The sequence below is a fragment of the Polyodon spathula genome, chromosome 1 (genome assembly GCF_017654505.1).
Source record: "Polyodon spathula isolate WHYD16114869_AA chromosome 1, ASM1765450v1, whole genome shotgun sequence".
NCBI lineage: Eukaryota > Metazoa > Chordata > Actinopteri > Acipenseriformes > Polyodontidae > Polyodon > Polyodon spathula.
The window spans coordinates 69945061-70017149 of NC_054534.1; the positions used below are offsets into that span (position 1 = coordinate 69945061).

At 37.0% G+C, this 72089-nt stretch overlaps 1 protein-coding gene across 1 annotated transcript; it reads left to right on the forward strand.

Annotated features, from left to right (window-relative positions):
- The first annotated feature begins 5454 nt into the window (after window positions 1-5454).
- LOC121321805 (bifunctional 3'-phosphoadenosine 5'-phosphosulfate synthase 1-like) lies at window positions 5455-56856 on the forward strand. Its single transcript, XM_041261021.1, has 12 exons — window positions 5455-5676; window positions 20342-20456; window positions 26982-27217; window positions 28453-28591; window positions 29099-29217; window positions 35985-36098; window positions 36859-36970; window positions 38493-38698; window positions 42363-42498; window positions 42813-43081; window positions 49234-49463; window positions 55942-56856. The coding sequence occupies exons 1-12, from the start codon at window positions 5617-5619 to the stop codon at window positions 56078-56080; spliced, it is 1875 nt and encodes a 624-aa protein (XP_041116955.1). The 5' UTR covers window positions 5455-5616; the 3' UTR covers window positions 56081-56856.
- The last annotated feature ends 15233 nt before the right edge of the window (window positions 56857-72089 follow it).

The window sequence follows — 72089 nt, forward strand, 5'->3', positions numbered from 1 at the left end:
AATGGACTGGTTTGGTGTTAATAATGCATATTACAGTATATCAAACTGGTCTGGTAATTCCTGATGTGTGGTGAAGGTATCTTACTTTTTATGTCACTTAATTGTAATTGTTGATTTGCTTTATATCCTACACTAACTACACTGAATGTCTTAACCAACAGTCGCCATTGCAGAAATAGAGGATACTGAATGATAATTTGTGCTATATGATTTTTATTCACTGCAGGAGGATGTCTAATTAAATCATGAACCAGATTTACTTTTCCTTGCAGGCTGAGGACGCCCATCAAAAACAAATACCCGTCTTTGGATATGACATACATGTTTTGTAAACTTATATTTTATTCCACATGTAATTAATTTGTTTTATATTGAATACAGACAGGTGTTGTTAACGAACATTGGTGTGCTACAGATGAAGTTACATTTTGTAAATAAAAAAACAAAATAAAATAAACGTACCTATATGCTGATTGAATTTGTTTTACATCGAAGCGTAGAGTTTTCTTGAAGCAATTATATAAGTAACCTCAAGTACACATTTGTAAAATTATTTTGCAATAGTAGCATACTTATTATTATTATTATTATTATTATTATTATTATTATTATTATTATTATTATTATTATTATTATTATTATACAGCTATTTGCCTGGTGGGAGTTTCAGTACTACTTGTCATGTTGCTGATATGAGTTTAAAAATAAGTTATGTTAATTATATTACATTATTTTAGTTATAGCTACATTTGACATTTTGTTAAAGGTAACAGATTTTGATGAGGTAGCAAAATTGCCCATTTTAAAGTTGTTATAAAACATGTATAGGTGGCAGTATTGTTTGAACTAGTGAAGCACCGCTCTGTCCTGAATTCCAGCAGCATACCTTGACTGGAATGTAAGCAAAGACACATTCTAAAACTAGTTCTGGTAAGCATGTTATCCCACTTATGTTATCACATCATGTTACCCCACTCCAGTGAGATAACAAAAATATATCCCACATGAGATATATCCACACCTGTGGTATAAATACATTTACTCGGGTAGAATAAAGGACAAAGGTTGTAGTACTGCATCGAGAGGTAAGTGAACAATGTTTGGGATACCACTGCACTTGGGATGTTTTGCCTATAAAATCTTTTAAATATATTTGAAAAGGAACTGTTCAGAAAAAAAAAAAGATATTTATTGAGCGGGGATTAGTGAGAAATAAATGACCACTCAGACTTCCTTAATATCACTTGAGGTACCTCTGGACTAGTGTATTTTCAGCAAACGCCAATGTATTCCGTCTTCAGTTCCACAGGTTTCCATTTTTTTAAAATTTTGCTCCTTCAAATGTCAGACGTGTCCTCACCACCTTCCGTAACTGCTGCCTGTAACATGGGCAGCACAGATCATTTATGACCACTTTGTAAACTGGTATCAAGGAATTATATAGTACAACGTTGAACAAAAAATTAGCAAGTCTGTTGGCCTTGACATGCAATATCCATCTGAACCTAAAAGGAGACATATATAAAATAGATTGAAGTGGTTATGGCATTGAAATATGCATTTTACACAGTTTTTTCTGGGACATTGCAAGGGTAGTGAGTTACTCACCACCAGTGGCAACCACCAGACACAGCCCTCTTTGAGCTAAAACAGCTTCTAGCTATTAATTTATCTTCTATTTTAAACTCTATGTAATTTAGTTAAATGCTACTTGAGTTAAGATTAACTGTATGTTTTACCTTCTAGTGAGCATGAATTCTAAATACTATGTTTGTTTTTCTTTATTACTATATAGTACACTAGACAACCCCTCAAAGACATCCAAATGAAAAACCCATGATGTGGTTTAGACAGATGTAACTAGTAAAATTAAAGAAGATTTTTATGTGTGTTAAATATGTTAAAATAAATAAATACATTTATGATTGTGACAGAAAGAACGAATCTTGGTTATAAATAGGGGTCTACTTAAATCGCGGTAAATTTAAGTATTTTTTGCGGGTAGGTTGTAGAATAAAGTTAGGATTTCGTGGACATTTCGCGGACCTGTTTAAACATTAAATAAACCTAAGTAAACAATATTTCAGAGCACTATAAAAGCCTTAAAATAGTGCTACTTGCTTCCTTACTAAAACAGAGTGCTGTCATTTGTTAAAGGCAAGCAGTCAACATCCCCCAGCAGTTTCTGCCGACATTCTCTGTCTGGTGTGGACTTGCCCATACATTGAGACTGCACGTCTGCATCCACTGAATTGGTTGGAAGTGTAAGGCAAAGCTTTGCCAAATTATACAGATGTTGAAATCGATTAGAGACAGTCCCAAAACTTGCTTACCCAAGGGCAATTGGCATACTTTAATAAAGGCATATATATATACAGCATGTTCTTTATTTGTACCATCCAATAATTTATTATATACCTAGTCAAAAGAAAGCAAATGTGCTTATTCAGGTTTAAAATTCTAACTGCATTTAAAAAGTAAGCAGCAGGTTGTTTGAAGCGAGGTGGCTTTTAACTTTTAACTTGGCTACAACTGACAGGAATACTTTTTTGTCTGAGCTGACTTTCCAGTTTGTTTTCTGAAAACTGTTTATTTTACATTGTATTCAGCAGCCTCTGGAGAAGTCTACTGTACCATGCATGGACAGACCTTGTGATAGAACAGAACTGCTGCAAACTGTGTTCCTCCAAGCTCTCTGGCAGACTGTGCTGCGGGCTGTGCATGGTGGACCGGCCACTGGACATATCGAAGACCCTGGGTCGGCTCCAGGAGCAGTTCTACTGGGGGCAGTACCGCCACAACGTGGAAAACTATGTGCATCATTTTGATTGGTGCACCGCCTGGAAGTGCTCTTTGAACCTCTCCCGTGCTCCACTCTAACAGGACCTGATGGGGGCACCACTGCAGTGTGTCACCGCTGTTATCTTGGGACATTTCCACAGATGGAGGGGGGAAACTGATACATTCTCATGGCCATAGATTATTTAACTAAATTAAATACTGGCTTGACTACCTCCAACAGCTTTTTGCTCAGGAGCACCTTGATTCGGCTGGCCAGTGCCAGAAATGGGCATACAACACCTGTTGCCAGGGCCATGGTTTCCAGGCTGAGAAACAAGTCTGGATTTACTGCCGGACTCTACCCCAAACTGGCCAGTCAATGGGAGGGCACTTGTGCTGTCATTGAGAGGCTTTCCGAGGTGATCTTTGATTTACACAACCTACTCAATACTTTCAACAGGCAAGAGCATTTTTATTGTGAAACAACAGTTAATGAAAAATAATTTAAAAAAAACCCTGAAATATCTTGTTTAGATAAGTATTCACACCCTGAGTCAGTACTTGGTAGAAACACCTTTGGCAGCAATTACAACTGTGAGTCTTTTGGGGTAAGTCTCTACCAGGTTTGCACATCTGGATCATTCAATATTTGTCCATTCTTCTTGGCAAAATTGTTGAAGCTCTGTCAAGTTGGATGGGGATCGTTGGTGGACAGCAATCTTCAAGTCTTGCCACAGATTCTCAATCGGATTCAAGTCCAGGCTTTGACTGGGCCACTCTAGGACGTTCACTTTCTTGTTTTTAAGCCACTCCAGTGTCACTTTGGCTGTGTCCTTGGGGTCATTGTCCTACTGAAAGGTAAATCTCCATCCCAGTTTTAGGTCTTTTGCAGACTGAAGCAGGTTTTTCTCAAGGATTTGCCTGTATTTAGCTCCATCCATTTTGCCCTCTAGCCTGACAAGCTTCCCAGTCCCTGTTGATAAAAATATCCCCATAGCATGATGCTACCACCATTATGCTTCACAGTAGGGATGGTATTACCTGGGTGATGTGTTGTGTTGGGTTTGCGCCAGACATAACTTTGCATTTAGGCCAAATAGTTCAATTTTTGTTTCATCTGACCACAGAATCTTTTTCCACACCTTTTCAGAGTCTCCTACATGCCCTTTTGCAAATTCCAAGTGGGATTTTACATGGGCTTTTTTTTCAGAAATGACTTCCTTCTTGACACTCTACCATACAGGCAAGATTTGTGGAGTACCTCAGCTATTGTTGACACATGGACAGTTTATCCCATCTCAGCCATGGAACGCTGTAGGTCTTTCATAGTTGTCATTGGCCTCTTGGTGGCTTCCCTAACCAATGCCATTCTTACCTGGCTGCTCAGTTTGGGAGCATGGTCTGCTCTAAGCAGATTCTGGATGGTGCCTTATACCTTCCACTTCTTAATGATCGACTTGACTGTCCTCCAAGGGATATTCAATGTCTTTGATATGTTTTTATACCCCTGGTTTGTGCCTTTCCACGACTTTATCTCAGAGTTGTTTTGAAAACTCCTTGGTCTTCATGGTAGTATCTTTGCTTTGAATGCACGATTCAACTTTGGGACCTTACAAAGAGAGATGTATTTAATCTGAAATCATGTAAACCACTTTTATTGCACACAAATGGACTCCATTTAACGTATTGTGTGAATTTTCAAGGCAACTGGTTGCACCTGAGCTTATTTAGGAAAGGGGGTGAAATAGCAAAGGGGGCGAAAAATTATCTAATGAAGACTTTTCGGTTTTTATTTTTAATTGATTTTTTTTTTCATAGCCCCCACCCATATTTTCACACATTGAAAGTAGGTTGTGTAAATCAAAGGGAAAAACAAATTCATTTAAATACATCAAGAGTTCAGTGGGGGGGGTGTGTGTGTGTGTGTGTGTGTGTGTGTGAATACTTCCTATAGGCAATATATATATATATATACACACACACACACACACACACACACACACACACACACACATACATATATATATATATATATACTTACACGTTTTCTATACTTTCGTTTCTCGTTTGTTAGCAAATGAATTGTTCAATTTTAATAATAAAATATCTACAAATAACAATCCCGCAATACGTGATGTGGTTTGTAGATATGTAACTACTGTTGGTTATGCCAATCCAAAATTATGGAAGACTTGTATATGAGTTAAATATGTTTAAATAATAAATACATTTATTATTATTATTATTATTATTATTATTATTATTATTATTATTATTATTATTATTATTTTTTCTGATTAGATTGCAAAAATCTTCAGTTTAAAAGTGCTGTAAAGGAGTTTGCAGGAATGATTAACGATTGCTGTAATGTAAAACTACACTCTCCAGAATCCATTGCAACCCACGTTGCTTTGCCTTTGCGGACCGTGCCACCTCGTGGACAAGATAAGTGAAGCTGGCACAAGAAGGCATCTACTTTTCGTACCACGATTTTTTCGATACCCTTTTTGACAGCGTTATTAGTTCCATTGTCTAGAAAGGTGATTTTTTTATAGCGATAAATGGAAAACATAAATACTACCGGAACAGATACAATGAAGATTTGACAACTTTAAAAGCTCTTTGCGGCACCAAGTAAGCTGTTGCCAAGGCGACAGCACCGCCCCAAAGCTGAAACCTCACTTCCGATGTTGAGCTCGCTGTAATTCCAGTCCAGTATATTCCTGTTAGACACTCTCAGAGGCGAGTGGGCTATTGTTAGAAATCAACAAAATATTGATACAGTACTTGTACATACGGTGAAATTGTTACAGTTCTATACTGCTAAACACTGCCATGGAGACTTCTGGAGGTACTCACAAGAAAGCGAAACTGAACAACGCCGTGCAAAATTGGGTGAGTGTCCCGTTTTCGCCTTCGTCAGCATCTCACACACATTCTGAAAGTGATGGCGTGTACGCTTTCAGCATTTATTCATATCAGTCTAGGCCAAACGGTTCAACAATGTATCCCGACAGAGAGGCAGCGATTAAGCTTTCTATTAATTCTAATTCCGAGTGAAAAGCTTTACCTACATTCATTTTTAATATTAACTAGTTTGCTTCCAAGTTACTTGATAGTGCCACATTGTTGAAAACAGGCCAGTGTAACTTGTTTTCTTCCGTTTTTACTAAAGCAATAGTTCAAAAACAGTTTAAACAATGAAGTAACACACACACACACACACACACACACACACACACATATAGTGTTTATTATTTGTGGAGGATCTGTTCCATGCCACTGTCTCCACGATAAAATGAAATTTACTTTCAACTGCACACCTGGCTTCGAGAGCGGTGTCGTAGGTCAACAATATATATGTGCGTGTGCATTAGTGACATAATATTAAAGTCGACAGCCGTTAATACTGAGTTTTTCAAATAAAAAGGTTTGTGTTTGCCTTTTGTGTACTATATACACTGATGGACGCACGCCTCTCAATACACTTAGTTGCTTCATTGGCTTAGGCGTGGGTGGCCAAACTTCCTGAGCCTACGAGCCGCATACCAAATTTTCCAGATGGTCTAGAGCCGTAAGACACGTACTGTAAAACATGAAATGTTTGGAGCAAGACATTTTAAATACCAGTAATGTTCTGCAATACAGCAGTTGTTAGGCTATCTCTTGATGGCAGCAAAATACAGAAAACAAGGGATAGAACACTGCAGCCTACACAGGTTCTGTGTAATTTGTATTGTACTGTAGCTCTAACAGTGTATTAACTTTAAATGTAACATCCTGATGTTTTTCCATTATTTCAGTATATACTGTATGTATTACACACTTTAAATAACATATATTAAGTTATTATGAAGCAAAATACAATAACTGCCTTGATTTCACCAAAAACACCACATAAAAAGAATGCTGGGTTTATTTATTTTTGTATGACTGCTGCATGTATTAAATACTGTTGAGCTTTGTGGATAACAAATACACTGTACAGTGAAACTCTGATACAACGTAAAGTAAAAACAGTGTTATAACCGAGGTATGTAATAACCAGATACATGCACATACCCACCAAATCGGCACAAAAATCAAAACCTAGTACAGTACTAATTGGTTAATGTACATGTACAATGTATGTAGTATACAGGTTTATTACAGAAGAAACAATATAAAACAATGTAACATGTAACTAGTACTATACATTACAGTATGTAACATTCTGTATTTTAATTATTTAATACAGTAATTCTATGTTGCCTTGGCTAAAGATGGTCAGCTAAATGAATTATTAAAAAAATAACATGTAATGTACTGTAATTAGTAAAATAACCAAATTAATAAAAAATACAGTACAGTAATAATACATTAAAGAAATAATAAAAATGATAAAAATAATATACAAGTCAATAAACATAACCATACAAACTGTCAGCTCAGGTACAGTACAGTAATCATTACCTATACGCTATTTTAAGAAGTCTTTAGGCCCTGGCCACATTAGCGTTTTAGAACTGAGTTAAGGGTTCAAAAGTGGTTTAAAAGTGCATAAATCGATTTGCATCCACACAAAACATGGTTCATAACTGAGTTCAACAACCGAGTTTGAAACCTACTCGGGAGGTAGTCTCGAACTCTGTTGTCGGCATAACTGGGTTAGATAAATTGGTTTAACTGTAGTCTGGATGTGACCTGTGTTCGAGTCTGGCTACACAGTATCCTCCGATATCCCCTAGTGCTTTGTGGTAGTACGTTGCCATAATCCACCTGGTTACATGAGACGAGAATAAAGAAAAGACAAGCCCGAATTCAAATACCGGAGGATTTATTCTTGTCATATTCGATTGGTACAGTCAGATATGCTAATGTACTGTAGTACACAAAACGTAATGTGTCCAAAACACTTTTTAAATTATCTTAGATCCCATCACATATTAGCAAGTTAAAGGTCTTTATTTTGACTTTTAAATAAATTAAAGTGTGTCTTATCTGCCCCAGATTTTCCCTTTGTGCAAATGCCTATCTAACTTATTTACTATGGCATGGGCATTTTTGCCCCATACTAATTATTCCCCTTTGGATTACTTCGGCACTTTCTCATAGCTCCTCCGCACTGCTCCCAGTGTTCAATGAAAATAAACAATGTTTACAAGGGGGGATAAAAGAAAGGTGTGTACATTACAGTGGCTTCTGGGATACAGTCATCCAGTAAAGTGTTTTCTCAACAACAGCTGGGTTAAACTAACCCGGTTTTATTATGTTAATCTAGACGCTCTAACACTGATGGGCTAGGGTTCAGGTAAATCCTTTTTGAACTTGGTTGTCGATTTTTTTTGCTCCAATGTGGACAGGGCCTTAGATGACTGCCTCACCGACTTCTGCTTTTTAAACTTGAGCTCTTTGACAATTCTGACTGCTTTCATCCCTTTAAGATTCCTTCAATAATGTGCAGTTTGTTTTTAAGTGAAATTGACGATCGTTTAGCGCTGACCACGATAATACTGATAATACAGTAATAGTAAGTTCAGACAGCAAGAAGCTGGCCTACGAGTACGCAATATGCGCAGCACAGACCACTGCGTGCCATCACAGTGCGTGCGTAATAACAGGAAGTATGGACTATCAGAGTACGTACTAAACAGGATTTAATACAATTTTATTCAGTTCAGTGATACTGGTTCTTTATGTCAGTGTGTACGTTATATCCCAGGTACGTTATAAATGGGTTTGACGGTTTATTTTGAAAGGGATTACAGTACCTGCTCGTGACCAGACATACGATCTGTAAATAGAAAATTAATTTTAAACCTGCAACATAACATGTAAACATGCATTCTCTAGTCTAGAGCCAACACTCCTTTTTTTTAAAAAGATTAATTAATTGTTTGCCGCAAGCAATGTTCCATGCTTGACATGCAAAATTTGTTTGTCGTTAAATCAGCTTCTTTACTGAGTGCTGAAAGCGGCATCTGCCTGAAGTCTGATCCAGGAGGATATTCAGATGAGTACGTGTTATGATTTGTCTCTCGTAATGACATTTGTTGCTTGCCTTGTACAGGCTACAGTGTGTAAGCGATTTGTTGCAGATGAGACGCAGGTTTACTACTGGGTTCAGTGAAAGCAAATTCTTTCTCCCAGTCTGGTTTAAGGCCTCATACGTTAGTTTATTATTTGTGGAGGATCTGTTCCATGCCACTGTCTCCACGAAACAAACAAGCACTCAATTCAAAATTATGAAATTTACTTTCAACTGCACACCTGGCTTCGAGAGCGGTGTTGTAGGTCAACAATTGACAAAATATCCTTGCAATGAACATGCAGGCTCAAAGAAACCGGAGAGAGAAGAAAGAATAATTAACACTAATGAATACAGAGAACATAGAATAAACATTCAGTTTGTTTACTTTCTCTGTTTTTGTTTATTATTCTTTCTTCAGTTCATTTGAGTGGCAGAGTGTGAGCTACCCAGCATTTGACCGGGAACCGCATTTTAACTGCAAAAGAGCCGCTGTTTGGCGTTCTCTAGATATATGCAGACAGCCCAAGTCTCCCGGAAATCCAGGAGTCTCATCGATCTGCATAACACCATCCCTCCTCCAAAAATGATTGAAAACCTCCCACAAGTATGGCAAAATGCACTTTCCCTTTTTCTTTAAAGTTGGGGTGCAATGACATAAGTCATTGAGTGCAGCTAAACATTCTATACATGTCCTAAAAGTTTAATTCACATTCGTTACTTACAAAGTGGGGAAAAAGAGGCAAATTTGTGGTTAGACCGTTTTCAAAAACGTTCGAGATCTCGACCCGGGAGAGCATGCGTGCGTGACATCACACCAGGACGTTCACTAAACAAATGCAGTAGATGGAGGACAGAAGTGAAAGTGATGTTACAGGTTTGGATGTTTTAGCATCTTAACCCTGCAGTCCATTTATTCAGTGCTTGTCAGGTCCAATTTATTTTCACACGCTCTGTTTAATTTTTTATTTTTTTTTCCAGAGTGAAACAGGTTTAAAAGGACACTCAATACTGTATCTACAGCCAAGCCCTGCCCCTTGTTCAGAGAGTATTGTGCAGTAAGTCTGAAAAAGGAGACCTCTGGTTCTTGTGTTTTCATAAGTTGGCAGGTATTGCTGTACTTGTTTTACATGTTAAATTGGGATTGACCTCTTGCCATGGAGATCCGATACACTCTGTGTATTACTCCACTTCCTTTACCTGATGCAGAAATGCAAGCGTGGCTTCTTTTAAAAAACCTACAGTGAAGAAACGAGAGACTGACTGTTTTGTACGGGGTTCCTGAGCTGGGAGAATGCATATTTTTTTGGTCTTTGTGTCTTGAAACAAAGACGGTAGAGTCTGTTCTTTTTTATTTATGTTAAACCCTTTGCAGTCTATTTATTCAGCACTGTTTAAAATTAATTTTATTCACAGTAGAACAGGTTTAAAAGGTACCGCATATCAGCAGGACACTCAGTACTGCATCTCCAGCCCTGCCCCACTTCTTGTTCGCTGTATTTATCACATATCTCTTCACAGTAGTGCATACTGATAAATCATCTCCTGATCACTCCTTTTGTCTCCGAACTCCTCAATGATGTTATCCAAGTCATTATTTTGTTACTATAACATCTCAAAAAGCTTGGTAAATGCCCATGATTTTCTGGATGCAGAAGCAGCTATCTTGTTTGTTTATCTGTTATGTCTGTGGTGAAGGGACTATGCATTTCCGCAGGTCGGATGGGGAGAAAATAATAATAAATAAATAAAGTTGAAGTTTGTTAAGATTGCCGTTCTAAATAATCCAGAGGCAGAAGATGTTACGCAGAAGTGTCCTGACGAAATCGATAGACTTCACAGGAATGCATATGAGAACATGACATAACGTGATCATTTTATCACATTATTTATTAATAATGTACACAGGAGTTTGTTGGCTATATAATCACATCACTTTATACACATTTTCAAACAGTAATTATAATGAAATGATAGGTTCATGCCGTTACCTTACCCTCTGCACCTCTCTTCTGGCAGCTGCTGGAGTCCCGGTGATTTTACTTTTTACTAGAAGATAATGCTGCAGTCCTGCAGGTACCATTCGGATAAATGGATGGCACTGCATCCTTATTTAATGTAACTTTAACAGCATCCATCTTGAACATCTTTAAATTTATAAAGTTGTCTTCGTGAAAGTGGATGCTGCAGATGCAGCTGCTGTTGGGCTTAGCATCCCAATCTCTGGTCCTCCCCATTGCTGCCATCATGCTGACTCTTTAGGAAACTTGTGGCGAGATACCAGTGGGCCTGCTGTGTTGGAGCAACCATATAATACACTCCTATTTATCGTGATATGTCTCCCCTGGGTGCGTTGTGTTTTGGTGAGCGGTAATGCAGGAAAGCAGCGGGCAGGATGGCGAGCTTGTCCTGGTGTGACGTAACGCATAAATTAGCCGCAGCTTCGAGTGAGTCGGCCTTTTTGTAGAGGGGTCAACTTCAGAGTTGCTTTTTTGCACTTATCATTAAAACCTATACATTAAAACTACACACATACTTGTATTGATCTACTATAGTAAGTACTATAGAAGTGAATGCTGAAAATAATGACAAGTCATTGCATTCCACCTTTTAAATTAATTGCAGTTGTACACAATGTCATCAAAGGACAAAGCTGAAACTGAGGGTGAAATACAAAAAAAAGAGCCAAAATATTTAGCACCGTTCTCATCGGATTATACCAAAGCATTATTTCTGTTATGCCAGGTGCACAGTTTGCAATTCAGATTTTTCCATTGTCCACAACAGGTTGAACGATTGTAGGAGACATTAGATGCAAGTATCTTGTAATAGTGTCCCATGTTTGTTTTCAATAGCGCAGTTATTGGTTGGTTTCAATGAGTTTAACTCAAATGTTGCACTAACGACACGCACGAATTGTCAGTGTCTTACTTCACTAGAAGAAGTTGCAATTGTGATGTATAGCTACATCAGAGAGAGGATTGCGCTATGCCATCAAACTAATTCAAAACTAAAAACACAGCTATGTGTGTTATGACCATTAAAGCAAAGCACCAACAAGTGCTTAATTCACAAAATATTTAACTCCTGGATGTTTTTAGCAGCATCATCCCTGAAAGGAGAGAGGCATATTAATGTTATAGACCTAAAAATAAATAACTGATATAATTAAGAATCCCTAGATTACAATTCTTCACTGTTTATTTGTACTTCTGTAATATGTTACTTTTTGTTAAACAGCAGGATTAGAGTATTTAAAATGTTCTATACAATGGATAAAATAGAGGTATTTAATGAAATTTCCTGACTACATCCATAATTTGTAAGTAAATGTATTTTACTTTACTGTAAGTAGGAGTAACAAGATTATGCTACCTGTTTGGAAGTCTCTTTTTACACAATTATACTGTGAAGAGTTCATTTCAATAAATCATTTTTATTGTCTAAAGTGTAAAATGTACTTGTATTATTTGCTCTGCAAGTGTAATAGCATGCCACAAAATCTCTGTTCTTCAGGACAGACCAGGATAGGTGTATCAGTGCTGAGGTGCTGTTTACAGGATTTTTAGTTGAGCACAACCTGCCATTTTCAGTGGCTCAGGTATTTTGTTTTGCAAGATGTTTCCAGACAGTGAGACAGTAAAGCAGTATAATTGTGTAAAAAGTAAAGCAGTATAATTGTGTAAAAAGAGACTTCCAAACAGGTAGCATAATCTTGTTACTCCTACTTACAGTAAAGTAAAATACATTTACTTACATGCCTGTTCTTACACAAAAAAAATATCTGCCATTGTAAATAATGCACTTGAACTTGTTTCAGCATATTCTTAGCAATGCTTACCTGTGCTTTACAATGCTATCATATGCTTTCACACCTTGCAATGCTAAACTTTTACGTGGTTACAACCCTTCTCTCAACAGTTTTATGTGAACTTGTTGATAACATCAAGCTGTTATATTGCAGTGAAAACCACATAATTGCTGCTGAATTTGAAGTTCATACATATCATTGTGAGAACAGAATGCAAGGGTTTCCATGCAGTTTAGGAACTCCATATTTTCTCTATTGTTGTGAGAAGGGGGTGTAATGTGCATTTTCTCAGATGTGAAGATCCTGGTTGTGACGTAACCTCGCGCAACTTTCTATTAGAAAAAAAAGCTGCAAGATCTCCTGGAAGTAGCCCTGGCATGCTCTTTGACCAATTAGCAAATAAAACAACCACACAGTACAAAGGGTAGAGACCTCTTCATTCAGTATTTTTTAATTTGACACCAATTATTTAACTTTTCAAATTATTCCATTTGTTTTACAGTCTAGTTTTATAAGTAAGGCTATAAAAAAATTACTAAAATACTGTCTGAAACTACTACAAATTTAAAAAAAACAGTAGCCCTAAATTGGCAAAAGAAAGGGAAGTGCCAAAATGGCCTTCCGTTCAATACATTTTTTGAGGGCACAAAGGCCACTGAACTTAAGTCAAGTAGGATTTTGTGTAATTCTGCTTGGGATTCATATATAAACTTATTAGCCACAGAAAGAAAAAACAGTTTAACGTGATAACTATTTATTTGTTCAGAAAATTCATTTTTTTGGCAAAAGCTGCCTCTACATTTTTATTTGTATGAACTGCCCTGTGTGGCTGCTGGCTTGCTGGCATGAGGGTAACTTTTGTGCTCACAGGTTCAGAAAAGAACACGGCTGTCATCACTGAGACGCTTAGAGAGCATTTCAGCACTTGGCAGACAGGGGGTAGCCGTGCACTGAGAGATGGAGAGATCCCTGACTGGGAAATTAAACCCTGGCAGTCCAGCCAATGCATTGACTGTGGATGGACTGCCAGATTCGATTCGAGCCTGCGAGGAAGTAGCCTCCTGCAGTGAAGGTATTGGCTTTAATTGCTACGTTATGGGACCACTTTGTTCAATTTTAATAGCATATGTTGTACACAATTTAACATAAACTAAACTTGAAATATAGTTCCCATGTATAAAATACAAAATGCTGAGGTGCTGTGTTGCATTTTACGGATGAACTGAAAAAAACATCAACTTTTATTTTTATCAGAAGATGGACAAGTAATGACAGTAAACACTAGTACAATGCAGAAACGTATTTTCTACTGTCTTGGTTTCTTGGTTAAAAAAATAAAGGAAGTTAAAAGTAAAAACAGTAAAAAGCAAACACCAAAATAAATTGCTTCACACTGATGTTTGCACCGAATCCCGCCTCAGTTCTCACTGTGCTACAGATAGTGTTTATGTGCTACTCAAGTAACACTTAACAGCAGTCGTAGCAGTAGGTAGCACTGAAGAAAAATTCAGTTTGACAGTTTTTTGCTATGCATTTAAAATTGTGCAAGTAGGGGCTAATTCTATGTTTGTTTCCACAATTGCGGAATCACGTTTTTCTCGAAGGACTAATTAGTGGTCTGCTTGTCTGTGTTATGTAGAGTATTATTTTATTAGTTATGTATTTTAAATATTTATAATTCCTTTTTATATGCTTTTATGTGTCTGCTGTGTCTTTCCATCTGCCATTTCTCTGTCTTGTTTTTCTTTTTCTATTTTCTTTTTCAATTTAAGACTGTAATTTATATATTGTTATATTTTGTTTAATTTCTGTAAGTCGCTTTGGGTAAAAGTGTCTACTGAATACTAATTAAAAGAAGAAACATTGACATTTGGAGCATCAAGGCTCCTGTAATACAATACTGGCTGAAAAAAGAACTGGTTTTTACTTTGTCAAAACAGTTTAATAGTTTTATAGTATGCAAAGAAAGTCACTGAAATAGTCTGATTCAGACCCTGTGGGGCCAGATTAAGTCAAGACTTTGGCGCCGCAATACCCATTGTAAATTATAGGGAAGAAGGTACGTTGCGTTTTGATTTAATCCGTCCAGATATGTGGTTTTAACATTAGCTGTTGTATATTTTACTGAAAATACATGAGAAACATTTCACTTTTATACTTTGTTTGTTGACTTATTTATATGTGTTTTATAGGGTGGTTGTGGCCGGTGCAAGGCTATGTTGCTTACTGTGCTGTGTGTCGCTGCACTCTGCAGGCTCACAAAGATCTTATCGTGCAGTCTCAGAAGCATCTTTCAAACGCCTGGAATGAAAAAAGCAGCAAGAGAACTGCAACCAATTCATCAATATTTTACTGTTAACATTAATAGAGCAAAGAAGCATTGCCTGTTACACAGCAGAGCACTGTTCAATTAGAAAAACATACCATTTATCAGAACTACTACCATCCCTAGATCCCCAATTGACTGTTTTGAAGGCGCGTGCAATTCATCACGCCAAGTGTACTGCATTGATTGTTAACATTTTGGGTCCTGAATTACACAAAGAACTGTTGGCACACATTGGTAACAGTTATTATTCACTTTTCATTGATGAGAGCACTGATATAACGTTAACAGACACTGTCTGTTGTGATCAAATACCCTAGTTCTTTAAAGAAGACAATTCTGTCAACCTTATTTAAATTGACTCCATTGGTTGAGACAGATGCAGAATCCCTTGAAAAAGCTCTGTGTACAGCACTGGAAGAAGTTGGCCTGGATTTAGAAAAAAAGTACATTGGTGTTGATGTGGCAAGTGTAATGATAGGATACAACCGTTCAGTGTACAGCCTGCTAAAGGAAAAGGTCCCTGTGGCAAAGTGGCTGCTGAAAGTGAGCAGGTGCAGAGGTGATGCATTGCAGGATTAATCGCAGGCAGACAGTTGTAATCCAGTTTAGAAAAGGGGTGCTTTACTTATATTCCAGGTCTGATGACTTTAAACAATAATCCCAGGCAATACTCAGCAATGTGTATTGCACTGTTTAATAACAATGTTGCAGTCCCAAATAATAAACACAGTTTGCACATCCACAATATATCATACATGGTCACCAAATCCGGGTGCATGCTGTAGTGCTTGTGGTGCGTGATTACAGGTTATTTTCAGTGACTGTAGTGCAGTGTTGAGCCGGCTTTTAGTGCTGGTCCAAGGCGACAGCTCCGGATACGTGTTTAGCAGTCTAGTGTTACACAAACACACAGTTACTATACAAACATGAACAAACAAACAAAACTCGCAAATACTTTTATAACGCTTTCTCTGCATCTCTCGCAGTCCTTCTAGTTTCTCAACACAAACCAAGCGAAGGAAAAGATCTACAATTCTCCGTCCCTGTATGAATTGTCAGGTCAGCTCGTCCAAAGATTTCCACTTTCGCTACTTAGCGCCCTTACAGGTCGGGAGGGAGATTTCCAACCAGAACTCACTATATTTCTGTCACACCCCCATATTATGTTTCTCTCAGGGCTTGCACTAGCCATCTTCTTTACCTGCAAGTGACAAGTCATTACTTTCTACATCTTCCATTTTATGCCCAGAATTTTTAATTTTTCTAATCTTTCGATGCTAATTATTGTGTCTTGTGACATTAAAAAAGTAATGTACACAAATAATGTAAAAAGACCAGTTTCTGTATTTAAGCTACATCTTTCATTCATATGTTTAGGGTTAAAATGATAGTTGTTTTACCCATGCAAACACAGTTTTATTGAACATGTTCATTTAATGGAGGATCGCATCTTTAATGTCCTCAATACATTGAAGCAATACTTCATCAGCTTTCAGTTTTTTACAGATGAAGTTGGTTTCTAGAGGGGAAAGGCTCAAAGTACCCTTATTGTACCTACAAACCCATTCTATTCATCCCCACAAAAGAATAAATAGACCTAATATATAATGTGTGTAAAGAAAAGTAATCGGCCGACCAGCGCGACCTCTTAATGTGCTGCCATGAATGAACAAAACCACTACATTAAATAGACAGTTTATTGAATATTTTAACAGTTGCAATTAATTTCTGAAAATAAATTGCCCTGGTTACAGCAACAAAGCAAATATTTACATTATCACATCTTTCATGTAAAACATTCTTTCCTCTTCACTATATTTTAATCACAAATTCAAGTTTTAAAGCAGGAACCCTCTTTTTAGTGTTTGAACGAACAAATGCTGCTTGAAATCTATTCAGAGGTAAACGTGTATTCTTATATTCACGCCAGTACTATAGTCAATAATTGACAGTATCATGCATAGGCTAAATGACAAAATAAACAACGCACCCTGAAATAAGTAATTCACTCTGTGTGTTTACATGGAATGGCATTGTGGTGTCGTCAGGCCAGAAGCAGGAACATAATCAAGCAGGCAGGTAATGAGGGGCAAAGGTGCAGCGGTGCTGCGTTTATTTACACCAAAATCAAATAAAAGGTTTAAACAAAGCAATTGCTCACAGAGCAAATAAAACAGATAAACAAAGTCTCAAACCCAAAATAACCTTAACCAATATGGTGTTGGAGCTTCCAGCACTCGTAGCATTTGTTTTTACTTTTCATTTAGTTTAGTTTTGTTCTGTTTTTGCTTTCCTTCTCCAGTCTCTCTCTCACACACGTTCCTCCTCCGAACAACCCACCTCTAGCAGGGAGAACTGCAGGCTTGTATCTCGTGGCTGAGGGGTTTAACTAGCTAGTAATTATTCAATTACCCCTCAGCCACAATCTGTACAAGTTTATTAATATGGATGGGGTTTCCCACCCACCCTGTAACACAATTCAAAACCACATGGCTAAGCTGTCACATAAATACAATAAATAAATCATAATACAAAACTAAATACAAAATATGCACAGGGGCGGGGAGTACCCTGTTCTTTAATAAATACAAAATCAAAACAAAACAATAACATGGCGGACAAAACCAAGCATATTTTATGGCAGGGCTTTGCGCTTCCCCCTTTTCATGTAAAGGGCTCCTGGCCCTGTTACACATGAGTTCAAGCTTCATGAAAGTGTTGTTTTTGGAAAACAAAATAAGAATATTTGTTGTAGCTGTTAATTTGATAACAGTGTTTCAAACAGTAGAAAAACTTTGCTGTACGTGACTAAATCAGAATTACTTTCTGGAAACCGGAATTGGTTTGTGCAGGGTAACCACATTGATTTTTGATGAAAATACGTTTTCTTTTCCTTCTGTGCTTTGCTAAAACAAGTACAGAGCTAGATTTTGCAACATGAAAACAGCTGGTGGCAGATACAAAGATGGAGATAAGAAAATTGCTTTGAAATGAAATATGTTGGAAATTGATGTAGGCCTTATGCAAATATTTTGTAAAAAAAATCCTGGCGCCTAAACCAATCCTAAACAAGATATACTAGTTTGTCACAAAAATAGGTATAAAAGTGTGTATTCCAGGAGTCCAGGTTGCTGTTCACGGACAACACCTGCAACCCCATTAGAAGAAGCATTCAGAGTTTGCATTGATCTATATTTATTATTTTATTTTTAAATGGATTTCTCTGTTTTACAAAGAATTGTAAGTATAACCTTATAAAATAGTATGGCTTGAGTCTTGTCTGAACTTTACAGCTTGCATTGATGAGATAAAAAAAAAAAAAACTAAGAAAACAGGAAACACTTTAATCTGTATAGATTCTGAAGATTTGTAAATTGTTGCACATCATTGTGAGCTCTGACAAGCTTTCATTAAAACATTGAGAAACAGTTGTGTTAAAGAATTTGTGTTAATTTTTGTGTTAATACATATTTTTCAGTCCAGAATTTTTAGTTATTGTTGAGTTCTACTTTTGTTAGACCCCCAACAATGTAGTTCTAGCATTGAAAGAATGCTGCTTGAAAATACTTCATACTCACTAAAACATCTTGCTTTGCACTAAATTGGTTTTACCAAAGGTTATCCTGTTTTTTTTTTTTTTTAGAATAAAGAGATTATAAAAGGCATTTTTTTAATTTATTATTTTGGTTTTGATAGTAGGCTATTTACAAAATAATAGTGCTGTAACGAATGGTACAATCTGACCTATGAATGTCACCATATCTACGAGTTTATATTTGATTGAATCCTATTATTTATTTTACCGGTAATCCATACAAATGGAATCAAACATTCACATTTAGTTAAAAAGAATACGTCATATAGAACAGTAATCCATGTTTTTATAATTAAATAAAAAAAAATACACATTTATGTACACGTAATTGATGCTGCTTACGATATATACAGTAAACTTGCATTGCAGCAGCACCTTATTGCGGCCAGTTAAAAAAACTGCAGCTGACTTAGGCAAAACAAAGCTTTATTTAACAGTACTGTTCAAAGCAGGTTATCAGTCACAGTCACATTTTACTACTACTAAAACATACATCAACAGTAGCTTGCACAGTTATTAATTTATTTTTTTGGCTGCCTGGGCATTTAACAAAATAATCCCAAACATCAGAGGGGTTTGAGACATTTCTTTCAATACAGCTTATGCTACACAATGCTTTGCTGTTGAGATGGTGAAGGTTTGCCTCTGGATAACACAAGTTGGAGGGGGGAGGGGTGGATGATGCTCAGTTTTCAAAATTATTAGTGTTAGCATATATTTTGTATGTTTCAAACATATTCTGCTATAGCACTTTGCTTACAATGTATTGTACATTAGGTATTCAGTACATGTTTTACTGAAGCACTACAACTGCTGCTTTGGCATACTATACCCTGCTCCAGTGCACAGCATCGGTGCCTGTGACAGTGCCCGCCCCTGTGAATATTGTCTGTTTTATGTTGCGTGTGGTGTGTTAAATGTTGGTGTATAGGCATTTGTACACGGGATATAAACGGGTCTGTGTTTCACGTGTGTTTAGAAATGTATAATTGTATTTAGGCACGGGATTGTACATCACTTCACGTGCATTTAAAGTAGTTAATATGTGAGCACGAGGTTGCACATAATTAATTCACGTGCTGGGATTCAAGTGAATAATGAATTAGTAATTGAATCCCAGCACAGCAGTATATATAGATGCACGTTTTACTCACTCGGGGTTGGGTGTTCGGTGAATAGGGAACGGGAGAGAGAGGAGCAGGAATAGAGTTTAATATCAATTGCTATTGCGAGCTTGTGGGACCAGCACGATACTTGTTTATTTAAAACTCACAGTGTTTGTTAGTCTGTCTATGTGCTCACCGTGTTTGTTTAGTATAGTCTGTTTTGTGTGTATTTATTTTGACGTAAAGTGCCGTGTCCTGCCTTTTGTCTGTGTAAACCGTTTTATTTTCAATAAACCGGCGCAAGCAAGCGTCCCCACCGTTTCACATCATCTGTCCTGTCTTTGTGTTCATTTCTTTCCTGGTTCTGACGTCACCAACTCGGCCGTCTTTGTGACAGTGCATATAGAGTTGATATGTGTAATGATTTGGTAGTGGATTTTAATACACCAACTTTTGTTTAAGTAATATGCATTCTACAAATCAAAAGATCGAATTTTGCATGCAAGTGACATTTTAATGTGTGATTTTATAGTATGCACCCATTGTCAAACGGTTTTTGTTAAGAGAAAAAAAACAAAAACTGAATGCCGTCTCGAACAAACCTTCAAACTTTCGAACCTTTGAACACAGCCCTACAAAATAAGTTTTATTCTTATACTTTTAATGTGATTCTTTTTTTTGATACTTGTGTTTTTTTTTTTTTTTTTTTCAGGGAATGCAAAGAGCTACTAACGTGACCTATCAGGCACACCATGTCAGCAGAAACAAACGTGGCCAAGTGGTGGGGACAAGAGGCGGATTTCGTGGTTGTACAGTGTGGCTTACAGGTATTTTATTTATCGTTATTATTGTACAACTAAAAAAAGCTGTAGTTCGCTTTCAAGTATGAAATGTAACCATTGCCATATGGCAGTGTTTCCTAAACTTTTTTCAGTGTAGGGGACCACCTTGGTGTTTGGATTTTCCCACGGACCACATGCCAGTCATTGTTTCACAGCATTTTGAAACCAATTTGTATGTGTATGTATAAGTACATGTATAAAGTACAGTACAGTAGAGTCAATTATCCAAATTAACTAGGACTGATACTAGTTTGCCTAATCGGTTTGTATGGATAATTGAATGTTAGAATAACAATTACTGTACCTTTTAATAATGTATAGAATAAAGTTAACATGCACAAGTACTTAGCACACAAGTACCTACTGATGATGTATATCTAGTAACCTATTCTGTCACATTAAGCATACACATTACAAAGCTTTACAAATCATTAAATTAATGCAATTTATTAAAATTAACACCTACAGTTAAGGTAATAAAATACTGTAATTAAATGTACCATATACCAAACTTTTAAAAATCATCAAAGACTACAATTAAGTACAACTTTGACACATTACAAAACTTCAGGAATCATTAAACTTCAAAAATTCAGTAAAATGTTTCTATACTTGGATAATTGCTGTTAATGCATTGTAATAATGCAATTGAAATGAATAAAATAAAAGTTCTTAGCTGCTCCATAACATAGACTTACTGACGTAATAGAAGAAAAATCAAGAACATTTTAATTTGCTTTACTACAACAATTTAAAGCACACAGTGCTCCATCTAAGGTTTTGTGGTCTGAATAATTCTGTAGCTTTCATTTGCCTCAGTCTGCTGGTCCTTTTTTTGTCGGCTAAATGTTGCAGCTGTTTTAGCAGGAGAAGCTGCGTGCCTTTTTTAGCAGGAGAAGAAATGTGCCTTTTTTCTTTTACAAAGCATACCTGTAATAAAAGAAAACAGATGAAGTGGAAAAATGCAGACTACATACATATTGTAGTGATCTCAGTTAACGCAGACAGGCACATCATGCAGGGTGAGGCAATCCACACACAGGCTGAGGGTGGGCGCGAACCCGTGACTAAACTCTCGCACTAAAGCATAGCAACGATACCGCTGTACAAAAGAGCCGGCTGTACATTGCACCCCGCGGTGACTGAGAACCGGTGGACCCGTACCATATGGTCGCGAGGTTACCGCACTGGTGCCGTCCTTACCACACCGGTACTAAACTGACCCGACAGCGTACCGTACCTGGTGCTAAGTCGTCAAACTGATCCGCTACTGTCCCAAGAATGTCCCGATGCTGACTTGGTTTCTACTTGGGCAGCAACTGTACAACTTCATAATGTACACTGCATTGCTTACTTCTTGCATCATGCCCGGGTTTTATCTCAGTGAGACATGCAAGGACACTCATGGCCAAGCATGGTTGTGCTCTTCCTGCCTAGGGCCAGACACCAAGGAGGCACCCATTCTATTCCTAGCTGTAACCTTCTATTAGAGCGGTGGCTCTGTTCTCACCCCAGGGTTCTGTGTACCAAGGGAGAGTGGACAATGCACCTGGGAAAGTCTTCCTGGGATCATTTGACAACAGCTCCTTTTGTTTCCCGGTCGATGGACACCCTATAGAGGCTGCATGATGTGGAGAATCTGGGCCTGGCCCATTTTCTGTCGGTCAAGGCTTCTATTGTCGCCTTGGTCAAGGTGCCTAATTTAGCACTCCTGTCGGACGCTACCTGCCCCAACAAGCTGTGCTGGGTCTCTGAGGTGATCCTGCCTATTCCGCCAGTGCATTCACTGCAAGGCTAGGCATCTACAATAGCACCCTGGTAGCCTACCATTGCCATTTGCTGAGGTCCCTTTCTGAGAGGTACAGGCCCTCACCACAAGTTAGATGAGCTGCACCTGGTTAACAAGATCCTGCTCTGTGTGTCCAAGCTGAACGGACAGCAAACTGACAGCCTAAGCCCCAACAGCCTTTTTCAAAGAAGTGAAATCCCGCTCCATGTCAAAGGTCTATCTGGCAGCCATTTTGGCTTCCCATGTCTCCCCAGGAGCTCACTTCGTGGCGGTACAATTTGTGAAGTGCTCAGCGACTTTGGCCGCTTATGAGGACATTGTTCCTCGCTGGAGGCTAAAAGTGGTGCTTGATGCGTTTCATGAAGCCTTCTTTTGAGCCCCTGCATTCAGCTGAGCTTTTTTGTCGGCGTTCCTGCTTGCTATCATCTCCGCAAAGCAGGTGAGTGAGACGCAGGCATTCTCTATAGCGAAAGCCTACTTATTTTTTTTTTTTTTTTTTACAGAGGCCAAGGTCAAAGGTCACACTCTGTACCAGTCCTGCCTTTTTGCAGAGGATGATCTCTGCATTCCTTGTCAACTATGCAGAATTGGAGGCTTTCCATCTACCTCCTTTTCAGTCTGACAGACAGCAGCAGCTCCATACGCTCTGGCGTACTGTGTTGACAGGACATAAATCCCCTGTTCAGCCCTGTCCTAAGCAACGGCTGTCCACGTGGATAGCAGACGCGATCAGGACTGCCTATGAGCTGCCCAACTTGCCCCCTCCAGAAAAGCTCACTGCCTATTCCATCAGGGGCATGGCAGCTTCATGGGCTTTGTTCCAGGGTGTGGGCTACTCCCTACAGACTGAATGTTGTGGATCCTCAAAACCCTGGCTTATGAACTAGAATGTTAGGGGCGGCTTCCCTGTTGACCTTTACACACAGGCATAGAGGTGAGTTTCTCCCTCAGTGTTTTCACCCTAGCCACTTGTTACTGGGGTTCCATGTGGTAAAGCACAGGGCAGCCTCTTGGCTTAGCCTTTTAACATCCCAGTCATTCTGCAATCTTGCCCTTGTGATGGCTTTGGTACACTCACCCAAATGGTAATGGTTACTTGAAAGGGAATGTTAGGTTATTGTCATAACCCAGGTTCCTTGGAATAGAAATGTAACCATTAGCTTTCAAGGTCGTTGCATCCTTGATTGCAGCAGGCTTGAAGGAAAAATGACACAGATCTGTGAGCGAAGTCCTTTTGTGCCTTCGGGGGGTGGGTCACAACTACGTCACAGGCTCTAGGGCTGCAACGAAGGGTACATTTTGACCTTCGACGGTTCGGAACACATTTGCATAATTTATTAGTGATGGTACCGTAGCTACTTGTTTTTATTTGATTGAAAATCCTATTATTTTACAGGTAATCCATATAAATGGAATAAAACATTCACATGTAGTTTTAAAAATACGTTACAGGTACTCCTCAGGTATTCTGTACAGCCAGGTGGCAGAGCAGAGAGTCTTTTGTTGACTATATCTGGTTGCTCTTTTTTATGTTCTACATTTAATTTTTCATTACTGTTTTTTTATTATGGTAAATTACTGCGCTTATTTAGGCACTGTATGATTTGACTGGGGAAAGATAACATTTTCACTTCCTTTTTAGCTTCATTATTGAGCTTGCTGCTTTATTTTAATTGATTTCTTTTATGTTAATTTTCAGGGCATTTTGTTAATACACATCTATGTTTGTTTTTCACTTCTGCATTTTTTGAATGCAACGGTTACTTTTAACCTTTTTTTTTTTTTTTAACACAGCAGTACTCGCACACATTTACCACCATCATAACTGTTGCATGAAACTGCAGTGTAATAATCCAGCACTGCTGCACTTAAGCATTTGTATGTCCGCTGACAACAGCTGATATCGCACCTTTCTTCTTAAAGGCTTACAGCATCTATAAATGAACCCCCAATATCTCTCACAAGCACCTGGGTACATATTGTTACGATATCACAACAAAAGGAATACGCTTTTTTTTTTTTTTTTTTTTTTTTTTTTTGGTGCATATCTATAGTATGTTGTACTGTCACCTTACAGTACAATAACACGACAAAAAATGTACTTAATGGTAATACCCGAAAATAGTCTTAATTTTTTTTAATGAATTAGCCGACGCAGATATAGTATTAGGAGGTGGATTGCGTCGATCACCGGCTTATTTCGGCCCCCTGCATTCATTGTCACTATTTTAGCTTTGAAAATAATTGGTTATTTTTTAGCACTCATTTAATGTTTTAGCCTCTCTAAGTGCTCAACACAGAAAACCCGCCCCTTCAGCTCTCTGATTGGTTAAATGTTGTGTCAAGACGCAACACAGCTGTCATGTGGTCCCAACATTTTTTTTTTTTTCGTCACCCAGCAAAGCACAACTGATCTAGTCTGCTAGAAGCGCAATCAATCCATATTGTTAAAAGGCACAGTAGCATCTGCAAGATGGGCGGATCGAGTTTTTTCAGCCGGATGGTGACAGCCACTTTGCCGTGCCTGGGGAAAACCCTGCGTTATATTGAACAGTAATCTTGTTTTTATGACTTAAATAAAAATACACGTTGTTTACTTACACGTAATTGAGCCAGCTTGCGATCTATACAGTGCGCTTGCATTGCACCAGCACCAACTGCAGGGGACAAAGCTTTATTTAATAGTCACCATTCCAAGCAGGTTATCAGTCACATTTTATTACTACTAAAATATTAATAACACTAATAATAATATGAACTTATGCTTGTCAAGTGACCCCAGAGATTGGTTATGCCTCCATGATATGAGTCGCTTGCACAGTTTGCATTAAACTTTTTTTTTGGTCGCCTGGGCATTTAACAAAAAAATTCCAAACAGCAGAGGTGTTTCGAGACATTTCTTTTCGTACAGCTTACGCTGTACAATGCTTTGCTGTCGAGATGGCAAATGAAGAAATTAAAGATAACACGAGCTGGGGTGGGGAGGGGATGGCGGTGCTCAGTTTTCAAAATTATTAGTGCTAACGTATATTTTTTATGTTTCAAACATATTCTGCTGTACACTAGGCATTCAGTACATATTTTACTGAAACAATACAGCCACAAGCCCACTGCTTTGGATACTATACCCTTCTCCGTACACGGCAGCGGCGATAGAGTTGCTACTAGAACGATTTGGTAGGGGATTTCAGTAACATTTGTTTACGTAATCTGCATTATACAAATCAAAAAGATTGAATTTTGCATGCAACTGATAAGTAACGTGTGATTTTGTAGCATTCACACATTGTCAAACAGTTTCTGTTAACAGGAAGAAATAAAAAAAAATCACAAAACCTAAGTTCAATCAATTCCAACATGATTTTTGTAAAATCTGTATAGGGTGGATATTAATTTGAAAAACTCAAGTGCTGCTCCCTGGTCCACAATCAGTTTCAGTGTTGTAAAGTAGGTCAACCTCGCTCGCATGGTCTAGCTCCACTTGATTTTAAAATCTTGGCAAGCTTATCACTATTAATCTGTATAAATATTTAAAAGCGGTGCAATTCCTAATTTGGTTATGTAGAATATAAAAATACATATTTTAATTTGATTTACGTTTTGTTTTACATCATTTTGAATGCAGCTGACATTGTTTATTTATAGCTGTTTACAGAATTAGAAGTATTCTGGCTTAGTAATATGAAAAGTTGTTGGTTTTAGTAGAAATGCTTATTTTGTTCCACTAGGCCACTAAACATTTTAAACTTATAAATAAACAATTACCTTAAACATTATTGTAATATGTTGCCTAAAACATAATAACACAGTATATTCATCATCAAGTTGAGGTCTTGCATGTAAACCACAGGAACACATTTAAAGTTTGTAGCTTTGTGTTACAGTATATACACTGAGGTTTGAGGTAGAGGCTACATCTGCTCTTTTGCAACACCAAGTGGATGTAAGCTAAAGCAATTTTTTAAATACCATTTTTATACCAATACAGTACCAATATCATTTAATTTTAATAGCAAAACTGTATTTATCTTAACTATTTAAATTGTGGGGAAACCAATATTTCTAGAAATATATTTTAAGGGCAATTCTCATACCTCCCAGTAAATTAGCATTATGCCACATTCACTCTAGCTTTCAGAGGTAAAGAGGACATGAAAATTGGAAGGTCTCAAACCTACAGTACAAAAGTACAGTTTGGGATGTAGTTGTTGTGGCCCTTCTTAATATGCACACTAACTAATAGATACTTTTAGAACGATTTTTAGATTTGAGTAAACTGTTAGCCATTAATTAAAATCAATAAAATTATTATGTAAACAATTTGTCAACATATAATACATACTGGTAATAATTTTATTATGCACATGTGATTCATTTGTTTAAATCTGTGAATGAAATTCATCCACCTGAAATGGTCACATTCTGCATGAGTTTAGCATGGATCAGGAATTTTAACTCCATCCATGCTGTTAAGTAATTGACAATAACAATAATTTTACTAAAACCATACATTTTAAATAATAATAATGCAAAATAATATAAAATACACACAGGGTGAGGTGTACCCCATCACAACAACCCAACACATTCCAAAACGAAGATGGGAGCGTGGATCCAGGATCGGATCCCTTTTGCTGGTTTCTTTGTGTTATTTCTGTATCTGTTTTACAGTTCAGTGTTTTATAGTTATGGATGTTGTTTTTTTTCTTTTTTCCTCTCAGGTCTGTCTGGAGCAGGCAAGACCACGGTGAGCATGGCTATAGAGGAGTATCTGGTTTGTCACGGCATTCCCTGCTACACTCTGGATGGCGACAATATCCGCCAAGGTCTGAACAAAAATCTTGGCTTCACTCCAGAAGACAGAGAAGAAAATATCCGCCGGATTGCTGAAGTGGCAAGGCTTTTTGCAGATGCGGGTCTTGTTTGCATTGCCAGTTTTATTTCTCCGTATAACAGGGTAAGACTCTCGGATTTGGTTCAGAATGGGTGGGGGTAACCTCTCAAATTAAGAGTGTTTAACAACGGAATGTTCTAGATATTGTGATTTTTAAAAATGTCTGTATAAGGTAATGGCTTTAGAGACCAGCATACATATTCTAGGTATTTCTTAGCTTTGTGTAATTGTTTGTAATTGTGTTGAACCATACATTCAAATCATTTTAATGATAGCTTTTCACAAGAAAAACACTTAGATTTGTTATATGCATGTTTTAACTTTTTAAACACGAACAAATATAGCAATTAAATAATTGTTTCAAGGTAGAACGAAATGTGACTACTGTCTTTGCAGCACTGTTTTAAACAAACGTTATGTCTAGTGATGCTCAAATAGTCTAATAAAATGTAATGTTAGTTAATAATGTGGTGAAGCTCTGGGAAGAATCGTTGATGAAAGGTACATAAGTCCTAGAATTCAGTGCAGTATTTTTCCATTTTAACAGTGGTCAGGGGAAAATGTAGTCCAGAGTCTTAACCAGGGGGTAATCAGGACTACATTAACCAAGAGGCACTGTGCTTGGTGATTGGGTCATCAGTGGGAAACACCTGAGGCTAAGCTATAGATACAAGGGGAAACCCTGTGGTCTGGGTATGGGTTAGGCCTGTTACCTAAGCGTAGACTGGGAGACAACTCATGGTAATGAGGATCATTACATGTACAGTTTGTATTGTAATTTACGTTGTGGTTTCAATCGGTAAACGGCTTAGCCGTCCGATTTATTGGATAACACTAAATCCAAAGTTTAGTTAGTGCTCCTGAGAGGAGTTAGGTTTTGTTTACTTTGTTTGTGTTTCTGTAAAGGAATAAAAATATAGGCACTGCCCTGTTTAAAACAGGAGTTACTGTTTTGAGAGTCTTTTCTTACACTAGAAGACAGTGACAACACATCCGTATGTGGCAAGCAAGCCCCACTTTGCCACAATATATAAATCAATTGGGAGTTTGTATGTCTGGTGTATATTTTGACTAGATGGGGAGGATTTTAGGTCACATAATGGCTGCAGCTGTATTAATGATAGCTTTGTTTTATTAATATTTATAATGGTAATATTATTCACAAAAATTTAAATAGTAGGGTACAAAAGTGTTTGTGTAACATTTTGCAGAATCTTACAAGTAAACTAAAACTAAATTAAATGTTTATAATTAATTTATAATTTATTATTATTATTATTATCATTATTTTAATTCAGGACCGTGTGAATGCCAGGAAGATCCATGAAGCCACAGGCCTGCCATTCTTTGAGGTGTTTGTTGATGCTCCATTGGATGTTTGTGAACAGAGGGATGTCAAAGGATTGTATAAAAGAGCCAGAGCGGGAGAAATAAGAGGTAGGTCTGTTTTAGTGTCATCTCTTGGTTTTGACAAAACAGTAACTTTTAAGTACCACTGAAAATGAAGTCTTGTTATATGGAGGTGCCTCTCCATATGTCACACTAGAGTTTTACATATATCTAGAGAACCACTTTATGTGATCAAATTTGTAATTGCATTTTTAAACAACAAGGTGATCATATGATATAGTATATAGCTTGTTCAACCATATAATTGATAAGTGTTTTTTTATTTAATATCCAATGAAATAATGGCTTTACTCTGAGAATGCAAATTAATCATAATTATCTATCACTTTACATAGTGTTGCTGCCCTGTCCAAGTCTCCTGAATGTGTGCTACAAACATAGGGACAGTATTTTCCTATTTATTTGAGCCTATGTTTTCTATTTCGTGAATAAAACTTGATAGAACATTATTTGCAATGGAAAGGATATGTACAACTGCTGAATAACTGCAATTTGGAGAATTGGGTAGTCTCATGTATTTTACTCCCTTTATAGGATTTACTGGCATCGACTCAGAGTATGAAAAGCCAGAAGCTCCAGAACTGGTGTTAAAGACGGATTCCTCTAGTGTAAATGAATGTATCCAACAGGTTATTGACCTTTTGCAAGAAAAGGTAAGTATATTTTACAGTCTTCCAGCAGTAAACCCCATCCATGAAGACACTACCTTGACGGGTTGATTGAACTTGCGAGTCCGTACGATCCCGGAGGCTATGCTGGCGGGAGTGTATTCTTCTAGTAGGTTGTACCAAATCAGACAGATTCTGGGTGAGTATCCAGACTAGAGATGTCTCCTGCGTTATTAGCAGTTAGTTTTAATGTTTAATGTCCAGTAAACGAAGTAGATGAAGAAGACAACGATAGCTTTTACGAACTACTCCAACAAACCAGTAAAAAAATACAAATGCATAACCGTACATTATTTGCAGGAACCTTGAAGCTCAAGCTAAGGAGAAACAAACTAAAAGTTGCTGTGTGGCAAAGTGGCTGCTGATAATGAACAGGTGCAGAGGTGATGCAGTGCAGGAATAAACACAGACAGACAATTTGTAATCCGGTTTTGAAAAGGACACTTTATTTTGTAATCCTGGTCTGGTGACCAAATAATAAGCTCTGGTAATACACAGCAATATGTAAAACACGGAGAATAAAAACAGGGATTGCAGTCCTAAATAATAGCCAAGTTATCTGCCCCACAATAATACTGGCCACAGACACCCGTCCCGGTGCGTGCAGTAGTGCTCGTGGTGGGTGATAACAATTTGTTATATTTCGTGACAGTTTTAGTGTAATGATGATCCGGTTTGGTGCTGGCCCAATGCGACAGCCCCGGATCCATGTTAGCTGTCTGGTGGTTCAAAATCTCTGGCCCCTTTATGCTAACACGCTTGACCCCTTGGTAAACAATTGCAGGTGTCACTATTGCCTGCAGCTATTATCTCGTTTACCTTCCGGGTCAATACGTTCCTGCAACAGAGTCTCGCCTTCTTCCAGGGTGACCGACTTCCCGACCCAGGAAATGATTTACCCACTGTGGTTTCTTTTTCTTTTAGTTTACCATTTCTCATTTTTGGGATAAATTTATCCTGCATTTCTAACATTTATATCCCTAAATTTAATCGACTTGTTTTCAGCTTCATTAGCTATTAGTATTCTGTCCTGCTTCTGCTGCATTACTTTGTAATTTGCTCTTCTGTAATTGTATGTCATTGTCTTTGATTTATACACTGCCCTTGATTTATTTGCCACAAACTTTATCATATTATGGTCACTTATTCCTAGTGGTTCTATTACCTGCAAGTTGTGTGTCCTTGCTTCATTGTTTAATACCAAATCTAGAATTGTATCTAGTCGGGGCATTTCATCGTTTGTGATTAAAAAAAATCATCCTGCTCTATCATTCTCATGTCTGAACTGTTGTCTGAGGTCATGTGGTCCCAGTTTATGTTCGGGAAGTTGAAGTCTCCCATAATTAGAGTGTGACCTCTTCCTTACTTATTTTTTTTTTAACCTTTCGATGGGCGCTTGAGACCGATAGGAGCCGAGAGAAGCTGAAAAAAAAGGGGGCGGATCTGAGCAATACACATATCCCCTGCACCACAGAGATAACACGGACATAAACAAAGAAGATAGCTGCTTCCGCATCCAGTGCTCAAAGAATATCACAGACATTTGCAGAGCTTTTTGAATTGTTTTAGTAATATCATAATGACTTGGATCGCATTATTAAGGAGTTTGGTTAATAATATGATTAAGGTGATAAAAATGAGTGATCAGCAGAGGATTTATCAGTATGCACAACTATGAAGAGGTATGTGAAAAATACTGCAAACAAGGGGTGGGGCTTGGCTGGAGATGCAGTACTGAGTGTCCTTTTGATATGCAGTGCTTTTTAAACCTGTTTTTACTGTGAAAAACAACTTTTAAATGGCGCATGTAAAATAAACAGCAGGTGTGAAAATAAATTGGACCTGACGCGCCTGACAGGCGCTGAATAAATGGACTGCTAAGGGTTAAACTCATCTCTGTCTTTGGCGTTAACCAGGATTCTGTTATCCCTGTAATGTCAGAATTATCCACATTGACTACGGCTCATAATTCTAGAAAATTATTTCTAATGCTACAATGCTTCAATTTGGTTACACTTTATTTATAGTGTAGCTCACCACATGCTCTCTCCTCCCTGCCTCCCAATTCCCTAGTTTTTAAACTCTGCCTGATTACTTTGTCTTAACTGTTTCCCCCAGTGCACTGGATCTCCTCTTGTTCAGGTGCAGCCCATCTCACATGTACAGGCCACACCCCGTCGAAGATTCCCCAGTGCCCCATAAACATGTGCCCCTGTTCCCAACACAAGTTTTTTAGCCATGTGTTAAAACTTCTAATCCTCGCTTGTCGTTTTGGCCCTGCACGTGGCACCGGCAGTATTTCTAAGAAAACTACGGTGGAAGCTCTTACTTTTTTAATACTTTGCCCTAGTTCTATAAATGTATTTTGCAGAGCCTCCTGACTCTGTTTATCTATGTCGTTTGTTCCCACATGAATAACAACAACTGGATCCTCTCCGGCCCAGGCCAAGAGCCTGTCCACTCGTGTCATTATATTTTGCACCCAGGCACCGGGAAAGCAACAAATCAGTTGCGACTCAGGATCATGGCTACACACCTGACTATCTATGTTACTAATGACAGTCCCTATGACTATTGCTGCCCTCCTTGTATTTCCCCTGGGGGGCTGTGGCCCTGTGGTGCCCTGGCTGCACACCACACCCTCCACTGTGCTTGCTGTGTCCAGTAAGGCAGTCTCTCCGAAGGGAGCAAACCTGTTTGAAACACTCAGCTCTGCAGTAGCTGTTTTGGCAGAGGGTGCACTCCTTTTCCTTCTATTCTGTCCCACTGTAACCCAGTCCCTACCAGGTACTGACTGTTGTTCCTCAAGGCCTGCTGCCCTAGCCCCACGGTCATGCCAGATAAAGTTAAAACCTGCCATTAAGCAACCTCAGTCGTAATACACTTTTCATGTGGACACACCCTAAAAGCAATGGGAAATCCCTTGCAAGATCCTGTCACAGAGAGCACCGCATTTACAGTGGCTTTCTATAACTGTATAAGAAGACACCTAGTTTTAAGGGCTTTGCCCGTGCCACTGTAGCAACTGCTTGAAAGCCGTAGTTATTAAAACCAAAACTCGTCTAAGACAACTGGAAGCTACTAGAGACTGGAAAATGCTGGCAGATGTTAGACAACGGCTTATTTTCCCACCTGAGATTTGCCACCACTAATTTTTGACCTGATATTGTCTTGTGGTCTGGATCAGGATGCCTTGTTTACCTGGTAGAGTTAACAGTGCCATGGGAGGATACTGTGGATGAGGCGTACGAAAAGAAGAAACAGTACGCTCAGCTAGCTGCTGAAGTGGAACAGCGAGGATGGAGAGTCCAGGTTTACCCAGCGGGGTGGGTTGTCAAGGATTTATGGCACACTCCACAACCCGGATTCAGTGGTCAAGAGTTGCCGTGCATAGTGAGGAACTTATCTGAAGCAGCAGAGGAGCGGCGACTGGCTCTGGTTGAGACGAAAAGCTTCTGATTGGGGACTTGAAGCACAGTAGAAATAGAAAACTGTTGATTTAAAGGAAGGTAAGTGAGCTGTGCTTAGCTGAGTGGGGGGACGGAGGGGGTTGATGCTGGGATGCCAGAATCACTGTTGAGCCCTCTTAAGGTGTTGTGGGCTAGTCAACGAAACACCAAGGATGGAAGGTGCCCACTTGAAGACCCCAGAGAAGTATCCTACTTGGCTCAGTTCAAATGGTTATCGTGCTGATGCGCTAGGGAGGCCACACTGTGGTTGATCCCTGGAGCCAGCATTACACTTCAGCCATCAATACCATCAGATGGAAGGAAACGCAGATGGATCACATTAGTTTACAGTAAAAGAAGCTATGTCTTAGTTGGTGCTTATCTTGGCGAAAGCTCAGTCCAATGTCAGCATGAAGTTTTAACACCACTCATGTAGTGGAAATCATGTACAGGACTAAAATTCACCACATATAGGTGGCTTTGAAATTTTGAATGACATCTGTGAAATTTAGCCCCATGCAAATTGTCCATTTCTTTTTATCCCAGATAATTTTATCAGAGGTCCTCCCTGATTTTTGTTACAGAACATCAGGACCTTCTGTGTCTTTTTAGTGTGGTGCAAATAGACTATGTCAATGTTATGTTACAATTGATATATTCACATTGATATAAGCATTTCCGATGTATTTGCCTCAAAGCAATGTCAGCCTGTATGGTTATCTATTATAGAATAGTAAAATTTGTCCTGAGAGTTTACAGTTGGGTAAAGCCTCACAATTGGGGATGGACAAAAGCAATTTAGAGATATAAATGAAAATACATATCACACAAGGTGCAAATAGATTATTCCATCTGATTTTTCAATGGTTCTCTTACTATATCACGGCCCTTGATTTTATATAGAGGATTTATATTGGACCCCGACCCCCGCAATATATTGAATGGGTGGTGTAAATACCTTTTATTGAACAGAAATGAAAATTATTTTGACCTACCAGAGAACGGTCCCTCCCATTTTACTTTATTTTATTTATTTATTTTTTTATATCACCGTTTCTTTTTAGCAGATTCAAAGAATATTATCAAATACAATTGGGTAGTATTGAGTTTGTTGCTTTGTTATCATCTGCATAATAGAACTGTGTTTGGTTAAAAGTGGAGTATTTTATTTCTTGGGTCTTTTCTTGGAGTTGTGAATAGTACGCCCACTAGATGGAGGTATGGGGATGCAGTTGTATTTGATAACATTTAGATTATTTCATTTTTAGATCACCTAAGAATGTATACTGTACCTGAAAAAGTGTCAGGGATGAACGTTTTTACCTGATTCAGGATCCTAGGCTTTTCCCTTCAACAATGTACTATGCATATACAGCAATACACATTGTGCATTCAGGTCTGTTCTCAGTAAGTTGTGAACTTATGTCTCATTAATTGCATTATTTATAAACCGTATTCCTTTGAATTAATGCAGCTGCATTTATTTAAAATTGCAAAAATCATCCATGGCGCTTATTCAAGGACAGTGGTAATTACAAGTACTGTAGTTTTTGAAAGGCACAATTTTTTTTATAGCGTTTTTACTGTATTTGAAGTAGGCGTATACTGAAGTTTATTTCTGCAGATACAACTTGATCAGGATGGCGAAGTCCTACAACTTTAAACTGAAAGCTGTTGAGCTTGCAGATCAGATCAGTGTTTGACCAGATGAGTAGCATGGAGAGGGAAGTAATAGCGAGAGAAATGGCAATTCAGCACTGTTAGTTTATTTTCCCTTTCTTTTTTTACAGCAGTTTAAGAGTCGCAGGGCTGAACTCTTTAATATACGATGTGTTTCTTTGTCTTCAACCAGCAAGACTAGACACTTACGGTCTCCTGATCCAACAAAACAGTAATACATTTAAGAAACTTTAAATAATAATCATACAGCTCCTGCATTACAACTAAAAGGTATTCTTTTTTTGTTTGGATTCCATAAACTTTACAGTAAAATACCGGTATGCTCCAGTGTGTAATTTGTATTATTTTAAATACATTTTATTCAAGTTTATTCAATTAATTTTGTTTCTATTTGTAATGTTTAGCCATACTGTGTTTTGTATGTCTTTCTTTATTAAGTGCTGCATTTTATTTGAGCTGGGTAGGGGACAAAAATGACATGTTTCTATATTGAGGGCGGCATCTTACAAGTCTAATATCTGAGTGTGGCGCTTATTCAGGGGTGGGGGCAATTCAAAGTAATATGGTATATAATTTATTTAACCCTGTCCTTCAACGGCTGATAGTAATGTGTCTTTAGTGATCATTTCAATCATTAGGTTTGTTATTTGCTGCTTTGTGGAGTGCATTTGGTGAAATGAGCTGTAAAGGTTTGTTGCGATTTTACTGGTACTTCTGCTGCTTGAGCAAGGCATATTCACAGTCAACAAAGCCTGAAGCGTGAGGCAGAGCCTCTCTCTGCAGGTAGGTGGATACATCACGCTTTTATCGTAGGTGGTTATTCTTGTCCCAATGCTGTTTATGTAGCACAATCTTTTATTACAAAGTGTGAATTTTACTGTTTGTGTCTACTTTGGTAAAATAACCCCAAACAAAAAAATCACGCTGGAAGTTTAAAAAATTGTATTGGCTGCAATCTCATTCATTTTCCGCTTGCTATGGGTTTGCTCATTAATATTAACCATAGTGGTTTAAGTATAAATAATTATACCAGTACTGCATTGTATGATATCTCTTTTTTTGTAAAATACATCTATTTTGTAGTCTTTTGCATTCATTGAATGGAATAATTGAATATAGTTTTAATACATGCAGTGGTGCATTCCATAGCTACAGTATTGGTATCACCCTGCACTTTTAAGAATGCCTGTTTTTTTAATGCGAGGAGGTTGAGTAATTTAGAGCCATAGAAAGAAATTATGATTTTTGTAATATGTATTTATGCATTGGACTGCAGCATCTGGCTTGGCGTGGTTAATGGGTCTGTTCAGACCATTTATGTTTTTTGCAATACAAGATAGTACTTTTCTAATTGAATAAACATTTACACATACCCATCCTTAGTCCTGTGTTTTGTGTAAATACTTGAAAGTTTAGGCTTAATTTGGAGATCTGGTACTGGAATTATGAACTGAATCATTTTGAGATGCGCCATCTGAATTTTAATAAACATTGCATTGTTGTTCTTACAGTTCCGCTTCTAAATGAATGTATATTTAGAAGTAATCAAACCGTGAACATTTACTGGCATCATTTATGAACATTCTTCCAAATGCACTGACATTTTGTTTTGTTGCACAACAGGACATTGTCCCAGTGGATGCCTCGTATGAAGTTAAAGAGCTGTATGTGCCTGAGAACAAGCTGGACCTGGCAAAGACTGATGCACAAACTTTACCAGCACTGGAGATTAACAAGGTAAGCCACAAATGCATATGGCATCAATGTAGGATTTACAACTTAGTATTCCATTCCTCAAAGGCCAACCTGTGCAAGTCTTGAAACCATTTGAAACTTTAGCATGATCAGTTAAATAATTATAGACCTCTACAGTAATTCGACCACACTTTGTTTAAAAGCATATAACCTTCTGTAGATTTAAGTACTCTATATATGTTTTTGAAGGAAGTGTATAGTCAGAAAGTTTGTTTACTCCTGTATGAACAGACATACTGGCTGATGCATATTGTACTGAGATATATATTCGTATGAGCTTAACATGCAGCCTACAGCACTCTGTATTCCCAGATGGTGTCCCATCCAAGCACTAACCAAGCCCAACATTGCTTTGCTTAAGCATTGCATGGTAAGTTTGATTTGAAGAGCTTTTTGCTGTCAGAGACGTTGCCCAGGGGTCACTACAAGGAAGTAGCTCTTGACCCCCTTGTATTGAGATAACATGACAATACAAGTGCATATATTTCCAAATCGGTTATACTTGAACTTCACTGTTGTCTTATTAAGTAAATGAGGCAGTACAATCAAACATGTTAAGAAACAGGTTGTATTTGTATAAAGTGCCCCTTATTTGCTTCCCTGACTCTCAAAGCCCACTTGTTCTTTTACCCAGTCTTTTAAAATGCAACTATTCTACTGTCCTTTTTTTATGTGAATATTATGCTTACTTTGCACAAGAAAACGCACTGGACTTTTGATGCCCTAATTTTCTTCCTGGCAGGTTGACATGCAGTGGGTTCAGGTTCTGGCAGAAGGCTGGGCCACTCCACTGAATGGCTTCATGAGAGAAAGGGAATACCTTCAGTGTCTCCATTTCGACTGCATCTTGGACGGTAAGAACGGAATGAATATTGGGCCACCAAGGTTTGGACATGGAGCTACTTATGCTTGACCTCTCCTAGCACAAGGTAATGTATAGTATTAATATATAAGGAATTCATACCATGGAGAGATCTAGTAAGTAAATGTTTCAAGGAGATTTACAAATATGTAATATATCATCGAGACAAATGTATCCGGAACACTGAAGCCTGCATTTTGTCACACTTTAAAGTGTGTCCACCTTTACTAGTTACTGTTTGATCAGTTAACATAGCAACTGTAATCTGTCCAGTAGGATATAAACCATGTGTCCAAGACTTTTTGATTGTGGTTGAGGAGGTAAAAGTTTTGTATTTTACTGCCAGTAAATCTTACAAAATGGGCATACTCAACATGGAAACCATTAGAAACACCAAAAAAAAAATTGGAACTCTTAAAGCAAAAATTACACCTGTAGAAATCAAAATTAAAACCCTTTACTTAAAAAAAAAAAAAAAAAAAGTGACTATCAATTTCCATATTGTTTTAATTAAGAATCAAACGTTTTGCACCAGAGTACTGTCTGCATGTATTGTACAAAAGGCAGTGTAAATAAGTTAATTTAGCCTATACATAGAAGTACTCATTTAGCTTACATTTGAGTCTTTGTTGCAAGCACATTGTTTTGAGGTATACAGTCTGCATACGTCCGTTCCAGTAGTCAGTTAAATATTGGTTTTCCACTCGCATCCAATTAAATCAAATGTAATAAATGTGTTTGCATTTACACCACAAGGGGTCCCCTTTGAGTCAAAATCACTGATTGCTGGTAACATTCCTGGAATTGAATATTAAATTATAAATTAAAGAAGGCTATATATATTCTGAAGGTTGCAGAAAGAATCATATAGACAACAAAATGTTCTTTATCACGAGTTGAAAAAATACTGCATTATTTTCTGGGAAGGATGAAAAAAAACCCTTCAAAATGTTTATTAAATATATTATCCCTTGAAGCTGATATAGAAGAATTCCTGCTACATAAATTACGTTTTTGGAATAAAAACTGTATTCAGAACTTCAAAAACCACCTGTCTCTCAATACTGTACAATACAATTTAAGCCATCGGTGCAAGTACTTGTTCTCTTAAGTTAGAAACTCTTGCATATAAGTGGCTTAAACTTAGACATGCCTGTCAAGTTTACAACCTCCTCTGAGAGGTTTCATGCTACCTATTCAGTGAAAAAACCTGTTCATTGTTATCAGAATCAATACCTGGCTGAACTTCAAACACATTTTCGTTGTGTAGTTTGATTTAACTATTACAAAAGCGACACACTCTTGCACTTAACTAACTTTTAAAGGCAAAAAATTGAAATAAAAAAAATAAGTTGAGTTCTAATAATTATATTAGAATACATGATTTACTTTTTTACTTCCCATATAGCATGTTCAGTGACGCTTTCTCTAGCCTGTAGTGCCAGGCCGTTTTTGTTTAAAATGAATTTTCTTTAATTGTATTTGGGGTTGTGTTTTTTGTTCTTGCTTTGCAGGAGGAGTCATTAACTTATCGGTGCCAATCGTACTACCTGTGACAAGCGAGGACAAAGAGAAGCTGGATGGCTGCACTGCCTTTGCTCTGGCCTACGAGGGGTGCCGGGTGGCCATTCTCCGCAACCCTGAGTTTTACGAGCACAGGAAAGAGGAACGTTGTGCGAGGCAGTGGGGGACAACGTGCAAAGAACACCCATACATCAAGGTTACAGCTGAAACCTTTTAAAACCCTGTTTGAAAAAGTCACATTCTGTCTGTGTTGATTGGAGGAGGGTTGCCGTGGCTTATGGGCACCAGCTGGACCAGACTTAATTTTTATCTTTACAAAGAAATTGTAATCTCTTTATCTTTGTTTCTTTGCAGATGTATTATATTATTCCCCACTGCCACCTCCCCTTTTTCTTTTCTGGACTGGATCTTATTAAGAGGCGTTCCGTTTAATACCTTTCTAGATGTTAACTTTATATTTAAGGCTTCTAGTTTTTGGGTTTTATTTTTGATCACATGGTGTCCCTTTAAATATATTTTGAGCCGATTTGCTTTCTTAATCGAACATTAATTGCCAAAGGAAGTTGTTTCCTTTTACCCTCATCTTGATTGAGTTAACAAACAACGTGCATTGATCTCACCTGATTCTGTTTGAACCTGCATTTTGTTCTGGCTCTAGTCGCCAAATTCTATTAATAATTCTATTAACAACTATTAATTAAGGTTTAATGGGAGGGAGAGAGATGTGAAATAAAACCCGAAAACTAGAAGCCCTATTTATATTCAACCAGTTTTAATGCCAGTCTTTTCTCCAGGAAATCATACCACAGTTTGTGGAATTGGTTGCATGTGGAGCTTTACATTTTATACTACTCCCTTTTCCATCCACCGAGCAGAGAGGTAGCACACGCTGTGATACTCCAAGTTTCTCTCATTGCCCTTTGAGCATACCCCTATCCTGAGAATATAGTCTCTGAACTATCATTACATTTTTGGCCTCATTTCTGAAAGGTTGCTGTGTCAAGTGGATTTTGTGTGTACACAGAAACTGAAGTGGTCCAAGCTAAATGTATTCATTTTGAATACAAATAGACAGAATGGATGTTGTAATTCAGATGTTTTATTGTCCTAGCATGGCAGGACTAGTGTGTGTTAGAAATATTATTTTGACTAGTCTTAAACAGACTAAGTATACAAATATTAATCAAATATTTGATCTATGGCCCGTGCAGCACACATTCTGTTTCATAACAGAAAACAACCTAGCACCAAGACCAAGATTAAATATAATATTATCCACCCACTTTGCTTAGCATTTACTAACCTTTTGCAGACGTTTTAAAGAAAAATATATATATATATATATATATATATATATATATATATATATATATATATATATATATATATATATATATATATATATATATATGATTTTGGTGAATACCTATAACACTATACACTATAAGGCTGACCTATATAATACAGCAGTATATGTAGTATTTCATAAACCCAGGACTCCAGGCAAACTTTTTGGCTTAGGAACAAATGGCTTCTAGGCCAAAGAAAATTGGTTGTCAAATCCAGTTGCTGGTGCCACTTCAGGAGCAAGTTGGTTGCCATCATATTCAACTGCTTAAAATACAACAACTTGAAAATTAAGCTAAAACAGTAGCTTTATTATTTGTTGCCTCATTCTGCTGAATGGTTTATCTATGCAGTTGACTGCAATTAACTCAGCATATTTATATTTAAAATATTTTGCAATTGTGTATGGAATTGGTGACCGCATCTTTTTAATTGTATACAGTTGTAATTTGGGAAATAGCATGCTGCAGCTCCCATTCTCAGTGTTAGTGAAATCCTGATCTGATAGCATGTAACACAGACTGTTATGATTTACATGTTACCATTTATTTTTCAGTAGAAACAAGTTTAAATTGCAGTGAATGCTAATTACAATATTGAATACACCACTGCAAGCACATTGCCATATATTTTAGATATTTTCATTTGCGCAATTTGAGAGCTACATTTTTTTTTTTTTTTTTTTTTTTTTACTGCAATCAAGTAAGCTGCAGTCCATTTCATTTAACTCCCTGAATGTTTTTTTTTTTTTCCTCAGCAATACACTTCCTAGTAATTGCATTCTGCTTTTACCTTTCTTAAAATGATCAGTTTGAGAAATGAACTTACTCGTGTGTGTCCAACAGCCCTGTGTTGGTACACAACTCCTGCTACATTACTGTTTTTGATTATGCTAAAGTATTAAATGATTTGCTTCTGTGGCTAAAGAGATATGATCAGCTCATCATCTAACTAAGGAATCTGCTGTGTAATAAATCATCCCTTAAACTCCTGACGGTAAACAATGTAACCAAATCTGTTACATCTGGGATAATTGCAGCTGCTAAAGAAGATGCACCAGATGACTCGAAACTTTCTTAGCACCCTACGCTTTGACTGGTGAAAGATGAAGTTGTTTTTTTTTAGTTTAATCGATCTTTTTGCTGCATTACAGCCCTTTTTATTATTTATTACAATCATTTACTTTAAGTTGTCGGGGCATTTTGTTAATGGCACGTGTGCAACACAGCCCTTAAGTGTAATTTAATTTTAGTTTTCTGCTGTTATTTCTTGATTGCAGCTGTTCATTTTAAGCTACATTTTTACACAACAGTACTCACTCTGGTTTGGTCACTATCACAACTGTTGCATGAAACTGGGGTTAATGTTTTGTGCTGATGTTAGTACAGCACCTCTCTCCACTTACAAACATTTGTATTCGATCAAATTGTTAGTCCTCCTTGCACTGCAGTTTACTAAAACATGTGATATGCATTTTCTTTTCTTTTTTTTTTTTTTTAATATACAGACTGACGTCATTGCGCATTCATAAATATTGCCATCAGTTTTTAAAGGGAGAGGCAGCATTTTTGTGTTTCAGGCGGCTAACCCCAAAAAAACAGTTACATTTGCGACCATTTTAGTCAGTCTGGAGCCCTGCATAAACCACTTTTTTTACTTTAAGTGTAATATTTTCTCCTGTAAGACTTTTTCTCAATAGCATCCAGTTAATGTATATTCCAAATCATTTAAAACTAAACCTAATACTTCATGTACGGTATCACATTTATAAGTAAATGAGTCCAGTGATCAAGAAAACAACTAAAATACATCAAAATATTTGATGTGTGGAGACGAACGACTTCCTGTATGGCTGGATAAAAAACTACAAGATTTTAGACTCATTTGACAATTTGTGGTTGTATTAAGATGTCCCTATTTATTACATTATTTTTTTTACATAGACAAAGCGTTAATCTTTTGGCAGGCAGAAACGGATTCTTGCTAAAATTCCTAGTATGCATTTCAATTTAGAGTTTAGTGAGAGTTAAGTGCCACATTGTAAGTTCTTGTTGGTTATGATATTAACACAATTCAAGACAACATAGTTCAGACACCTACAAACTTTTATACCCATATAGGGTACAAACTGCATTATTTATTAAGTTTTGTATCCTAAACTTATGCACTGTTCAGTAGGTGTATACTGTGCACTGGTTAATTCCAATGCAAGTTATTTTGTAAAGATAACAGAACATATCACTTCAGGTGTCAGAGAACTACAAAACATGAAAATGTAAGGCATGTACCAGGGTCAATTTATAAATGGAGGCGTGTCTAAACACCACTGCTGTTTTGACCAGTGCCAGTTGATCAATTGAATAAGCACCATTACATTAATCCTTTTACCCACCATTGTAACAGACCTTGCTTGTAACCAGTAAGGTGCCCTTATTTACATTTTTACATGTACTGATAAGGGTCACTACCTTTTCATGACACTGGTGCTGTTCATTTTCTTAACCCTGTTGTAGATGGTAATGGAGAGTGGAGACTGGCTTGTTGGTGGTGATCTTCAAGTTCTAGATCGAATCTATTGGCATGATGGTCTCGACCAGTATCGTCTCACTCCTGCTGAACTGAAGCACAAATTCAAGGAGCTGAAAGCTGGTACAGTGAATATATATTTCCTTTGAATGTGTGCAACATTTTTTGTTTTTTTATCAGATGTGACTCATGGAAATGATAAGAATAAATAAACCGGTCAAAACAACCAATATGCCGGCAAGCAATTTAGTAGGATATCATTATGCTCAACCTTAACAAAGGTAGTTGTTGCCTCTTTTCTTCACAAATAGTTTGTCAGATTTATCTAGCTGATTTTTTAAAATACAAACACTTGCTTTGTTGTGCATTTTTAATAGACATGGTCTTTTGTGCAGGTTCCCCTTTGTCAATTTATTCTTTTTCACATCTTTTTCTAGATGCTGTGTTTGCATTCCAGCTACGTAACCCTGTACACAATGGACATGCCTTGTTGATGCAGGACACCCACAAACGGCTAATTGATCTCGGCTACAGGCGCCCAGTCCTTCTGCTCCATCCTCTTGGCGGCTGGACCAAGGATGACGATGTTCCACTTCCATGGCGTATGAAGCAACATGCAGCAGTGCTGGAGGAAGGCATTCTTAACCCAGAGAATACCGTAGTGGCTATTTTCCCATCTCCCATGATGTACGCTGGGCCAACTGAGGTAAATAACACCTTAATAACCACTGTTTGTGATTTGTGAAAGTTTTGAATTGTCAACAGCAGAAAAAAATGAGGATGAGAGTAAAATGCAACAGCTAATTCACAGAGATATTTCTTTTTCACTCATGAGTGCTTTACCAAAACAAAGTGCTGCTGCTTTTCAGTTAATACAGTTTAATTTTTAAATTAAGTCAATGTGTTGAACAAAAGGTGTTGGAATAAGTAACTCTGATGCTGCTAAAATAGAAAAATCCTAACACTTAAAAGCATTATGCAAACAATCCAACTCAGCATGTATTAACCCCTTCATTGCAATAAGTCCTCAAAAACACTCACTTAGTGCTGCCAGTCGTACCAGGTACGTCCTTATTAGAAACATGTTTCAAAAACAAACAAAAAAAAATGCTGGATTGCTGTTATTTCACACGGGGTTGTTCATCGAGAAGTTCATGCACGTAATATTGGGTCGGTGTTTTCAATTTCATTATGTTACACAGATGAAATATCTTCGATGTGACACTGTTGTTAAACCCAGTTTCGTTCCAGAGTGAATTTTAAACTATCTGCATGAATTTTAAACTACCTTTCATTCTGTTCAATGAAGATTGATAATAAAAAATGTTTTCGTTTTGTTTTTTGGTTTATATACGAGTTGTGTTATCGAGCTGTGTTTTATGTAATTAGTTTTAAAGTAACACATCTGATTATTTTCTACATCTTGTTTTGTTGATATGATGGTACAGGAAGATACTTCTGAGGCTGTCATATTGACACCATTGTAACGTATCCTGTGTGTGGGGAGGTAGTTGAAACCCAGTGGTGCAAGCTCAGCGATCGGGGGATAAAATAATCATTAAGAACCATGTAGTTTTTTTTTTTGTTTGTTTTTTTTTTTTTTCATAAGTTACTGTACACTTTGGAATCTCAGGAGTCCGAAACACAGTCCGTTGAGTTGGTGACATAAATGCCTGTTAGTTCATTTTTGAGCATGCACAGATTGACCTACTTCACATAACATATATTTTTCTATTTATCTTATTGTTATCCCTGTTTTACATCCTTTTTCTTTCTTTATAATTTTATATTAGATTTAATTTGTCCCTAACTTATTAAAAAAAAAAAAAAAAAAAAAGAAAAAATGTACATTGTATAATTTACAAACTTTTATACATAATTGTATATTTCGTCAGATTTTTTCCTGTTCCACATTTTAAACACATTTTGATTTAAAAAAAAAAAAAAAAAAAAAAAAAAAAAAAAAAAAATTAAAAAACGTTTTTTTTTTTTTCACCTCTCCCGTCCTCCTGAAAACGATTTCAGGATTTTTTTTTTTCTCCCTACGATATTTGATTGGAATTATTGATTTAAATTTTATTTTTATAACTATTGGTTTAACCAAAAATTAGGGGACAAGATGTACATTTGGGAAGAAATATGATTTTGATTTTTTTTTTTTTCTCCTCTCCACATCCTCCTGAACTTTTTTTTCTCCTGGTCCATTTAAAAAAAAGTGTTTAATTATTTAAACCGATATTTTCTGTTCTATATTTGGTTAAAAAAACATATAAAATAAGACTTTTGATTTATACTATATTGATTAAATTTTCTCCGTTCCCCATATACCCAAAAACCATTTGCAAGTATTGGTTTGATTTGATTTTTCTTCTGCTCCATTTTAAAAACAAAACAAAAAACTATTATATATATAAAAAAAAAAAAATATTATTACAATTCTTATTTTTTTTAAACCACTTGGCTTAAAATGTATTAGTTTTTTTTTTTTTTTTTTTTGAGTAATCTCCTTTCACCTCACAACACTCCTTGTATAGAATCAAATTTAATTGCATTTTTTTTTATTTATAATTTTATTTGTACAGGGCAGTGGAGGTTATTTTGGGGAGAAAATTGCTAACCTCCTAAGGCATACCTGTCAAGTCTCCTGTCTCCCGTTGAGACTGATTTAATATAGGTTACAGTACAGTTGTAATGCATTACTACCTTAAGTAAATTTTCTTTAACATGCGCCAAAAGTTGACAGGTATACTTATGAAGTCTAGCTCAGCGAGTGATTTTGTGCCAGATGACACTGACAGTGAATGTGAACGAAGTGGCACTTCCTCCAGAGGAGATTAACAGTGGTCAGGAGGAGGAGCAGTTTATGGAAACTGAGACTGAGCCCCTGCCTGAACCCAATGCAAGTAGGTGGGCTTGTACCAAGGGGAGGTAGATTTCAGCAGTTCTATCACTGGATCCCCCTAACACCCATAACATCATCCAGCCTCAAATACCCAGGTTTTCTGGCATACCAGTGTGAATATAACTGGGCTTACCCCAATTAACTTTCAGCTGTTTGTCACTGAAGATATTTTTGAATATTTGGTAACCCAAACCTATTTGGATGCCCAACAATATCCAGCACAGCATGGGAACAACCTGGGGCCACATTCTAGGGTGCACAAGTTGGTCCCTACAAATATTTTAGAAATGAAAAAGTTCTAGGGCTTATGGTTTCTAATGGGACTAGGAGATACACCTAGAGTGAATTTACTTTGGTCCACCAACCCAATCCAAGCTGTTTTTCCCCCCTCCTAAATCTTGGCTACTGTTTGTATGTAGATGACTTATATACAGGGATCCCCCTGTTTCAGGCCTTGATTTATAGTACCCATACATGGTTCTGAAAACAAAAGTGATACCTAATGTACATTAATACTTTAACAAAATACTGTAATTAAGTTATAAGTGAAAAATATATTAGTCTACAACCAGCAGTTTAATATGCTGGAAATTACAACCCACATAGTGTAGCCTAGTCACCATTCTGTTGTTATTAATCCTGTTAGCACTACTGTATGTAACTTTACCTCTCTTTCAGACCTACATACAGAACTGCAGTGCTGAAAAGAGCCAGAAAGAAAAAAAAAAAAAAAAGTTCTGCTTAACTAATGATTTCATGATTTGATGTGAAACATCACATTTGTAATAATCTTTCTGGGAAAGTAAAACATTTTATGGATTTATTTTGGTGACATATCCCTCTCTTCAAGATGGTGGGCTGCCCATTAAAAAGGAAGCATGGAGCCAGACTGCACACAGTTCTTCCGGCCATAAAATGTAACCAACTTTCCAGGCAGACCAATAAATTAAATCCCATTAGTTTTTAAGAAGTGTTCTGCTTTGACAGAAAGGGTTGTGAAATTTCTTCTTTTAGTGGATTAAACCGTTAATCTCTTTTATAACAAACAGTTTACTAATACAGCATGCCACATAAAATGAAGCTTGCAGTGGATTATAATAAATTTCAGACTTGTGTTAGTTATTTATTGCCTTTCCGGTTGTTTACAGTTCTTGTAATTTTCATTGGGAGTTTAGATCTACACAAGTTACTTGATAAATCTCAAGATCAGCTGCAGTATTATTCAGAAAATTCAATTTCAGGCTGGGATGACAATACTGCATTGATTTATAGATGATACATTAATATAGATTTTATAAATATAGATTTATTAAAAAATCTTGATGCATCCTTAAATGGTTTGTATTCTGAATGCAAACCATTTAAGTATTCTGGGTAGATGCGGCAGATTTAGAAGGCTGGCTGGACTAGTGAGGAGTAAGGAGAGCACCAAAGCGAAACATAGTACATTGCCAAGCAGTAAGTTCAACTTTTCAAGAGAAGCAAAGTAGTAAGTCTTCTACAGGTAGTGACAAGAGCATTAAATGTTTTTATTACCTGAGGAAACACATGTAATTATTCAGTGCCACTGTTGTGCATTTATAAAACAACCTGTGTGTCTAAGTTCGATAAATCCAACAACCAGGATATCCTAAAGCAAAGCTTGAAGAAGGGACGCCATGCTGGAAAGCAGCCATTACAGGAACATGGCTTGAAGCACAGGAACCAGGAAAGACGAAACCATTGAGTACTATAACACACTGCAGGATTCACTGTGTTTCTGTAGAACGGGACTGTTGTTTTCAGATCGATAAGTTCGGGACTGTAATTGGTTTTAAAAAGACTTTGCTTTTACGACCCACGTGTGCCAAAGCAGGCTGGGTTTCCACTGTGTTCCAGGAGGGGGAGCCAAGACCTAGAAAACAATAACTGTGAATTACAAAACTTATAACAGTACTTGGAATTGTGAATGTTCAGCTAGCACCAGGCTACAGTAATGTGTTTGTTCCTCCAGAAGGGACAATAGTGAGCTGTCCTCGGTGCAGTACCTCAATGATCCAAGTGTGGCAGCACTGGACGTGTGCTGCTACTACTACAGTACACCCTCGCTATAACGCCCTTCCTTATAACGAACCTTCGGCTATAACGAGCCTGGCCCCTGGACACCAAAAAAAAAAAAAAAAGATAATACTGGTCTGTGAAGTGCAGGAGTGCTTGGAGTAGGAGGGGCTTTCATATTGGTCGAATAGCCTATGTGTGACAGGCATGGACTTCAGGAGCTGCTGGTGATTGGCCGCTGTTTGACTTATGTTGTCATTGTGAAGCAGAGGTGAAGCGAATAGTTCCACCCTGAGATTCCTTTTAAAAATGTGTTTGTTTTAGCGACGTAGGTGATGGCCCACAGCAACCTGTTAGTTAACAATTGGGAGATTGTCTTTGATCATTTATAGTGTAATAAATATTGAGTTTGGCCCTGAATCAACTGAAGGCTCATTCTTGTAGTGTTAACGGTTGTTGTTGTTACAATATACACACGCTGTCAACATCCCCGTCTGTACCCACTGGATGCCACCTCGCAGTGAAGTCAGCTCTTTTGTCTTAAGAAGTGCGCGCTGTGTAACTGCCTCCAAAATGGAAATCAGTTTATGTTGCAACAAAGCTGGAAACTATTTTGATCGTTTGAAAAAAAGGAGTAACGCCGGCATTTCTCTCATGAATATAGGTTGTCAAAAAGCACACTTTTGTGGCTTGTTCAGCATTCATGCAACAGAGCAAAATTGATTAAAGAAAAAAACAAAAAAACTTGAGGATCTGATTAACTTTTCATGCCAGACTTTTCACGCCAGGTTGATTTGGAATAAAAGCTTAGTTTGGGATTCCTGCATGTTGGATTAAGATTTGATGCACTTTGAAACGATTCATTTTGAATAAAACTTCAGCTTCAATTCAGGATTTTGGCTTTTTTGTATTGCGTTTTAATCCTTTAACAAACTGGATAAAGCAAAGGCAGAATACTGCATACGTGAAACAAACAGGTACATGTAATTCTACTTTTTAATCACAATATCATCTCATTAACTTACTCCACAGTTTATCGTTCATTTTGATTGTCCTTTCGCTATAACAAATCCAAGTTCATTCTAGCGAGGATGTACTATACTTCAGGTCCCATTCTGCAGCGCCCTCTGGTGCATGTTCCAGGAAACCTTAAAAAGAAAGAAGAAAACTAAAAGCAAACACAGTTCATACCAATGTGGAATGGTACTCAACTCGCCTTGTAACTTGATGTCTGAGGACCCAAGCTGGCCTGTTAAAAAAAAAAAAAAAAAAAAAAAAAAAGCATATTTGTGTTAATAACTTTGTTTTACACTTTAAGTTTATGGGACAAGCCCAACTCTAGGTAGACCCTGGGGGAGAAAAGAAGAAAGTTTAATTTAGGACCCTAAACCCCGGGCAAGGTTTTATTTTATGTTTTGTTTATTTGAACACTGTTGGAAAGAAAATAAAACCAACCGTTGTTTTGCACACCTCTTGTCTTGCCATTCCTTCAACACTTTCTACACTCAACCAGCAATCCTACAATTACATGGACCTCACAGTACACAATAATTACAATGACTTTACCTTTACACTTGTTATACTGTATGCTTTAAGTACAGTAGTCCATACTGACCATTACGATCATGTTTCATAGTACGTATCATATAGTATAGCGACATGCTTATTGCACCCTTTTGAAAGCAGAACAGTGCTGCATCAACTAGCCAAACTTTACAGGCAGGATGGATTATTTACCAATTTGTGAGGTATATATGTGTAAATTGTCTTATACCGGGTCTGGTTAGATTAATCCCAATTTAATTATTGCATGATAACCCATTACATTAGATGCAGCCAATGATGCAGTGGTACTTGCCTATAGTAGTGCCTGTGTAGGGTTTTGTAATCTGTTGATTGTAATGTATTTCATTTTATAGGTGCAGTGGCATTGTAGAGCTCGCATGGTTACTGGAGCAAACTTCTATATTGTTGGCCGTGACCCGGCTGGAATGCCTCACCCTGAAACTGGGAGAGACCTGTACGAGCCAACACATGGTGCTAAAGTGCTGACAATGGCCCCCGGCCTGATTACTTTGGAAATCGTTCCTTTCAAGGTTGCAGCTTATAACAAGAAAAAACAGTGCATGGATTTTTATGACCCTAAAAAGTAAGTATAATTTGATGAAACAATAAATACAGTATAATCGTAAATCTCAAAAAACTACTCACTTCTAAATCTTTTGTAGTCATTTTTGTATTACTGTAGTATAAATACATGTTAATTTGGATTCATATGTTGTTTTTTTCTGACTTTGTGAATGAAAAGACACACATTTGCCCGTTTTCCCATTGGAAATAGTGATATTTTGAAATATCACTGTCCTGGTCACAAAAGCAAAGTTTGTGGGGAATAATAGCCATTTTCTATACTTTTGAGGCATAAGCAATTAGGAAATAACACTTACTACCCAGGAACAAAAATTGTGTTACATAGTGTATTTCTTCTAGTTGTAAAGTTAAATTCCCAGCCTTGGCAGGACTTAGTCACCCATGAGTAGACATCGCTCTTGAGAAGGATGATTAAAGGACCACCCTGTTTATACTGTATATACTTTATTACATTGCAGTGCCAGTAAAATTCCACTGTTAACACACTGCAAATTGTATAATGTATGCAAGATATGGGTAATATGAGCTTCCTGACTTTACCTCCTGAGGTTTCCTAAAAAGTCTTGAGTGTTTCCCTTTTAAGTATGAAATGTTATCCATTACTGATTGGGATAGACCTCTGTGGCCGATTTGCCTCAATTATCAGGATGTATTAGACACAGAGCTGGTCACCAGTCACCTGCAATGACTGGGGCTCTCTGTGAACCACATCAAAAGCTGGCTGACACCTATCTGGGGGTGTATTTGGACTCCAGGTCCACAATCGCCACTCTGTTCCAAAAGCTTCTGGTCCTGATTGCAGCAATGTCCCAATTCCTTCCCTTGGGACTCCTCCACATGCACCCTCTCCAGGCCTAGTTCAGTCGCAGGGTTTTTCAACCTGTTGTTGTTCAACACAACCTGCTCGCAGGGTGTCATCACCTATATGAAAATCCTTTCATGTTGGAAACACCCAGCTCACATACGCTTGGGTGCAGCTCTGGGTAGCACCATGAGGAGAGAGGTCACTACTACAGATGCATCTAACCTGGCTGTCCCCCAGCACCAGCACATCTGATCTACAACCCATTCACAAACATGCTTAACATCAGCTGCCCCGTTCTGTCACAATTCAATTTAATTCTGTCTACTCTCGTCCTGTGTGAAAAGTACTCTATCATAATGTATTGTTGTTGCCATTCGTTTTACTGTTCACCTCCCAGCACTAAGCCACAAGATGTACTGTATCAATGGTTAATGACGGGCAAACAGAGGGAGGGGTGCTGTTGTGTTAGACTGAGCTCAGTATGACTGTGCTTCCAGATATTTTCAATCACACGTGTTTTCTAGCAGTGTCACTGTGTGATTTATTTATTTTTTTCATCTGCGAGCCCCAATATTAATGTCAGCTTACAGTTGTCAAGTACTGCAAAAAGGACAACATTAGATAGAATTAAATTTAATTGTGACAGAATGGCTTAATTGCACACAGTGCCACTGCCAGGGGTATCTTTAGAAGTGCCATAAAAATGTGAGCAAGGAATGAAAAAATGAAACACTACACGGAAGCTGATTTACATGGTTACTTCATGAACTGGCTTGATGAGGTTCTTGCTTGGATCAATAAACTATCAAATGAACAAGATGGGACATATGGACCTCCTCTTGTTTGTAACATGTCTTATGTTCTTAAAGTCACTACAACATAAAACCTCCATGAATCTGTACTGTTCACATCTTATTCACTAGACTGTTACTAGAATGTACTGTTCACTAGACTAGCCTGATTGATTCAGGTACATTGTAAAATATTTCTTTTTAAACAAATAAAGTAATGTGTTGCATTAGGGAATACAAACATTGTATTCCTTAATTTAAAACACTATGCATTTGTTTTATAGTTTTATAGTGTTAGATATTTAGAAAATCACCACTTCCAAATAATTTAATAAAATTAGTTCAGCAGATAAGACGTGTTTTTGAAAAATAACTGCTTTACTAAATACGCCGCTAACATACACAGTTCAGCAGTAAAAAATTCAAAGGTAAGCATTTGATTTAATGCTACATTTCTAAAACAAATGGGGCACTAATGGCAATGCCTTCCTCTTATGTGGTATTAGAACATGATTCTGTTTAAGTGTATTCAAGCCAAATGTCTCTGTCAAAACAGCGCCCCAGTGCACCTTAAATAAGAACAAAAGACATTTTACTAGTTAAAGGAGGCCATTCTGCTCATTTTGGTTGTTAAAAATCTTGCCAAGAAAGAAAATCAGACAAGACAACCACTCTAGCTGTTATAATAAACTGTAGGTACTTTGTATTGCTTTCGTGCTGAACCAATAGCTGTCTGCATTGGCAAACTTTTGCAGTGTGACTCAGAAGCTTTACAGGTCCTGTGATTTCCTCTGCAGGTGAAGCGTCACATTGCTCCTTAGGGAAACTGATATGTTGGCAATGAAGTCTGTATTCATTCTCGTCTTTCCACCGCTCATGTATGCAATTCAAAACACAGGATTTTCACAGCTATCACATTACATGCACATCAAGTATGGATTAACATAAAATCCAAAGAATATAAAAACATTGCGGTAGAGTTTTAAAGGCTAATTATATTTCTGCAGCTACTAGCAAATGCACTGTAATGATGAAATAAATAAGCAGCAATGAACTCCCTTTGACCACCTTCTAGCGCATTCCTTTTTCATGTGTTACTTTGCTGTGACTTTTTTTTTTTTTTTTTTTTTTTTTTTTTAAGTAATATGCACGTACCTAAGCTAAAAGAAGGGAAAAAACTACAATGATAGTAAACTTCAGCAAGCTGAAGTATGTTTCAGTAAATTGGTGGCATTTCCTCCTTTTTGTTTTTCACTTTTTAAAACACTTTTTGACATTTTCACTGCCCTTCAATCAGATTGCTGTTGCCATCCAAAATAGTTTCACATCAAGCTTCTCTCTTCAGCATTTACCATGACTGCTGCAGTAATTTCATTTTCTCAGAACATAAAAGTAGTTGGCCACTTCTGCTAAGTTGAAATGAGTAAGATTAGTTCATATTGTTTTTAAAGCACACAATTACAGAGTTTTGTTTTAAAAGCTTAAAAAAACAAAACAAAACAAAAAAAAACACAGTATTGAAAAACCACTGTACTTAGATGTTTTTATTTTATTTTGGTATCATGATATACCATAGTTGTTGATATACTGCGGAACACAACTCCCCACACCTTTTTAGATTCTGTGGACTATATGTCATGGGTCCTTAAAACAGGCTTTGGGACCAGAGTGCTAAAGAGCCTTTTTTTTTTTTTTTTTTTTTAGCACATCTGCCAGTGCTGCAAGCCCTGCACCTGTGACAGCTTGTGTATACTATCCCAATCGCTAATGGAATAATATTTCATACTTGAAAGGGAACGTTAGGTTATATATCACACCCTTATTCCTGACATAGAAATGTTATCCATTATCTTTTGAGGTTGCTGCGTTCACTTCTAACATAGCAGGCTTGGATAGAAAATTGGCAGTCACTCCTGCTCGCGGCTCTTTATTCCATGCCTGATGCAGAGGGGGGCTGTATTGAGCAGCTTTGACATGTGATTCAGGTACATTGGGCCACAAAGGTATTTCCCAATGAGTAATGAATAAAAGTTATATTTCAGGTAACCAGGGTTAGGTATTTACCAATGAGTATTGATTAAATAATCTATTTATATATAATATATATATATATATATATATATATATATATATATATATATATATATATATATATATATATATATATATATAATATATATATGTTGATTTTTGTAAAATACTGTTAAATTGGTACTCGTGAAAGATTAACAACAATGGCACGGACTCCTGTCAGACATGGGCTTCCTTCCCCATTCACTTCTGTGGTGAATTGCGCCTGACTGTCAAATTCTGTGGTGAATAGATTTCTACTGGTGGCTAGGAGGAGACAACTAGATTTCAACCCAGTGAATTAGTTTGCTGCATTATTTAACCCCCATATATCTAGAAAACATGGCAACGTTTCATTTTTATTCCCCCCTAATACACTAAACCAAAAAATAAATAAGTAAACAGACAGGTGAATTAACCTGTATGTATAACATACAAGTAATATTGTGAAGCTTTAACATGAACCAGGTGGTGAGGCTGTTGAAAGGTTTATATTCAAATGCAAGGTGCGGGAGTAAACTTCGGCTCAACACAGCTTTTTTTTTGTAATAATACCAATTAAGTGGTTAAGTTTGTGAGACCAAAGGACAATGTACAATGTGAATTTCAAAGACTTCAGTTGGCGCCTTCTGAAATTTATGGAAACCAGTCTGATTTCAACTGATCTTTTAGCATACTGCTGGGCTGTGCCAAGTTTAAAATAAAATATGTATGCTAATGGCCAACAAACCCCCTAAAAGACTTTTAAAGTGTAATGTCTCAAATAAATGCATGCTGTTTCTAATTTCAGCCCGTATTAAGTTTTCTCTCTGGAATATGGTTTCTGCACTTTGGCTTCCTCCTATAACTTATATTAGAACAATGCAGTAGCCTGACTGACTGGTACAAATTCTGCTTTGTAGTATTTGGTGAAGATTCTTTGTTTTATTGTATAGTACTCCCCCCTACCCACTCTTCACTCACAAAACATTTTGTGTCTACTGTTCCTTTTGTTAATCTAGTCTCTGGAACTTTTTTTTTCCTTGAACTTCTGTTTTGAGGCACCACTCTACACTACACACATGAGCTCTCAAATATCAACAATTGCTATTGTAAAATGCAAATGTAGCATGTTATCAAATAATACATGTTAAATAGTGAGTACAATATTTGCCTTATTGTACATTTAATTTTGTCTTGCTAAATACATTTCGGTTAGTGCTGCTCCAATTTAATAGATTAATTGGACTGATTAATCAACTAAAGAGTTGAACACAGATTCCTTTTTATAAATTTTATTTAATGGTGCAGTTCTATTTTTGTATATAAAATAAAATCAACCAATAAAAGCTCCTGCATTTACTCCGTGGCAGTCCAATCATAAGTGAGCAGAGGTGGGACATAAACACTTGAAGGTCTTTAGTAGGTTTAACCAATGAGAAAGTCACAAATCTGACCTGGTTTTACAGCTCTCCAACCATTAGTGAGCAGGATATAAATGTTAGGATATGGTGCAAGCATAGGTACATTTCACACGATATTGCTTATTATAAAAACAGTTATGAATAACTGTATTGAGAACTTCAGTTATATTTTGAGTTGCTTTTTGACCCAAGGTCGTTAGGGTGCTATTACAGCTGTATTGATTGCAGAGAAGGTCAACTTGAGAGAGAGAGAGAGAGAGAGAGAGAGAGGGAGAGTCCTTGCCACTGCCAATTCAGAACCTTTGTTCTGCTGAGAAATAAGCCTACAGAACATAAAATACACATCGGCATAACAAAATAAGTGATGTGTTGGTTCTCAGTAATACTTTATATTCAATACGACTGATCGCTTTATTTATGTAAAATAATCCAATCAAAATCTAGTATTTTCATGGACCCTGAGTAAAACGTTATTAAAACAGATATTCTATTTTAAATGGTGATCATATTTGGAATGGGAATGACTATTAAAGATTTTACACCATGGAACATATTCCCTAAAAATGTAACATTTAATACAGGGGGCACACATGGTGCTTTTTGATAGTTTTTTTGTAAATAGTCATGCACATCTGGAATATGTTTCCGTCTGTTGAACGAGTCTGGGTAGCAGGTTTAGGGCTGATAGTGCTGTTGACACCAAGTAAAATATGTTAACACTCACTAATGTTGGGAACAAGAATATGCAGATCCTGGAAGTCAGCCAGGGAGCGCATACTCTAGACTGTTTAAACCCTTGGCCTAGAGTTATTGCCATTTAGACTACACTTAATGCAATTTTAGGATCCACATTAACAATGCTAGTATGATAGAAGAATATGCTTATCTATTGATATGCTCACTTTGACACACAAAAGACTTCAAAAGTGCTCATGACAAATAATACTCCAAATAGGAGTCTCAAACGGAATTATTATGTGTTGTATTATGTGTTTGGAATTATTATTTATTTGCAGGATAACCTTAAGTTTGGTAGCTGGTGTTCGGGTTATGTTTGTTGTTGGCACATTCTTTTTTTTCCCCGGTTTGCAAGAAAATGGCTGGTATTGTCTAGCTAAGTGTCTTAAACTAACACGTTTTAGTTTTTTTCAATTAAACTACACATTGTCACACCACACAAGAATGCAACTGTAGGGGAAAAAAAAAAAAAAATGTTATATAATTCTTTGTTGACCCAGAGATTAACACAAGCATTTTTTTGTTTTAACCAACCATTGGCCAATTATGGCATTTGGTGAAATTATTGTGCTGCTTTTTATTAAAAAAAAAAAAACCTAATATGAAAACAATTGGCATCATTAGATAAGGGTTTATAGTTTCTCATATTAATGTTCTTTTTTTTTTCAGCCATGAAGATTTTGACTTCATCTCTGGAACACGTATGCGTAAAATGGCACGCGAGGGTCAGAATCCACCAGCGGGTTTCATGGCACCCAAAGCCTGGGCTGTGCTAGCTGAATATTATAACACTTTACAGAAAGCTTAAGTTTTATTAAGTGCAGAACAATCTTTTAACTGTTAATGTATTTTGCGGGGACCACACAATTACTATTCCCACTACTTTGTTGTGGTGTGTCAGGAAGTAGTTTCCCAAATGCAGACCCTTGCTTTTAAATCTATCGATGTCTTATGGGCTCTATTATATGTTGGCACCTAACAAAGTAGTGTTTTTATGGGTGTGTTTTAATATGGCTGCAAAATGGTCTACCTTTCTGTTACAATACTGTATAAAAATGAAAACTGATCCAATAATTAACTTTTTAAAATGAGATATGCAGCTGTAATATTTCTCCACTAAAATAGCTTTACTATTTGGGGGGATATATAGCCTAACAAATTTTCTGTCAATTGCCTCAATTTCCTAGTCATTTAAAAAATTAAAGACAAAGTGTATAGTTTTAATAAATTGTAATCATGTTAAAGTTACATAACTAAATACATCACATATCTAATCAAGGCCCTTTTAAGCTTTGAAACCCATGCCTAATGCAAGCATTTTTTTGTCTTTTTATTCCTTTTATTTTCTTAATATTTTAAGCTCAAGTTAAATGTCTACAATTTTGTCTTTTTTTTTTTTTTTTTTTTTTATGTTTAACTTAAGAAAATTAAACACTTGTCTAGAGTCCAGGAAAAATAAATAAGATCCTATTCATACAAGATACCATATTACAACAGGTCAACAATAAATAACCTGAGTGACTTATTTTGTAACCTTATTGTACGTCTAACAGTGTGACAATAAATATCTATATTAACATTATTGTTTCAGTAGTCACAAGTGCTTTTGTCAGGTAACATAAAAACCTTGTTTTTTTTTTTTTTTTGTTTTGTTTTATTATTACACTATGTAACACAATTTTTGTTCCTGGGCAGCAAGTGTTATTTCCTAATTGCTTATGCCTCAAAAGTATAGAAAATGGTTATTATTCCCCACAAACTTTGCTTTTGTGACAAGGACAGTGTTATTTCAAAATATCACTATTTCCAATGGGAAAACGGGCAAATGTGTGTCTTTTCGTTCACATAAAGTCAGAAAAAAACAACATATGAATCCAAATTAACATGTAAATACAGTATAATCGTAAATCTTGAAAAACTACTCACTTCTAAATCTTTTGTAGTCATTTTTGTATTACTTTAGTATAAATACATGTTAATTTGGATTCATATGTTGTTTTTTTCTGATTTTATGTGAACGAAAAGACACACATTTGCCCGTTTTCCATTGGAAATAGTGATATTTTGAAATATCACTGTCCTGGTCACAAAAGCAAAGTTTGTGGGGAATAATAGCCATTTTCTATACTTTTGAGGCATAAGCAATTAGGAAATAACACTTGCTGCCCAGGAACAAAAAAAAAAAAAAAATGTATTACACTGTGTTATTTTTCTTTCTTGTTTGAATCTCTTTTTAAAGCTGGGTTCAAATTTTGTATTGCCTCCCAGAACTGATTTATGACCAGCGATATGTTAACAAAAGAAACACAATTATGTTGAAAAATATACATTGCTCCCTCGCTATAAGGATCTCGATTATAACGCACATTCGGATATAGTGCTCTTACAGCATGTCCCCCAATTCCCTATACAAACGATTCATGTAACATTTCTACTGTAAATACAGTACCAGTGTTCAAACTGTAAACAACTTCTTAGTCTAACTTCAGTTTGTCTCTCCCTTTTGATAACAGTATTTGAACTAAAGAAAAGCTGCGCTGGCACTTTATAACAGACGTCTTATTCAGAATTCGTTTTATAACTAAATAAATATTAAGCTTATTACGTGGTTATCTTTCCTAATGTATTTACTTTTTTGCTGCGAGAGGAGCTGCAGCTTTCTCCGGGAGACGCTTCAGCTTCACTTCAGCCCAGCTATCCCTCTTCCCCTCGCCTGACCTGCTCTCCTTCTCGCACTTCGTTTGCTTGTCTTTTTCTTTGACTTGAACTCCAGACTGCCATTTAGCCAGGCTATTTATAGTTTAAAAACTGCTCATTTAAAATGATCCACGAGTGAGAGTGTTACTTTTTTCAAAAAAAAAAAAAAAAAAAAAAAAAAATATAGCATTGATTACATAGTGCTGTATGCATGGTTAATTCATGGAAAGTTATATTTTTACTTCACTATATGTGCATTATAGAGAGGGAGTTATTTTATTTTGTATTGCAGCCTTAAAAACAGAAGACAAGGACTGAACTGACTGCTCCCTGTTCCCATAGGCCAAAGGTGCATGCTTAGATGTAGTTTTTTCTTTTTTTTTTTCAGCACTATGTTCTTGGCCGTAGCAATCGTTTCATCAACAGTAAGGCTCAAATTTGACCAGTGACTTTTCCTGTTTTGAGCCCTGTGTGCTGCTTTAACCAGCCATGAAAGCAATCATTGGAACAGCATGTTCATGCCAGTGGAAACTGTTGTGAGAAACTCCAAGTGTGTTTTAGTGTTTTGCCTTTTAACTTCCGCAGCTTATTTCTAACGTGGCTGCAATACATAGGATTTTATGATTGCCCATTGATGTAGGAAGCAATCGGGCTGCTTTTATTTATTTCATATTTTTCATCTGCAGTACAAGCTCTACTTGCTCCCAGCTTCCACAATTCCTCTGCTCTTAATTTCATCGATTTTACGATTTCAGATTTTTAACATGAAGCAACTCATCCATCTCCATTTCTACAGTATCTTCTCGCCTTGACGTGCTTTGATGCACTTGATAACAGAATCACTTGCTTGGAACCAGCAGCCATCTCAGCCTCATCAGAGACCCCAGTGCTCACCTCTGCCACTGCCTCAGCCACGCCCACACCTGCTTTTGAGCTGCCAGTCTTCACTAGCAACTGCCTTTAGTTCAGGATCCTCCTCTGCTTCAGTAGTTCACCGCCACTCCCTCTCTCCTCAGCTAAGACGCAATGTCATCAAAGGTAAAGATGTTAATTTATTCAATACTTTCTGGATCACAGGGTAGTCGACTGTGGATATTTGTCCATCACTCTTAAATCATGGGATCTATGCCTGAGTGAAAATCTTACTTTTGGAGAATTCATGCTTGATTTTTCTCCTTTTCGTGATGTCCTTTGTGAAGTTTACGCTCACTGACGTCAGGAACTGGACCCTTATTTATTTAACATTTGTTCTTCTCTGTGCCAGATATGGCGGTACCATTTTTTTTATCAGTACCATAAAGCCTTTTCAGCCAAAGCAGCTTCTATGTTGGCACTGGACAGTACTCTAATCGACTGGTCTCAACCTGATCATGATCTGTTTAATACATTCTTCAGTGGTCTCCGTGCTAACACTTGCAGAGTTTGTGCTTCCACCACCCATTCCACCACTCTATGTCCAAAAGCAGCCTCCTCTTCATCAGCCTCAAGTTATTCTTACCCTGTTCCCAACAACACGCCTTTCTACTGGAATCGTGCGTCTGCAATTTTGCCTTTCCATTCGTTAGCTCCGCCTGCTTTTTTCAACAAGCAAAAATTTCCATGGAATACCAATGTACAATAATTTCAATTCATCATTCTGCAATTCCAAAGGATGCTGCTTTTTACATATGTGCAGTTCGTGGCGATGCTCATTCACGTTCCATCTGCCCTCTTATATAAATGCAATCATCATTCATAATGGGCCCATTGGCAAACAAAAAAAAAATATATATATTTTGTGTTAATCAATCCACTATTCATATTATTAAAAAGGCATTCTATTTAAAAGCTCTAACCCTAACCCTAGCCCTCCTTATGTGTTTATTTCGTCTTCTCTTTTCCAGTGCTTTTGTTTTCCCTGTGTAAATCGCAAGGCTCTCTCTGTGGCCTTGGAGCATCAGCCGAGTCGGACCTCTCTCGACTAGACGACTCGGTAAGCCAAGGAGACCTTGGTTTGTCCTATCCTTCCTTAGTTTCCCCTTGTGGGAAGCCCCTTGCTTCCCGGAATGGAGGTCGATCGGTTCGGCCTTAACTCCGTCTAGTAGTATAGTAGTGGTGTGTGTGTGTGTGTGTGTGTGTGTGTGTGTGTGTGTGTATATATATATATATATATATATATATATATATATATATATATATATATATATATATATATATATATATATATATATATATATATATATAATAAATATAATAAAAAATAAAGTAAAATGTAATTTGATTCATTCCTTTTTCCCCTTTTCCCAACCTCCTGAACCAATGCCGGAGTGAGCAGGTAGGACAGATAAACCATTAAAAATGCTGAACTTTGGGAGTGGAGTCTGGAATCAATGAAATGTTTATGATTGAATAGGTTGGATTTTAGCAGCTGATGTTATGAATTCAGAAGACTTTTTGACAGGAAAACCTGAAGCATAACCGATGTGAAACGAAAATAGCTAGTCAAAACCAATTTATGACCAACGACATGTTATCAAAACAATCTTAATTGCACTGAAAAATATATTGCAAGAATATATACAACAAAGCAAAAAGCTAGAGAAAGTAATTCTGTTTTAAAACCATACAGCCTGTTCAGTAATTTTTTAATATACTTTTTGTTGTTGTACAGCATATCTTAGTGGTGGAACTCGATCAAGAACTAAGAGAAAATATTGTTTTATTTTAATTTGTGATTTCAACTGCACCTGCAGCTGTACCTGGGATGACAGAGCAGTTAAATGGTCATGATGCATATCGTGTGAATCATGGGATTATCTGAAACACGTGGACCACCCTGGCAGCCATCCCCAGGACATCAAAAAGCAAACAAGCAACCAGAATCCAACATTACAGCATGCTACCGAACGCCTACAGGCCTAGTTACTTATGCCTCTTCATTAATTGGCAGAGCAGTTTCTGTAAGCCTGTCTCCCGTTCATGTAAAATGTGCAATAAATCTGTGATCAATTAATGGTAGATTATGAAGTCATGTGCTGTGTTGTATCAGATTTTGTGAACTGACTATGGTTTCACCACACGACATATTAGATTCCCACAAGGTGTTCTTTATACTCGCCATGAAGTTTGTTGAAAACCGCCAACGAAGTTGTGGTTGAACAATAAAGCAGCTGTGCTGGCTGAGTCTCTCCAAACTCGGTCCCCATTTCTACCCCTTTACAGACCAAAGTCTGTAAAGGGGTGTCTGGAAGGTAAATTTGAGGTAATGTTGCTGTCTGGATCATTTCACTAATTTTTGAAAAGGGGGGGGGGGGTTGTTCTCAAATGTCATTGGAAATTTCCCAAACAGTTATTTTTAAATACATTGATACATTCTGAAACCTAATTTTGTAGGCTCAGTCTGGTCATTTTCATTCCCACACAGTTTGCAACTGCTAGAAATACTCTTGATTTTAACATTCTTTCTACAAAAGTCTACCAGAGTCTATAAATAAATAATACACTAAGATGTTCTTGTATTTATTTATTCAACTTATTTTTTTCAGGTGTAGCTCCATTTTCAAGTTAGAAGTGTGCCTAGAATTTGGATCAAAAATCCCCACAGAAAACATGTGTTAATTGCCTTGTTGTTATGCAATGCTAAAATAATACAAAGGGATAGTAAAGCATAGAAAATGTGTGGCAAAGTAGAGCAAGCTGGAAAAATAAAGTACATGCCAAAAATCTAAACTTATGTTGTAAATTCTACAAACATTCCTGCATAGTTTTTGGGAACTGTTGATAACAAGACTGAGATACATTATAAGAGCTTGTGTCTGGGTTGTTGGTTGAGGACTTTGGAAAACAACACTTAATCATCAACGTAAAATAATTTCCAGAGATTTTTCAAACTTGTTCCTAAACATAACTTCCATGTGGATATTCAGAAAGTTGTCTGATTTTTAGTTTTGCATTCATAATTGGAATTTGAAATTGAAATGGCTAAAAAAAAATTAATTAAAAGAAAAAAAAAAGTAGCTAAATCTTAATTCACTAGCCTAGGCCTGGCTAAATTTAATATTGTATTCATATTTTAATATCCAATCATGCTAAGTATGTGTGTGGCCATTTTCATTTCTGAATACTGCAGCTACAAAGTAGAGACTCAAATAATCTTTATGAACATTCTTACAAAAAGGAAGTTCTGTTTGCAGTTGTCATAACAAAAAGGGCAAACTTTAGAGTATAATTAACATCACCCAGCAATGGGTGACAGTTATGTTACTAGTTTTTCAGCCTTAAACACTGGAAACATCCTTCTATAACAGGAATAATATGCTATAAACACCACCTCTATCACTTGAGAGAATCACAAACGACCTGATTTCAAGACAAAAAAGTCCATAGACCTAAACCACCACTAGCAGCAATTTATCATTGAGAAACAGGTAATGGTGATTAGTAATCTTCCAAGAGGAGTCCAGACACTAGCCAATAATGGACAACAGTCCTATGCAGAAAGAGTCAATATATCCATTAAAACATGAATTACCATGTTGTGTCAACTGAGAAAGAGTAGTGATCTCTAGAATGTTCAAGGGGAAATGGAGACTTGTATTTTGGAGGGCAAAGGGGAATGTATAAGCCTGTCTTGGTGATGTCTTTACTCAGGATCTATTTAATCATTTGTTTGGGCTCGCATTCAGAGTTTTCCAATGTGCTGAGTTGTTATGATTTGAAGGCTGTCCACATCATCAAAGTTTTCCTTGCAACAATAGTTTTCGGAAATTGTTCCCCATCTTCTCTGGTGGATACATTCTATAGGAATTTTCAGTTTGTTTGAAGCCAGGTGAAAATTGACTTCCAGTAAAAAATGTTTTAAAAAGGATTAGATACATTTGAACATATAGTATAGGGCTTCTTATTACTTCATCTCACCAGGAGGGATCTGCAGTATATGTAAAAGGAGTGTGTCACATAATACAGCATTGTCTGTTATACATGCAATAGGGAAACTCCTGATTCTCAAAGACTGCTTTTGTTTTATGATTTGATGTAGACCACCGTTAAAATGTATCTCACTTGCTAATGCATATGGAAATAGGCACCACTGTATGAATTTATATTTGTGTTTAAATACATTTCTACACAGGTATAGAGAAAACTACTAAATATTAGAGAAATAAAACATACAGTAGAGCCATTCAGAGTGATTGCAAACATAAAATAGCAATGGAAATATAAAAATGACGTAGGAAGCTAGTTAATAAATTTAAGTGTGTTAAAACTGCTATTGGATACAGGAGCGATGCACTGTATTCAAGAATTAAAAACCTCTGCTTGGTACAGGAATCATAACTTTATTCTCCTCAGCCATACTAATTAATCTATAGTTGTTTTAGAAACTGCTTGTGTGGTCTACATTTCATTTGTAGTGCACTGGCGCTGAGAATCAAAGACTGTTTCCCCTTACATGGATAAAATGTGTGATGGAACCTTCTTGTGAAGACTGACATATTTTTTTGTTCTTCCTGTCAGTAGGAATTATCGACAAACATTTTGTGTAAGCACAGAATAGAAGTCAAGCAGGGATTAAAAAAAAAAAGACAGAAGGCAAGGAAGGGTTTTGGGCAATAGACAGTTCATTTCTTTAAAAACACATGTTTTTATTTTATTTTACAAAACCTTCATCTGGTTCTACAAACATGCATTTGAAAGCTTTGTTAATCTCCATGCCAGAAACATAGAGTCAAGCGCTGACGACTGATTTGAATCAGTCAATGGTCTTTTAAAAACTTTGTAGAATTTATACATTTATCTGTAATAACCACAAACACCTATTCATACATTTGGAAGTTAAATTAGTCAAGCCATAATAACATCGGTGAAAGAGTTAGCAGAAAGATTTGGCTACCTGACACTTTTTTTCTTCATGTTGCATTAATTGGAGTGTAATTATTCTGCCAACTGATGCATTGTAATTTCCTTGCATTTTCTTAACAGTGGAGAAAAGAGATGTGTAATTGTTAGCATGGAAAATGTTTATGAATTCTGTGTGGCAGGGCTCTGTGGTTTCTACATCAGAAACCATTTAATTCGACAATTGCCTTTTAAAAGGTAAGTGCAGTTTATTTGTACAGTTTTATATTTTATAGGGCTGATTTCAGTTTGTGACAGTACCTGCACTGTCCTATTGAGCTTGAAACACAACATTGAAGTATACAGCAGATTAAATACATCAAACATTTATTAAAACATACTCTTTTACTGCATAAATTGCTAGAAGAAACTTGTAAGACCACTGTCAGCAGTATGATAAATATTGCAGTTTTAATTGCAGTACTTTAAACCCTTACTGTTGGGGTGGGGGGAGTAATAATGTAGCCTTTAAAGTAGTATTTTGCAGTAGTAGTGTGTTCCAGAACCCCTATCCTCACAGAAGCATTTTGCTTTAACATTTTGCCGATTTTATTTTTATATTTTTCACTCACACATAATAGGTCAATGAACTAAGGAATTACTTTTTTTTTTCTTTCTTTTTAAACATTTCACTTGGAAACGTACAGCAGAAAAAAGAGAATTTTCTTCTAAACACTACAGTGTATTCTCCTGCAGCAATACAAGATCAGGACACACTGCAATCTTTCAAGTTTTTGTTCTCTCCCGGTGAGTAAATGTTGAGAAATGTATTGCCTAGCTGATTTATGACCTGTGATGTGTGATTAAAAATGTCAAAGGAGTCGGCAATATGGACAACATAGGACACGACAAAGGTAATGAAATGTGTTTCTTGTAAAACTTTGCAGGGTGTCCTGTAACACTTAATTCCTTCAAAATCAAATGTCTTTGTACTGATAATACATAAAATAGGCTTGAATAAATAAAAAAAAATAATAATAAACACTCAGTTTTTTCTGTGTTCTGCCTCTAGTTTTTTTTTTTTTTTTGCAGGATTCTGCAGTACATCAATATTTCTATAACCTCATTCTATTTAGTTTGTATTCTTTTCTATGAAAACAAAAACCATGTGAACTAAACTGCTTCACTGCCTAATGAACTTCATTTGTTCCTCTTCCACAGCAGTAACATTTTTAAAAGATAAATATGGTGGTAGAATACTGTATATTCATCACCTAATCTGCATCTCAATTACTCAGTCAAGTAAATATATTTCATGGGGTGCGAGCCAGGGCAAAGAAAGTAAGAGAATTTTTGTAATAGGTTTGAGGTGCTTATGCAACTTGAGATTGTCATCAAGCTGAAAGGAGTGACTCGTGAACAAGCTTTTTTTGAGATTTGTGCTTGAGAGGTATGGATAGGAAAGGAGGTCCCCGACTGTTGGGGCACTTTGACTTTGGCTCGGGCACAGACAAGTTAGTCGCAGCCTCAGGGACCTGAAAAAAGACAATAGGTGCCGTTGGGGAAGGGAGCTGGTTCTATGTGTGATTAAGAACTTGAAATGAAATAATATAATGAATTCCCTGACTGGTTTGGTGCTGCATCTGATGAGGTAAGGCACAGGCCTCCAAAGCTGGGCGCAGAGAAGCACCCGCAGGGAACCTAGAGGAAAGTGAAAAGAGAAGCGGTTAGTTTAGGGCTCGAGCTCTGGAAGCGTGCAGCGGGCCACGTCCTGAGTATAGGTTGAAAGCAGAATAACCTCTTGATTGAGGTAAGATAAAGAGCAATAGCTGCGAAAGGATAGAGTGTAGCTGGGGATCCCCTCTGACTTATGTGATGAAGACCTCCCTTTGAACGGTAAGGGTGTCTGAAGCTTAACCTGAGTCAGGAAAGTGTGATCACTAACTCCCGAAGAATGGACCACTGGCTTCCTGCATAATCCTGCACTGTGAGACAAACAAAAGAGCACGTGCCAATGCATGATATATACACAAGATAGGAAAGGACGTACAAGACAAACAGAGAACATGGTTAGTGTAATGACTATATGTTTACCTGCTGCTCAGTGGAGAGGAAAAAAAAAAAAACCTTCTAATAAGGGGAAACCCTCGTGGGCTGGCGGTTAGGTAGCCCCCATGCTAGGGGCATGCTAGAGATGGATTGATGAGCTGCTGAGATATGAGACAGAAGAGTGAATGTAAGCATTGACAGCTGAAGAAGACTAGCGACCCATAATTTTGATGAGATGATGATTGACGTTTGCTTTGGCAGCAGAAGTGGCTGCTCCAATTCTGAAAGAGTGAGAAGAGTAGAACTGGGGAGAGAGACCTGCCTTAGATATGAGGGAGTCTAGATGAGTAGTGAACCAATGTCTTGTTAGAATTGTTATGGAAGAATCGGTGAATAGAGGGGCTCTTGCAGGAAATATACTTGTGCATGAAGGAATAGGGACATATTGGAGAATTGATTTTTGATATTGGAACCATCCTTCATGGAGCTGATCACTTTTTGAGGAATGTAGGAGGATAATGAAATGAGAATTGTGGAATAAGGATAGATCACTGGAATGTATACCCGAGGAGGGAAAGCTGGAAGATGATGAGACTGTAAACTTTGAGGAAGCTGAAGAATGCAGTGAGACACAAGATTTCCATGAGTAGATCGTTGAATGCAGAAAAATTTCCATTGCGGAGAGTTAAAATGACTGAAAATAATAAGTCTGTTGATATGGGTAGCTGAGGTGTAGAGGGAGGGGAAAGCTTCTTGTGATTCCGTGGAGTATCTTACAGTGCGGATATGAATAGAAGAGTCAGGGAGGGTACTGACAGGATGCTGTACTGTTATAGAGAGCAGAGCTCTGCTGAAATGGGAACCGCGACCAGCAATCTTGATGAATGTGATGGCGCCTGTGAACTTGATATAATGGAGGGAGAAATGAGAGAGTTAATACTGCTAGTAGAGGATCCACAAGGTGCTGAGAGACTAATTAGTCAATTAGTCCATTGGCGATGTTGATGGGATTAATACGATAGGAAGTGAAAGGAGGTGCTGGAAATGGAACGACCATAAAGCCTTTATTCATCTCGGCTTGAATTAGAGAGTTGGTTATTTGAGGTTCAGAGATGGCAGAACGTAGGTTTTCACTGATGAAAATACCGGTGGAAAAACCATTCAGAAGACCATTGATGAGATATGATGTGAAGTGTCTGTCGGGGTGATGCTGTAGGGTGAGGGCGATGGCTAGAACAATGACTGGGATGAATACTGAAAGTATTGCTGAATGTCATTTGGAAGCAGCTAGGCAGATGATTCTGAAATGGGCATCGCCGCAGATGTGGAGGTTTCTACAGTTTGGATGAACAGAAGTTGTTGTTGAAATTGTTGCAGTTCTGTTTGGAAACTGAAAACATTATGTTGCGGCCATGTCTGTCTTGTTGGTGGAAGATTCCGTAGGGGCTGATGAATGGATAGGATTACGCACTAAAAAGCGGGTACTGTGAGGGGGAAAGCTGCGTTTACCTGAACAAAATGAGCTACTCTTGGCACAGGTGTGTAGAATGCGCTGTGGAGGTGCAAACACTGCAGGTGTTGGCGAGTAACCCGCTGAATATTCTGCTGAATCGATCAGGGTCAGGGCGAGACCAATCAGTGATAATGTTATCGGCAGCGAGGAGTGCAGATGGTTTAGCAGAGAAGGATTTGTGATAAGCATAAAACATTGTGCCTCCGTATCTGACTGATAACTCCACAATATAAAATATATATTGGTTGTGTTGTTGACGGCGATGAGGGTAAGCAGGGCAAAGAATGTCTCGATAGACAGAAAATGCCAGCACGAATTCTTCAAGTGTGAGGTTCTTTAGAAGGCATGGATCGTTGGATTTGAGTATTACTGAGACATTCCCACAATCGACAACACAATGGTTTAAAAATTCTGATGTTGCTATTAATATTGAGACTAAATTGACATCTTTACCTTCAATAATTTGGTGTCTGATGTGGGGAGATAGCGAATGATAATGCAGAAAAGTGACTGCGTGGGAACCTGAAGCAACTGCTGAGGCAAGGGCGTATTTGGATATGGGCGTCTGCTGAGGATGTGACGTTACAATAACATAAATGTTCCCACGGAGATGTTGCTCGTAAGCAGCTGATGATCTTACCAGGTGTTTCTACTAACAAGCATCTACTGTGCGTATGTGTGTGTATGTATATATATGTATATATATATATATGTATATGTATATATATATATATATATATATATATATATATATATATATATATATATATATATATATATATACACACACACACAGAAGTATTCACCCCCCTGCAAAGTTTTCACATTTTGTTGGAATCTGAGTGTACTCCATAATGCTTTCAAATTAGACTTTTACATGTAAAATCTATACAAACTACCTCCACATTGATAAAGTTAAAAAATGCATATAGAATATAAATAAGTAAGATTTACAGAGAAAAACAGATCAATCTCAGTTTAACAAGTATGCAACCCCTTTGCTACTGCAGCCCTAAATCAAGTCAGGTGCAAATGATTTGTTTGAAAGGTTACAAAATTAGTGAAATAGTTTCAGCCTGTGTCTACACAAAGTGGTTTAACTTGTAAATAATTTCCCTCAGGTATATAAACACTTTCAAGCTGCAACTCACATAGTGATCCAACCAAGGAGCTTTTGAAACAAGTCAGGGATAAAGTGGTAGAGAGGCACAGATTAGGAGAAGGGTACAAGAAAATTTCAAAAGCACTGATTATCCCTCTCAGCACAGTGAAGTCCATCATTAAGAAGTGGATGTTGCATCATAACACCCAGACACTACCCAGATAAGGTCGCCCTCCCAAGCTGAGCAGCCACGCAAGCAGGAAACTGGTTCAGAATGTCATTCTGAAACCAGCACTGACCTTGAGAGATCTGCAAAGTTCTGTGTCTGAGATGTGAGTCAGTGTTCACACATCAACAATAAGCCGGTCCCTAAACAAAGCAGGCCTGTATGGAAGGGTGGCAAGAAAGAAGCCTTTACTCAAAAAGCCTCATCTTAAAGCACGTATGGAGTTTGCGAAAAAGCATGTAGATGATACTGCAGATATATAGAAAAAGGTTTTGTGATTAGACGAGACAAAAATTGAACTTTTCTCTCTAAATTCCAAGCGTCTGTTGCAAGCCCAACACTACACATCACCCAGTCAACACCATCCCAACTGTCAGGCATGGTGGTGGCAGCATCATGTTATGGGGATGCTTCTCTTCAGCAGGGACTGGGAAGTTTGTCAGGATAGAGGGGAGAATGAATGGAGCTTAATACAGGCAAATCCTTGAGGAAAATGAGTCAGCCAAGACTCTGAAACTGAGGAGGAAATTCATATTTCAGCAGCACAATGCCCAAAGCACAAAGTTAAAGTCACACTGGAGTGGTTGAACAAGAAGAGAATTCATGTTCTTGAGTGGCCCAGTCAAAGTCCTGACTTGGATCCAATCTCAAATTTATGGTGAGACTTGAAGATTACAGTCGATTGTCGATCCCCAACAAACTTATCAGAACTGGAACAATTTTCCTGTTAAGAAAGGGCAAAAATGTCACCATCCTACTGTGCAAAGCTAGTAGAGACCTATCCAAAAAGACTCATGGCAGTAATTGCTGTGAAAGGTCCTTCTACCAAGTATTGACTTAAGGGGCTGAATACTTATGCAACCAGTAAATTTCATTTTGTACATTTTCTTTTTGCTGACATTTATTTAACCTCCAACTCATGTAACAGTGTTCAGTTTAACCACTGCAGCTTTGAATAAAAAAATAAGATTGTTTGAAAAACTGTGCATACATTATTTGTAATTCAACAAAATTTGACATTATTGGTAGGGGTTGAATACTTCTGCAAACCAGTGTGTGTTATATATATATATATATATATATATATATATATATATATATATATATATATATATATATATATACACACACACACACACACATACACACAGTAGACACTTGTTAGTAGAAACACTTTCTTTACCATTAAAAATCCACTTTAAATATATACAATATATTGATATATTGTTTAAATTCATTGCGCAGACTCTCACATCTCTATTTTAATTGAATTCATGAAAGTTTTTCCATGTTAAAAAAACTAGGCCATGCTTTACTAATCATTTTAAAACTAATAAAAAATTGTCATAAAGAGCATTATTGTTGTTGAAGTAATGTTGTTGAAGTTGACACTCTGGGATCCTTCAAGAAGCTGCTTGATGAGATTCTGGGATAAATAAACTACTAACAACCAAACGAGCAAGATGGGCCAAATAACCGCCTCTCATCTGTAAACTTTCTTATGTTCTTATTGAGTTTTTAACTGTAAACAGGACCATGTTTAAAGCTTGGAACTTAATATCTGTAGCTTGGTGATTGAGGTTCAAGCTATGTTTGCATCTTTTGCAACACCACGTGTATGGTATGGTAGTTGAATACTTTTTAAAAACATGAACATTTCATATTACAATAGGTCTAATCTGCAACAGGTCATCATGCATATACTGTGCAAACAAAAAAGAAGGGTTGTTCTGTTTAATCCTGTTTTAGTTTACTATTTTATATTACCCAGTGGATCTGGTTATTTATTTGAAGCAAATTGCAGCACACTATAATGCAATAAACCTGAAGAGGCCTTTGCCGATTAAAAAATACCAGCTTTTGTCTTGTAGTCTACGAATAAACCTTTGTAGTTGAAGTTCCTCAATTTATATAGTAACATAACATATATATATATATATATATATATATATATATATATATATTATAGTTCAAGACTAGAGTATGACTAGGACTAGACTTTGATCTAACTTATCCTGGTCTTTTTTTTTAAATTCACTTGTCTGTTTTACTTAAGATGGCGTTTCTACGTGTTCATTTTTTTTTAACTGTTCTGGGGTTAAAAACGTATACTATTTTATAAGTATATGATAAAAGAATTACCACCTTTTTTATCTATTTAATGTAATTGTTGCTGCATTTTCTGGAACTTTTATACTATTTAATTTAAAAATTTTTTTACATTTTCTAGCTCGAAAACAGCATGACGGACCAGATTTGAATGTACGTTTCCCTACTTTCTTAACAAAAGTTGCTTAGGCACAGCGTACCACTTTTTACCTGTACGGACCGCTGATGTAGAAATCCAAACTGTTTTGTGTTTTTTTTTTTTTTTTACCAAAGGTGGTACGAAACAAAGCGCAGTACAGGGCTGAATCGAAACGGTTTTGGCGGTCCCGCTATTGTATGTTAGGCTGAGTTGAACATCAGCAAGCTTTTACACAACTGATTAGGTAAATGAAGCTCATCTGTATGCCTCTGATACACAAGCAACTCAGTTGTAGGAGTCCATTTTTAGCTTGAAATTAAAGGATGTTCTACTCAACATCTGGTAAAACCTTAACCAGTGTCGACTGATTCCACGCCTAGATGTGTGCATGTACTAAAGGACAGTGACAGAGGGCCAATTCTGTACTAAATAGTGAGCATGTGGTCCTTTTCATGTCCTGTAGTGGCTAAAGCCTTATAACTAAAGCTCTGTGTTCTATCATTAAGTAAATGTTCTTTTCCTGGCTAATCACGAGTCCTCCGTGTTTATAACAATATCCAGGCATCTCATCTTGTGGATTCATTTTCTCTCTAGCATCAATCGTTTTAACATTTTCTGGGCTGTACCCCAAAAATATCTCTTTTTCTCTACTTTGCAAAGCTAGTAGAGACCTATCCAAAAAGACTCATAGCAGTAATTGCTGCAAAAGGTGCTTCTACCAAGTACTGACTTAAGGGGCTGAACACTTATGCAACCAGTAAATTTAATTTTGTACATTTTCTTTGTAAGTTTTGCTGACATTTAACCTCCTCCTCAAATAACAATGTTCAGTTTAACCACTACATCTTTGAATAAAAAAAAAAAGTTTGTTTGAAAATGTATGCATAGTTTATTTGTAATTCAACAAAATGTGACATTATTGTTAGGGAGTGAATACTTTTGAAAACCACTGTGTGTGTGTGTGCATGTATATATATATATATATATATATATATATATATGTGTGTGTGTGTGTGTATGTATATATATACATACACACACATACACTTAAATTGACATAAATTGACTTAAATTTGATGAAACAATAAATACAGTATAATCGTAAATGTCGAAAAACTACTCACTTCTAAATCTTTTGTAGTCATTTTTGTACTACTTTAGTATA

Coding starts and splice junctions, on each gene's coding strand:
- LOC121321805 (XM_041261021.1), top strand. CDS start 5,617: ATGGAGACTTCTGGAGGTACTCACAAGAAAGCGAAACTGAACAACGCC. Junction 42,499..42,812: donor ATTCAAGGAGCTGAAAGCTG/GTACAGTGAATA, acceptor ATCTTTTTCTAG/ATGCTGTGTTTGCATTCCAG. Junction 49,464..55,941: donor GATTTTTATGACCCTAAAAA/GTAAGTATAATT, acceptor TTTTTTTTTCAG/CCATGAAGATTTTGACTTCA.